The sequence below is a fragment of the Cyanistes caeruleus genome, chromosome 3 (genome assembly GCF_971803275.1).
Source record: "Cyanistes caeruleus chromosome 3, bCyaCae1.hap1.1, whole genome shotgun sequence".
NCBI classification, from domain to species: domain Eukaryota; kingdom Metazoa; phylum Chordata; class Aves; order Passeriformes; family Paridae; genus Cyanistes; species Cyanistes caeruleus.
In genome coordinates, this window is record NC_141703.1 from 86,227,430 (window position 1) to 86,282,970 (window position 55,541).

Consider the following 55,541-nt stretch of genomic DNA (forward strand, 5'->3'; position numbering starts at 1 on the left):
GATTATGACTCACCATCCAAAAGGCCTTATCTTTCCCCGAATCATGCTGGCCAGGTGTTGTGGTTCAATGCCAGGCAGCAAATAAGCACCATGCAGCCACTCAACTTGATCACTCCCCACCAATGGGATGGAGGAGAAAATCAGAAGAGTGAGAAAACTCGTGGATTGAGATAAAAACATCTTAATAGGTAAAGCAAAAGCCGTACACACAAACAAAGCAAAACAAGGAATTAATTCAGCCCTTCCCATAGGCAGGTCACCTCCAGGATAGCAGAGCCTCATCCTGTGTAGAAAAACAAACTCCATGACTCTGGATATCCCCCTCTTCCCCCTCACCCCAACTTTCTTTCTGACCCCAATGCCATATGGTATGGAATATCCTTTTGGTCAGTTGGGGTCAGCGTTCCCCAGCTGTGTCTCCTCCAAACTCCTTGTGCACCCCCAGCCTTCTTGCTGTCGGGGAGATAACGAGAAGCAGAAAAGGACTTGAGATTGTGCAAGCCCTGCTCAGCAGTAATGAAAACATCTCTGTATTATCAACTCCATTCTCAGCACAAATCCAAAACACAGACCCATCCCAGATGCTGTGAAGAAAATTAACAAACACAGCCAAAGTCAGCACACCATAGAGTTTACAGTAGAGTCAGAGTGTCTGCATGAGGGAGTGGGAGAGGGAACAAACAGCTGTAAGGTACAGCGACATAAGTCAGCTTTGCCAAGAAGACCATGCCTCTTATTGCTCCACTTACAGAAATCACTGTCTTCATTTTATGCTTTTTTTTTTTTTTTTTTTTTAATCACAGCAGCTACTTCATTGCATTAAGAGAAATTAATTGTCATCACCAAAGAGTGATAGAAAAAGTGATAGAAAACCTGTGACTCTGGGAACTGGAGGCCTGTTATTACATATACTTTGCTATACACGTCTGGTTTAGGTACTTAGACACATAATCAAGTTTAGAAATTATAGTACCCCCATGGCAGTCCCCATATTCAGTATTTCTGGATAGGAAAAATTCTTAAGGTGGGTGATAGTTACTCACCTGTTTCTTTGACTCGAGATACCTGACATTACCAAGAACCATGAAGCTGATCTACTAATAACACAGAAAAAATTTCTGTTTATGGTTTCAGCATCAAGTAACAATGGCATACAGTTGTGTGGCTATTTATGTTCCTGTTTTTTATATTGCAGTGCTCTATTGCAATGGGAAAAAAGAAATATATAAAAATACATAATGCATCTTAAAAAATACTCTTTTTTATTTGCCAAATTGAAGGCAGTTAGATTTTCTCAAGGGGAGGCACAGCAAGATACAGACTAGAAGGAAGGGCTTATAAGATCATCTTACCAGCCTTTCTGCAAGCTACTTGTCACATTTCCCTTCATTAGGCACTTCATCACTTCACCTCATAGCTTGATACACTGATGGTTTACACTTCAGATGGGTAACTGGCAGGTGGCAATAACTTCTCCAGCTTCAGTTAAAGGTACAAGGCCAGCACAGCTCCATACAGCCCCTGTCTTCACGTGTTGTGTACACACAAGTGTACAGTGATACGCAGAAATGAGATCCCCAAAGGAATCTGTGCTTCCCCTTAGCCAAGTTTCAAGATCCATAATTAAGAAGATCCAGGGCATAAGCTGGGTAGCCAGATCCTGGGCTTTGCTGTAAGGGAGCTTGGTTGGTCTGTGACAATCAAGGAAGGAATGTGTGTGTGTGCACACGTGTACAGGCACAGAAATGAAGGGCTCTGTGCACATGTACCTGGGCAAGCGCGTCTCTACACGGCTGCGTGTCTGCAGGCACACATCTGGATGCCAAAACTGGTTCTAGCTACAAGGTGTCCCTGAGGTGGACAGCACACAAATAACAGAGGGAGAGATGAGAGTAAGATTTGATTCCTGGCTGCCCAAGTACCCCACATCCACAGTGCTTAGGAATGATAAAGATGATGGCCGGCAGTGGTTGGGAAAGGAGCCCCCATAGTGGCTGAGTGGTGAAAATTACAGCTATCACCAGTCTTTGAGCCTGGATATTCCACACTGCCAGGATAGCTGTGGTAAAAGTCTACTTTGTGCTGGGCAATGAAGCCCACCGTCTGCTGGACGCTGCAGGTGCCCCCGCCTTTGCCAAAGACTCCTCCATCCTCGCTGGTCACGATTGTGTAAGCATTCTGCCCTGCTCCATAGTGCTGACAGGGGGCAGGCATGGTTTGGATGTTGCCAGCTGCGGTGATGGGGTAGCCCTGGTGGAATTTGGGGTGCACATCCAGGTAAGTACCAGTCTGGTAGCCACTCTGAAAGGGGAAGGCAAAGAGTCAGAACACATAGCTTCTCCACTCCACAGGCCTGACACATACTGGGGCTCTGTCCCTTCACATTTCATATGGTCTACTGACTAGCAGCAATGGCATGGAGGGCAAGAAAAACCATGTCCATTCCCATAGTTCAGGGGTGGATACACAATCATATATATATATATATATATATATATATATTCATATATACATAGGAGGGAAACAGCCTTTTCCTGAAAACATTTTTGTGGCATAGCCAGCCCATTACTGGGCTACCTGCAGTACACGGGTTGGTGCCAAGTCTGTGCCTCTGTGCTAAGCAAACCAGGAGGCCAGGTACGCTCACACTTGTACGCTTAAGTTGCCCCTCACAGAGGAAATACGGGACTGACGTGCCCAGACAGAAGAGCCATGATGAGCCATGTGCTGTGTTCTTACCTGTGTGAGGCACTGAGCCCGTTCGGTCCACAGGCTGTGCTTCTGGCACCTTTTCAGCTTCATTCTCCGGTTCTGGAACCAAGTCTTCACCTGGATGAGGAAGGGAAAACAGAAAAAATGTCAGCAAAAGAGAGGGAAGAACAAATGTTACAAAATTCACAAGCAGGAAGAACCAGAGGGAGAGTGACCAGATGGCAGAGATACACGGGCAGCAGCAGATAAAAGCCTTTAAGAATTCCTGGGGGGATGTTGCCAAGGGGAGAGGTCTGTCTAGCAGCCTCAGCAGGTGGCTAGTGCAACTGTGTGATGGGGGAGGGGGTGGCTCGGTGTCAAGAGAACAGTGATAGTTGTGACAAATCGACTCATTCCAATCATGGAGGTGAATGACTGGTGTAAATCAGATCCACCGACACCTCTACAAGCCCCCTGCACTACAGGCAAACTTCTAAGTCGCAGGTTCTGCATATTTGCAAACAGAGAAGGGACAGACTTGCTCCTTGTACCCAGCAGTTCCCAAATTCAAAGCCCCTTGCTGAGGTGAATTCCAGGGCCATTTGCCCCCGGGCTGTGTCTGTGCTGTGAAAGCAGCCTTTGCAAGGATGTGGATTGAAGGAAAGAGCAGACTGTCGCACCTGTCTTGCTCCTGACAGAACCAGTTCAGTGTGTGCCGTATGTGTGCACTTCCAATGGACCTGTAACTTTTTGTAGTTCCAGGACATCCAGCCCATCATGCCCAGCTCTGAGATCCGTATTTCAGGCAGATTTTGGACTTGTAACTGCAAGCTCTTGTGGCCCAGCTCCCTTCCTTTGTGTGCCGCATCATTTCACTGCACACAACCTACCTAGAGATCACCAGAGACCCTAAAGGACAGTGATGTGTGAACCTAGCAGCACCCACGGGGAGGAGAGCACATGTCAAGCAGCCAGGCAGTGCTGAGTGTGGAGCACTATTAGATATTGAACAAGACCTAGAGGACACTAGCAAGAGCTGTCAGCGTGTCGAAGCCCCTTGACTCAGAGAACAGACGCATGCCAGGGTTTCTGTGAAGTTCACAGCACATGAACAAATCTGTGAAGTGCTGTCAAGCCCAGGGTAGAGACTGTGGTGAACAACATATTCATCACTGGGTTTGCAATTCTACTACAAGTGCTGGCAACAGAACCCTTAACTGACCCTGACTTGTAGAGGCCCAAATGAGGTGCCACTGATCCCTCTAGCTGCAAAAGTGTTTCTGATCTCTGGGCATGAATAAGCAGGGAAGCAACTGTTAGCTGGCACCTTTCCCTCAGTCCCTGCTGGGGACTCATCTTTCCATCCAGGCATTTCCTTAAGTGACCATTCAGCTGCTGTGAGATCGATACACTGTGGGTCAAAGTCTCTGTGTTCACCTGCTTGTACGTGAGCCCCAGGGCAACAGCCAGCTCCCGGATCTGCTGGGGGCTGAGGTACTTCTGGTTCTGGAAGCGCTGGTGCAGGGTTTGCAGCTGCTCCTTGGAGAAAGCTGTACGGCTCTTGGTCTTCCTCATCCCCTCCACGCCATATTCTCTGCCCTTCTGAGACTTAGCTGTAGGCTGTGGGGATGAGGATGATGAATGCGGACTGGTGGCTGAATCTGGTGTGAATTGGTTGAAATTCCCAGAACTGGATGAAGCTGGGGATACTTCTATAAATAAAAAGACAATGAGAAAAAGGTGTAAGAAACAAAACGTTAAGCTGTAAGGATATGAGCATGCTCCCTGCCTGCTGAAGAGCTCCTTGCCTACCAGACTGGAGCTTCCTTGAAGCAAAGGCTTGTGTGACCTTCCTTTCTTCATGAATCTGTGAGCACAGACAAGCACACTGAGAGCGAGCAGCTTCCCAGCTCAGTCCCCTCTGGGATGCCCGTGGCTCCCTTTTGCCAGGCAGAAAAGTCAAGGCAGGGAGTGGTGCAAGCAAAAGTGTGGTGCACATCAGCTCACAGTGAGCTCTCCTCCTCCAGAAGGCCTCAGTAATATTTCAGTCTGATTGTGGTGTAAAAAGGCCTTGTCATGACCGCAAGTATAGCTCTGGCTTGCTGGCTGGGCTCCACGAAGCTGCCTGCCCAGCAATACCAAGGCACTCAATAGTGACAAAACAACCTCTGACCTGGGTGTATGGTGGGGCAGAGCAGTCAGTGCTCACAGTGAGGGCAGCAGGTGGAGAGCATCAGATATTGGATAATGGCTCAGTCCTGTTTGCCTTTGTCTCCCACCACAGACCATGCTACTGCTGGAGACACTGTAGGTGGAAGGACCTATTTGAGAGGGGCTTTTGGTGAGAGAAGAATGAAGGAGAGAAATTTCACATGGAAGAGGAGAGGGAGAGGAAAGGTGGATGTGTGAAACAGATGAAAGGAGGCAGCAATCCTGTACCAGGGACATAGGGGAGAAAATTCAAGAGTGCACAGGAAGGCATTCAAGCCCCTTCTCATTTACCCTGGTACATGTCTCAAGGGGTCTGTGTTGATGACCTGTTCTGAAGCTGAAATAAAGACCTAAAGGAAAAGCTTCCTGAACAATCTGAGCTCCTAGTGAAGACAAAACCTGCCAAGATGCAAAGTCATTCAGGCTGCAGGAATAAGAAAATGTGTCACATGCCAGATTACTGGGGTCTGAGAGAGGCTGAAGCTTCTCAGGCCAATCTGACTGAAAGGGCTGTGGTACCAGTCACTCCTCTTTCCCCTAACTAATCTGCCCATCCCTCCCTCTTCCAGCTACTCCTCTGCACACTGTCCTGTACGGTCCATCCCCTCTCCTCCTCCCCCATCTCCTCCTACTGGAAGTGCAGTGAATGGGGCAGTTTTAGTGCACACCTTCTGACTACTGAGCCCAACCAATGTCCCTACGTCCTTACCAGTCACCCTGAGAGCTGTGACACTGAGACACCCTCCTCAACCTTCAGAACATATGTCCAGAGCAAAGTACTGATGTTCCCCAGAGGAATGGGCTTCCCACCCATCCTACAAAACCTGTCCTTCTTCTGTCCTACGCTGAGAGTCTACTAGGCAATCACTCAAAAGCCTTGGAGCACTGTTGGATCTCAGAAAGGTGGACACATCTGTGGTAGTGTTCCCCTTGATACACTTCTTACAGAGGCATGCCTGTCTCTGTGGTGCCTGCCACTCGAGGCTTGCCTGCTCTGGACCAATTGCTATCCCAAGGAGATGACACCAGCCAAGCAGAGGCTGGGTGAACAGCCAGGGGTGTAGTGGGGCAGGTTTCTAGCACTGGGGAGCAGGTCATTGAGGACTGTAAAGGGATTCTGTCTAAGGCAGGGAGAAGCTGTCAGCCGAAGTGCAAGGGCCTGTGGTGTTATGTGCATGGAGCTAGATTGCAGAGCCTTGGGGAAGCTGAACATCAGTGACCTGGCTGCATGGGAAGCTAAAACTTTGTATGATATCTCAGGAAGCTTAGCTCCTGCAGGCTGTGCAGTAAAATCCTTATAGGGAGGAAATGAGTATGCTGGGAACGTGGGCCTGGAAAACAGGAAAGTCCCCTGTTAGACAGGAACCACAGCGAGACAGTGTAGAACTAGAGCTCCCCCAGGTTGCTGTCTGACCGGCCTATTAAAAGCACTATTAAATGTATCATGTGCAGCTCAAGCTCAGGACAAAAGTGCTCACTCTCCCATGAGAAGAAAGGAGGGAGGAAGCAAGAAACACAAACCACAGCACAACAGACATGAACATGAAAGCCTGCGACAGACCCGCTCTCACAACCCCTTGACATCTGTAGGCCTTGACTTCCACAACTGGGCTCTCTCTGAGAGAGGTATGAGGGGAGAGTGTTTGAAGATGGGGTTAAAGTCTGTAAACCAAACCCCACATGGGCACAGAGGAGTCCATCTGATGCCCGCTGTTGGGCAGGCAGCATGCAGAGAACCTGAGCCTTTCTCCAAACTCCGTGGCAGGCAGCCACAGGCCGAGTAGCCATAGGCTGTGCCTGAGCCTGTAGCTTTCCATAGCAACTGGCAGCTTGAAAGCGGCACCCCAAAACCTGCCTCTCCTCCCATCCATTTACCTCATCAGAGTGTCGCCCTGCTGACCATAATGTGGGAATGGCTGAAAACCAGCTCTTCTATTGCCACTCACTGGAGTGGGAGAGGAATGGCAGGAACAGAAAATGTCACTGCGGTGAGCACTGGGACTTCTAGGTTAAAAAGGGAAAGGCAAAGCAACAAGAGTACAGAAGGAAGAGGGAAATAGAGGAAAATGGCAAATGAAAGAAGCAGTGAGTAACAGTGCTAAAGACGCAGATCTCCCAGCACCCAGTGATTCAGAACAGGCCTTGGCTCGTGTTTAATAAGCACATAAAAGGTGCAAGGGGTTTGTAAGGGGATGAGGGACGCCACAAGAAGTATCTCCAGGATCTCGACAGCACATGTGATAGCACTTAACTAAAAGGAGGCCCAGACATTCCTGTACCAAGAACCATGAACTTCCCTAAGACCAAGCTGTCACAGTGCCCTTCAGCCTGGAGCACAGACGTGGCAGTGCCTCCACTCTTCCAGGCTCTTTTGAGGCTTAGGAAACCGCTTGGCAGTCACACAAGGAAAGTATCAGGGAAAAGTGGCGTCACCGGCCGAGGTCACCCCTCCTCCTTGCCTACCACACCGCAGTTTGCCGATAGGTCACACACTAGGAAACCGAGGCAGGGAAAGAGACAAATCCGCTCCAGGTCATTCAGCCTGCCCTGGGAGCAGAGGTATCCCGAGGAGCGGCTCCGGGGTTTAGCTGCCAGGCCTTACCTGCGGTGTGCCTCCTGCCCGCCGCCTCCGGAGAGTGGCGGGCCGCGGCGCTCCCCGCGGGCCCCGCCGCTGTGGGGGCCTGTCCCGCCTGTCCCGCCGCGTTCCAGCAGAGCTCCAGGTAGCCCATGGCACCGCCGGGGTACGCGGGGCACGGCGGCAGCGCCAGCTGCGCGCACATGGCTGCGGACCGCCCGCCCCACGGCAGATGTCACCTTCACCCGGGGGACAGCTCCTCACCGCCGAGCTGAGGCAGCCCCGGGGCGCAGACGGGCCTTTATAGCCGGCCATCCCCTGCCCGGCACCGCAATATTCACCGTGGCCCGCTCCTCCGGGCTCTTTGTCATGTTAAAGAGGCCGATCGGTGGGGTGGGGACGGAGCAGGGGGGAGGGAAAGCAGCACACGGCATCAGGGCTGAAATATGTCCCCTCTGAATTCTTCCCATTCTGCAGGTTCCTCACTCACACCTGAGCGGGGTCTGAGCCTCAGGACAGCTTCTCCTGCTTGCTTCTTTGGGCTCTGCTGAGCTTGTCCCGGCTCAAAACCCCCTGAGCAAGACAGCTGTTCACTGGGAGAACGCATCCCGGCCAGTCTCCACCACAGGCAGCGGACAGGAGGGAAATCTGGTGCTGAGCTGCTTCCCACCGTGCCGGCCAAACCCACACCCTGCCCTGCGGTGTCGGGGAGGCTTCTGAGACCTTGGCTTTGTGGCTTGTGTCACACTGACAGCCCCCCAAGACCCACAGACACCCCCTACTGACCTGGCAGCGCTTCCCATACTCTTGGTGCCGATGTCAGATATGGGAAAGGGGGGAAATGGAGAAATGATGAAGAATTTGAGCTGGGGACCAGAACATACTTAACATACTTTTTTTTTTTTTTTTTTTAAATGGAGGAGGAATTTCTTCCATCCAGGCCTTTGAGGTAGCCAGCTGAAAATGTGTTTGGCCCATCTTCAACAAGACTGTGCCAGAGCAAACTCAGAAACATGGGGCAAGTCACATCCAATACCACATCTCACTTGGCAAAGCAGGCTCAGAAATCTCGGCTGGCTGGTCTCCAGGGGGACAACCAGCAGAGACATTTTCACTGTGGAGCTAGAAAATGACCTAGTGCATGTAAGGGCTAACAGATTTGCTTGCCCATTGCCTTTCAAAAGCACATCCTTTTATTTGTGTAGCTTTGGCTGTGGCCTTTGCCAGGCTGCTGCAGGTTGGTTGGAATAAAGGAGATGAAGAGTTTCCTTTAAGGCAGGGTTAGCTGATATTTCCTGACATATGGCCTACCCAAGGGGGACAGGCACCTGCAGAGCTGTTCATTAAACAACTAAAGGTAAGTGAGTGAGCTACAGAATTTAGGGAAATTTTATTAGTTTAATTTCAAAAGACTTTGAGAGTCTCTCACTAATGTCCATTTCTCAATAGAGAGATAGAAGATAGAGTTAATTAAAATATTTCTTCTTAGAACCAGCCTTGCTTTGGCACCAGGACACGTGCATGCCTTCTGTCAGAAGCTCAGAGCTGAAGGTGCTGATCCACAGAAGTGTAAAATTATTTCAACCTTTCACCCCTCTGTACCTCATTACTTCACTAATGATTGTTGCTGCTTTCATCCCGAGCCTGTGCTTATCCCAAGCATCGCAGTACCTGGCAGGAGGACAGAGAGGGGCACCTGCTTGCTGTGAGTGAAAAGTATCAGCAGGGAGAAGATACAGACAGGTGGGGGGAAAATGCAGAAATAAGAAGTGGCATTTAGATCTGTTTAAAAGGATATAGAACACCACTTCTACCAGGACTTGTGCTGCTGCTCTGTGCCCCACGGCAGGTCACTAGTCCTGGCTTCCCTGTCTGTAGAGACACTTTCCCATGAGGTGCAAACTGGAGGGAGCTAGGGATCTGGCTAGAGTCTCTAACTTGACACTGAGTTTTATGTTTTCTGTTTGCATGAAACACTTTTTTACTTTACAAACTGCAGGGATCGATACATTTCTCACAAGAACAGCATGTTTTTATGTTAAATATACTTCAAAACCTTAAAGCAAAAAAAGGGCTTTTGAGCACATCTAACTCAATAGAAACCCATGAACATCCTGAATATGTCAATTATGCTGCAACAGCCTCTACAATTTGCTTTGGTTCATGTCTCCCTTCTGAATCATTCTACATTTCAGAGCTGCAGTGCCACAGGAGCTGAGATCACTGTCCCTCACATCTGCCCTCAAGCCTTAGCTAATTAAGCACCAGTTACATGAGTTGTACAGAACTTGGCACCCAACTGGGCAGCCCCAGTGCCACAGGAGAATGTTATGCTCTCCTTCTTACTCATGCCTGGCCTGTTACTATATACTGGTGCTCAAATTTTCATGGCCTCAGGTGCAGTTAGGATGTGAAACCAAGGTAGCAGACCTGGAAGGTATCAGCATCTCTTTTAGGGTATTGTTGAACCTGAAGACCTAGGAGAAAACAGAGTGTGGGTGCTGGTGTGGGTGGCAGTGGGTGTCTGTGCTGGGAGTTTCACTGGCTGAGCACCTCACACATGATCTCATTGGTTTCAGCTGCTTTCTGAAGGTGTCTGGGATCTTTCCTACAAAGTGCCCAGAGGCCATAATAAACCAGGGTAGTCACTTGCACTACAAAGTCCCTCTGGGCAGCAGCTGGGGAGGAGGGTGGTGTCACCCCTGGCTGGACCAGTGAGTGGGCAGCAGGGAGGGAGTCACCTCCCTGGGGGCAGGAGGGGGACAGAGGGGCAGAGGGAACCTCGGGACCTCGCTCCCTGTGGTTTCAGAGCAGCACCTCTAAGGCAGCAGCTTATGTCTCCCACAAAACACACGGCACAGATATGGCCTGGCATCAAACCAAGGGTTTGGTGCTGTTTTGTTCCAGACTGGGCTCAAATACTCCCTGTTATCTGACAATGCTGCATATGGTTTTGGTTAATTATTCAGAGATTGCTAATACAATTGTTTTAAGAAAAAGTCTTTGATAGTACTGTTTTATAATATTTCTCTTTTTTTTTTGAAGCCTCAAACTAATGCCCTGCTTTGTTTAAACATTTGTAAGGTTGTTGTGATCACTGTTGATACAAATGGCTTAATCAAAAGATATTTTAAGAGAAAAAAACCTGGAAAACTAATGCAGTTTGAAGGATTAAAGAAGCAAAGTAGCTAAACCATTGCAACATTGCCACTCTGTTCCCCTTTTAACTACATGCAGCATGTTAATTCTTAAATTGTAACTTGAATTTGTTCAAAAGTATGGTGCTCTCTTAAAGCACCATGCTTTTCCCAGAAGACTTTTATTTTGGTGACTTATGATTTTCTACATTTTTTCTTTGCTTTCTATGGGACTGTTCTGTAATCTACTTAGAGCCATGTGCTTGCCTGGTGTCACAATGACCTCAAACTCCTTGTAAATATATTTAACGAGTCTGCACAAGAAAAGGGTTTTTTTCCCTGCTAACACACATGACTTTGCTGAACTGACAGGAAGCAGGGGAAAGGAGAATTTATTCTGAAAAACCATAACTGTGCTGCTACTTTTGGGGTGTTTTAGGTGTGTCATACTGGGATGAAAAATTCTGAAAGGGGCAAAATAACTTCTCATTGAGGGAATATAGCCAAACTTCGTTTGGGTGATCATAAAAAGAAAAAATAAAGAAAAGATTCCTCTGCTCTTTTTCCACTGTTCTCAGCCTAAGGCCGGTCAGAACTGGTACTTTGTTGTACATAGCAGCCATCCAGAGCCACAAAAAAAGTAAGTTAAGACCCCTCAGGGCAGAACGTTGTAAGGGGATCTATGGTAACACCTACCTAAAAAGACCGGGGGAGGGTCTAGAAAGCCCGCAAACCTTAAATAACATTCGTAAGTATTTCCTAGCTGCCTTCAATTTTTCCTTCTGTAAATGTAATTTAGGACACAGCTTCACATGTTAAGTGGTTTTGGTTCATGCAGAAAGGGAACAGAGGGCCCCTTCTCTTAAATTACTCAGAGTAATAAAAGCCCAACTTATTTTACTGTGCAAAATTTTTCAGCAAAATCAGTGAAAGGTAAAAATTAAAGTTGGTGTCACACCCATACATATACATATATATACATACATACATATACATTTAAATCCTCCTCTTCTCTCCTCTCCTCTTTATTTTTTTTTTCTTTTTTCTTTTTATCTGTGTAGTGAAAAAAAAAAATCTAAGAGTCAAGAAAAGAATGGGCAATGGGCTTAGCTTCCAACAAAGCAGTTTAGGACAAGCTATTGATCATTATTGTGAGATGGATTTTTCTGCTCATACATCCTTCCTGGAGTTCTTCACACAGTCAGGCCCTCAAAGAGAATTATCGTTTGACACTTAAGCCAAGAGGAAGATGGAACTGGAAAAAATGATCTGTCAGTATTGCCAGCAGTCCCACAGTCTCCTGGGTCTCACTTGTAGGATTTTACTTCCCATTCTGCCAAAAAAAGGTGTGATCAGTGTAGGCAGAAGAGAAGGCCTGGACAATGTTACCACATCTAGACTTCTAGTCTCATTGCAACACCTCTTGGAATGTAGTAGACTCTTCTGCTCTCAGACATCCCTCACAAAGCCCAGTCTAGCTTCTGTCTCTTGTCTTCAGGTTTAAAAGGCACCTGTGGTCACTAGCCAAAGCAAGTTCTCTGGCTGTATGGCTACAAGTTATGGCAAATACAGCTAATTCTTGTCCAGCCTGATGTTGCTGTGCATTTCCCACTTCCCAAAGTGTCTGTCCGTGCCAGGCATGTGCCGCCAACTGAAAGAGATGTGAGAGTCCAGCATCGGAAATGGAAGGTGGAGTTCTCTCCCTATTTTAGTTTTCACTTTGAAGAAATAAGTTTGCATATAAAATCACAGCAAGGCTATACCCTAGATCGATCATGTCTAAGTCCCCTGCAATAACAGATCCTTAACTGCTGTTAATGTCATCTGTGGTATATTTTCTCCCAGAAAGGAGGGGAGGCTTTTTCTAATGCTTACTTTTATTTTAGTACTTGAACTGTTTCCCCTTCTCTTTAACAAAAGCTACAAGGATTTTTTATGGTGGTTGGTGCCACAGCACCAAGCTGTCTGAAGTCTTGAAATCTCAAACAATGTTTAACCATTTTGCGTCATGCATAGCGTTTTAATCTAAATGTGCATATGGAGAAAACACTCCCTCACCACTGGAAAACTCATCTGGTCCTACAGAGATGTGGTCCCTGTGTGACATTCCCCAAACTTGCTCCTAGGCAAATTTTCCAAAGAATTCCCACTTAAGTCTAATTTAGAAAACTGCAGGTCCCCATGGCTCCTCTGCCAGTTCAGTTGTCAATACCTGGGAGCACTTTGATATTAAGTTTTGACCATGATATTTGAATTGGATTAGGCTCAAGATGTGTTTTCCATGCTCCTTCCATGGTTTTCACTCATTTTGCTCCACGACCAGTGGCTCAGTGCACAGTCTCATAAAGGAATGGTGAAAGGGTCTCCAGTATCTTGTGAGGATGTGGCAGAGAAGTAGAGTGTGATCTGGTAGGGAAAGCTGCCCACAGAACAAGGCATAAAGAAACTGTTGGAACACCTCTGCAAGGGTGTAAGTTACAGAGAGAGCAGAGGATGGATTTTGGCAAGGGGGAAGAAAGTTAGAGGTTTCTCAATTGCCTTAAATGCAGACAAAGGCTGCCTTAAGGGGGTTATAGGCCTTGGAATATCAAACCTTGGAAGATTCTTTGACATATCTAAGGCTGGAAGAAGAATGTAGTCCTTTTCCAGTCACCGGCTCTGGTATCTGGGATTCCAGCAGCCCAAATGTGCCAGGAATTAAGTCTCCCCAGACAGAGATAACATAGCAGAGCTCTGATCAAGGGACTGATATCAAAGGAGCAAATCTTTCAGCCCCAGGGATGAATCATCAGAGCAGTTTATTCCAACCTTTTCTCCTCCTTTCAAGTATCAGGTTCAATTGCAGCAACGGCAGCACAAAAGGCTTCATCATTCTAGGTGCTGAAAAGGCAGGGAAAACACAACCAGGAGGAATGGAATTCACAGGTGATACAAGGCTGGGAGGGTGTTGCAAATACCACAGAGAACAAAGAAGTGATGCAAAAGGAACCTATCTTGCTTGGGCAGGGAGGAAGAAGAAAAAATGGGGGCTGGTCATGCACCTGAGGAGAAAGGATCCCAAAGGTTAAGTATTGAAAGGGAGATGTCTAGAAAGCACAGCATGGGAGGAAATAAAAACATCAACAACAAAAAAGGTAGGCAAAATAAATGTACGTTTGCCAGCTGAGGTATACCAAATTCAAACAACAGGAATATTATTTTGCAGACATTCAATCACTTGACAAAAATCCTTATAATCTTATTTTCTTGAATGGGCAGGCTGAGGTTGCATTGGGCTCAGGAAAGGGCCTGTAATTGTACAGCACTGGCCACTCCTGGCTAAGCAGAAACAGCTTGTCACTGCAGAAAACTTGTGCTTAAAGCTAAAGGGCGCTACTAGTACTGCCCACAGCTATGGTGAGATTACACAAAGAAGGTCACATTCTGTTTTGTATGCCCTGCAAAATGTGGGGATGAGGAGGAAATAAGCCCCAGGGAAGAGCAGCAGGCACGGGAGTGTTATAAACCAGCTTCTCTCTGCCAAGCAAGTATCAAACCAGAATTGCAGCATCTCAGCCTCTCTGCTTCTCAGCAATCTGTGGATCTAATCTCTGTTTACACACAGGGGGAGATCTGCCTTGTCTGAAGGCATTCCCACTGCCTGTTCCACTCAAGTTGCCCTACTTCCTACAAAGCAGGTGAGGACAGGTGGAAAGAGCTGAACTGGAAGGCACAATTCTGGGAACTCTGATGAAAGTAGATGAGGTTGTGTGTCACTTCAGCTCCACCAGTTATTCAGTCATCTCACCTGTACAGAGATGAGCTGGAGGGCCAAGCTAGGTCTGGTCCTCTGCCTCATCAGTGTTGGTTATGTCAGCTGATCCTTCAGCAGGATTTCCTGGGACATTAGTCACATCGTTACTGGATCTTAATAAACTGTTGTCAATGGTCTGCTTCCCCCACGAAGCTGAATTAGCTCTGCAAGGAAAAGAGGAGCAAGACCATTGACTCTGCAGAAAGATCATCTATCTCTGAAGCCTGTAGCTCAGGTGCACGCCAGGAGCCACACAATTGCTGCTGAGCTGTAGTCTGGCTTGGGCTGTGGTTTGGTGTTTGGGGGTTTGGGTGGGAAGGAAGGAGATGCATGTTTTGTGGGGTGGTGGCATGGCACTCGTACTTCAGAATGCCCTGTACTTTGGCATGTCACGATTTACCCCATGAGTTATCAGCTGCCCTAAAAGATGTTTACTGATAACTACATTGCAGATGAATCTAAGCTTTGCAAGAATTGTGGGTGTGGGAGTGAACATCAGCCATATATATAAATACACACACATTCAGAGCCTCTTTGCAAATATGAGGTACCTGGGAAACACATGCTGCCAGCGTATTGCCACATAACCAGGCACATTTCCATGCCTGGAAACAGGGTAACACAGAATCAGCACACTCCACTGAGGCTGCACTCCGTAGCTTTTGTTTCCCCCAGGGCACTGTGCTGTAGCAGGAATGAGGCACCCCAGGAGCTAGGAAGAAATTCATGGCCCAAAGGTAATCAGCTTGTGGAGCTGTAATGTTAAACTCATTGGGAAGACAACATGAGGGGGGAGGCAGGGGGGAGGTTGGGGTTGGTGGCCTGTGAAAATTTCAGCATGAAAAACAAAGCAGGAAAGATTTTTTTTTATAAAATTATGATATTCTTTTGGGAAAGTACCACATAGCAGAAGTAAGGACCAAGTGTGTTCAGGGGCACAAGAAAATTGTTGAGGTATAAGAGAGAACCCAGAGATGGCTGGGTCATGCAAGCCCGTCTTCATCTATACTTTCAGCTAACCCTGACCCTGACCCTAACTCTGTGGCATTTTGGCCCCTTTTTTGTGATAGCTGGGCCACTGATGTAGACAAATCACCCAAAGACTGTGAGCAAGGAGCATTCAGTCTTTTCAGCTCTAGTAATAGAGGCTTCCTTATGCAAACATGCAGTCTCAGGTCTCTGGCTACTTCTAGAAGAGACCTTGGTGCTGCATTGCACTCTTCCTGCAAGGCACCAAGTACATCAGAGGCAAACCACAGGCTCCATAGGAATTTTTTGCCCAGAGACCACTGAGAGTTTTGTGTAGGGATTAGGTCATTCAGGGGATCTGGGTGAAAACTTTGACTCTTTCTGTTGTGAAGCTGGGCTTGTTGCATAGCCATATGTTCAGAGATTTTGAGAGCTTTTGCCTTTAGTTTCCATCCAGAAGAAAGGAATTTGCAGATCTGCAAGCTGTGTTCAAGGCTGTCAGAAGGCCTCCCTAGATGAGGCTGGGCGTGTGGACACTCTGTACCTTTTCATTACACTACTGGCAAGAATCAAGCAGTGTGTGTGCCACCAGAGTGCTCACACCCACAGCTCACACATCACACATGTGCTCAGCATGGCCGTGCTCCAAAACCTTCCTGGAAGCACTCGATTCAGAGAGACTGGGAGCAGTACAATTGCTTTGGATTCCCAGCACTTCAGTCCTGCAGTCCTTTGCACTGTGCCAGGGAGACTACAACCCCTTCCCCTTGGGTCCCTCTTTCACTTTCTTTCCCTTTCATGTCAGGCGTGATAAGGAGATGAGGAACCACAGTCTGTGTGATGTCTCTGCAGTGTCCCTCATGTCAGGGCACTGCACAAGCAAAGGCACCCAGCGCTCTGCACATCCAGTGTGCATCACAGCTTCCCAGGAGCTTTACATTTCCATGGTCTCTATTTTTAAAGTGTCACTAATGTGTCCTGACCCTGCCTTCAGCAGGACAAAGCATGCTCTCTCAGCTCAGTTTACTTAATAAAAAGGTTAAGTCCCAGTCAAGGGGACTTAAAAAAAATGAAACTATTTTTTCAAGAACCAACACTGTGCACTAAGTCTTGGCTAAAGCCTAATTTCTAGTCAACCCTGGTGTTTGTGCTTTAGCTACTCTGTCTTCACACACACAGAGTCAGTCAGGAAGTGGATTTTCCATTCACAAAATAAAATGTTTCTCATCCCTTCTACTCTTTTTCTTCCTCGTTTTTCTTTCTTTTTTTTTTTTTTCCCAATTACATTTGGAAAAAGAAATCAGCCTTGCTTACAGAAAAAGATGGCTCTAAACAATGTGTTTGGAAACACCAAAACTTTGCACTAATATGGCACTTCTAACTTTTTTTTGTGTGTGTGCCCAGAGCATTACAACACCCACCATTACCTATGAACTACATATGATCAGTGTGAGTATCACCATTGCATCAGAATGAGAAAAAGGAGGAGCACAAAAGGTGGTGTGATGCTGCTCCACAGAAGTTTTGTCTCTTTCACGTGGTAAGCAAATATAGTGGCAAGTATTTGTCCCAACGTTTCTGCATGGATAAGTTTTCTAAGATGGACAAGCCCCTGCAGGTTTCAGCAGTGCTTTTGGGCTTTGCTGACATTGGCCTTGGCCGGTTCTGTTTGGATCTTGTCCTGCACTACCTAACACAGGTAGGAAGGTACCTCTGCTTTGTGCTTATGGCCAGGCTGCTTCTGATTTGTGACTGTGAGACCTTCAGTCCAGCTGAGCCAGGTGTATCTTGCATGCCCATCAGTTTTACCTGCCTGTGGCACTTAAAAGGTTCTGTGCATTTTATCAGTTTCCACTGAGCCCTTTATGCAGGTTGCTTTGAATAGCAGCTGACAGTAAATTCCAACAGCTGATAGTCTATGTGAAATGCACGTTTTGGTCATGTTTCTCTTTGGGTTCACGTGAAAAATCTCATTCTGCAGACAATTATGCATTCTATTTTCTGTTTCGCAGGATATGAGTAACTTTCGGAAGGTGCTGATTGCTCACATCCTGTGGGGCACTTGCAATCTGGTCTACATGGATCTAAGATACAAATTTAAACGTGTTGCTCTCATAACCCAGAGAAGATATACCTGTGGTGTGCTTAATTGAAATTTTCAGAGGCCACCCGTCATCTTTTGCCACACCCAGCTCCCCCGTTGTGGTTGTTAGAACTTGACAGTGCTGAATTTACCAAATCAAGTGCAATCTCTGTGCCATTATGATGCAACTCCATGGCTGAAGAAACTGTTGTGATGCAGCTGGAGATAGCACCGGGACAGGTCCCTACTAAAAAAGAAAAAACCCCACAATTAATAAATATGTCACACGTGGGTGTAGAAACTCGGTAAGAAATATTGAGGCAACATTTGTCCTTCCTGCTCTCCTCCAGCAGTGACTGTCAACCGGAGTGTAGCTCTGCACTTTAATTTGGCAGTGCGAGCATCTCAGATGGGCATGAACTCTGCTCGCCGCCTTCCCTGGGGCCATCCCTTTGCTAATGAAAACATCCGGGTGCAAGGCAGGGCAGTGTTTAGCCCGAGATCCCCCGGCCGGTCAGCAGGAGAGTGAGATGCGAGCTGCTCCAAGCCCCTGCTCTGCCCAGGAGGTGGCACTGCCAGCCTTGCCGCCTGCAGCCGGCGCTTCTTGCGCAAGCACAGCCCGGCCAGCAGTTCCTGCTCGAACCCCGCCTGCCAAGCACCACCCCGTGATAAAACCTAAGTCATCTACCCTGTTCTGTTTGCTCAACTTTCACCCTGATTGTCCCTTCTTCCAACAAGATTGCTCAGGTCAAAAGCCCAGAGAAGGCATTGCACACTGGCACAACTTGCTGCACCCAAAATGTCCAGCCATCGTTCCTCTCCTTATCTTGCCATCCCCCTCCCTTTCCTGTCTTTCCCTACCTCTCAGCTCTGATCTGTCAGAAGTGAGTAGATGCTCCAAACACGTCCTGTGTCTTGCACTATTGCTGTCTGGTTTTAACTTGCATATCCAAAATTTTTGCAAGTGCGCTGGTGCTCTCCCAGCCTTCTCATCAATGGCTATTGAGCTCTGCTTCATCCACAGGACAGAGGCCCAGAGCACACCAAGTCCCATCTCTAGCTGCTGAAACAAGATTAGCCCTCAGCATGCCACTTATTCCAAAGCTGTCAGCATTCTTTGTTCATTCCCACCACCACCTCGGTGTGCTTGGCAGCCATCTCTGTACCCACAGAACACTCTTGGATGGACATGAAAGAGCTGTTTTGGAGGGAGCACAGTGACAAAAAGACAAAGGCTGCAGGGTGACAGCAAGTGCTGAGCTGCTCATTCTTGGTGGATATAGGCTGGAGTTTATTTACCTCCTCTGCCCCATGGCTGTCTGTTCCCAGCCCACCTTGCAGTCATGATGCCAGGACTAAAAAGTGGGGTCTCACACCAAGACACCTAAATAGTTAGCTAAAACTACCTGATGGCCACTCCACCTCACTTCAAACAGCTCCACTCTTAGCCACATCACTTTCAAGGATTCTCCTATAAAATGTCTTTTCCACCACCTTTGCCTTCAGAGATCTGACTGCCCTTCACTGCATACTTCTCATCACACACAGCTGCCTCCTGTCTCCTGCTCTAACTGCTAGACACGCTGCCAGCCCAGACCCAATGCTCTGGGTATATGATAATCCTTCTGGCTGCCTCTCCACAGGGAGCATTTCCTCACAGCTCTAGGACTCCATTCCAGAGTCACTCACTGTCTCTGCCACATCTTCTGCTGTATTCATCTCTCAGTGCTTCACCCATTCCATCCTTCCTTGGGTTCCTCTTGTTCAGTTCCCTAAACATCTCCTTCAGATCAATCTTGCCCTGATCCACCGGTGCCATGCTGACTGCTCTGAGATGGCAGAAAGTTCTCTCTGGGCTTTGGGAATGCAGTGCCTTCTGCATGGACAGCCTTCCTTGTAACATCAGAGTAATTCGTGTAATTCATGTAACACCAGAGAAGGAAGGTAGGCAACTATTTGCATGCCAGAAATCCAGAGTTCCAGTTGTGCCATGAGTCACTCTTCCACTGATTTGCACCATTGGAGCATTGTAAAAAGACAGTGGCATAACACAACTGTTTGCCATGGCCAACAGAGTGCAAGACAGCATCTTCAAGTAATTTTTGTAGGTTTTTTTGGGGGGGTTGTTTGTTTGTTTGTTTTGTGGAGCAAGTCTGGTAATTTTGAATGAAACCATCCTAACTAAGGAAGGAGCTTCACAATGAATTCAAGTGCAAAAAGCAGGTGTGCAAGAGCTGGAAAAAAAGGCCATGGAGGAGGAGGATAGAAACATTGCTTGGGTACAGAAGGACAAAATCAGAAAGGCCTTAGAGCCTTTCAAGGGGAGAAACTTGCATGAAATAGGATGGGTGACAAATGAGTTGTGCAACTATCCTAGTAACCAGCCCAGGGAAAATACAGGTCTGCTGAGGAATGAGGAGACAAAGTAGTGATGAATGTCTCAGCCTTAGATGAGGCTGAAGTACTCGAAGCCTTCCTTGCTATAGTTGTAGAAGTAAAGCCTGCTCCCATATTTCCAAACGTATCATAATGGTTTTTAGAACAGAGGAACAGCAAGGAGTAGGGCAGTAGCAGGCTTGATACTGCTTAGGGAGGTTGAATATATTACAGCGCATGAGATTGAACAGAATATGCTTCAAGGGTGCTAGGACATTTCTGAAGCTGCTGAAAAATTGCCTGATGTGATTATGGGACCAGAGTCTTTCATCTGTCATCCCTGGCAGCTGGAAAAATGCTAATGTTGCACTCAGCTGCACAGACCAGCCAGGATGAGTCAGTGAACCCCAGACTAGCCATCCTTACCTCAGTGCTGTGTCCTCTTGGCACCCAGCACCAAAGACAAGAATGTGGTCTGGAAAGGGTGATGCTGGCTTACCAAGGACAAGCTGACTGCCTTTTGAAATGAAAGGACTGGCAATATGGATTAGGGGAGAGTGGTTGATGTGATGAGCTTTGATGGGAGTTACACTGTAGGCACAGCATATTCCTCTGGAAGGAGGGGGAGGGATGGCAGCAAACCACTACTCAGCACACTGGGAACTGGGAAGATGCAAACTATCCCAGTGATTGTGAATGACACCATCAGCAGCTCCTCTAAACTCCAGGCTGGTGTCCTGTGACATTGCCCAAAGACTGCCTGAGCAGCCCTCATGCTCTTCACACCCTGACACAAGGTAGAACACATCAGAAAGGGTAAGTGTTGCACCTACACAGACTGGCCCTCCAACAAAACATTCTGTAGCACTGAGCGTTGCTCTGGAGACAAAGCTTGACAGGCTATACAAAGTCATAATTAATTGACCAAATTTTAGCAAATTTCCTCCACCCTTTTCATGAGCAATATCTGGAAACTAAAGAAGCCTCCCCCATCTATTACTACCACACACTTCTGATGTTCTGCTGATGTTCTGCATCTACTGAATGTTGCTTTACTTGAGCATGTAATTTGTAGAGATGCATTTGCCCATGAAATATTTGGCACCTTCAAGAGGTGGAGGAGATGTCAATGGAAAATTCATAACCAGAGAGACAGAGTGAGAAAGAAATTCTTCACACCAGTTTCAGCTTATGCATAGTGGTTATGAGTTATTCCTTACAAACTATCCAACAGTGCATCTATCTAGGCAGACGCTGCTGGGCCTACATGGTCGTTGCTCTGGCCATGCTGGGACAGCCAACAGGATGCTTCAGTGCTGAGGGAAAGAGCTAAGAGAGCAGGCCATACAGGTTGCCTAGCATTTTTCTGTGCACTGGGGTGTGGAACTGGCTAGAGCGATACTGGGAGAGCTGGGTCAGACACTGTGATGTAGAATGGCAAAGTGCAGTATGCCAGTATCTGCAGGTTAATATGGATCTGGAGTGGCTGGAGATGAGACCCCACAGGAGCTACTGGTCCATTTTCTGCCTTGTGTGATAGGGTGCTTCAGAGAACAAGGCATTGTTGTCTCCTTACTGCAGAGAAATGCCACATTCCCAGTCCACTGGGAATAAGGAGCTGGCATTACAGGCACAGACAAGAAAGATGAAAAAGAGGAAGCTTATGTCTTCCATTTTTAGGGTGATCAAGCTAGAATGGGAAACACCAGGTGGCAGAATTATTTTGGAGGAATATTTGCCTTTTAATAGGCAAATAGAGAGAAGGAAATGGGGTAGGGTCATGACAAACTCTTCTCCAGTGTCAACATCGCCTCACAATTCACTCATAAAAACCCACCACCTGCACCTCATAAGCTTCCCTTACAGAGACACCACTTCACAATAAGCACAGGCCTAGCTGCTAAGCACTCATGTTCAGTCCCTCATCACCACTAAGAAAGGCAATAAAAACTGTTCTGAGGGTTTCACATCTGTCTGTCAAGGTTTCAGTGTAAATCAAGGGGACAGACATGGGGGATATAATTTCAGGTGATGTTTTATAAAATGGGAGTGATAGGAAGTCTGGCTTAATCACAGAAATATCTTCTATCCCAACTGCACTTTTAACACGGTACTACCTTGAGCAAGCAACGCTATCTGTGCAACCAAAGTGTTCGCACCCACAAACCACACATCAGATAAGTTTTTATCTCATAAGAAAGACCTGGACTCTAATATGAATTTCATCTGGGGTTTGCAGTGTTGGTGGGAAGCCACTTCAAACACGTTTTTCATGGCTGTGCTCCAAAAACCTTTCCAGGAGCACTCGGTTCAGAGAGTCCAGGAGCAGCAGCAGTATAACCCCTTTGGATCCATCCAGATCTTCCAGTCACCTGGCACTAGATCTTCCAGTCCTGCAGTCCTTTGCATTAGTATCAGGGAGAGATCAGCCCTTTCCTTTGTGCCCCTCCTTCCTCACCTTGCCCTTCCAAGTCAGGCAGGATAAGGAGATGACGAGCCATGCTAGGCCTCCTCAGTGTCCCTCGTGTCAGGGCCCAGCACAAGCAAAGGCAACTTGTGACTGCATATCTGGTGCCAAATGAGTGCATTTAGGACCATTCCCATGTCCCTTTTGGCCTCCAGTCCAGAGAGGGTTGCCAGGGAACTGAGGTGTGTCCAGCCTGCCCAGTTCAAATTGCAGTGGCTGGTTCTGGCTCCTAAAAACTGTCAGCATTTCCAGGCATGAGTCCCATCCTTCCCTCCCTGTCAACCTTCTCTGCATAATTCACTCCTTTAAGGCTTCCCATAAGCTTTAGATTTCCTCAGTCTCTTTTTTTAAAGTGCCACTAGTTTGTTTTGCCGTGCCTTCAGCAGAGCAATACCTATTAATAAAAAAGTTAAGTTCTAGTCGAAGAAAAAACCTGAAGCTATCTTTTCAAGAGCCAACATCGTGCACTAAATCTTTGCTAAACCTTAATTTCTAGTCAGCCCCAGTGTTTGTTTCTTTGGCTGCTCTGTTCTCACACACACAGCCAGTCAGGAAGTGGACTTTCCAGTCACAAGGAAAAATGTTTCTCTCCCTTCACTTCTACTTTTTTCCTCTTTTTTTGGTTTTGCTAGGTTTAATTTTTTTGTGTGTATTTGGAAACACCAAAACCTTACACTAATACAATGCTCTCAACTTTTTTGTGTATATGTGTGTGCCCAAAGCATTACAACACCATTACCTATGAACTACAAATGACAAATGTGAATGTCAGTCTTGCGCCAGAAAAAGTCAGAGCATGGAGGTGGTGTGATGCTGCTCCATCACTCCACAAAAATTTTGTCTCTGGCATGAAATAAGGAAGCTGAAAAGTATTCCTCTCAACATTTCTGTGCAGATAAGGTTTTCTGAGATGGACAATCCCCTGCAGGTTTCAGCAGTGCTTTTGGGCTTTGCTGACATTGGCCTTGGCCGGTTCTGTTTGGATCTTGTCTTGCACTACCCAACACAGGTAGGAAGGTACCTCTGCTTTGTGCTTATGGCCAGGCTGCTTCTGATTTGTGCCTGTGAGACCTTCAGTCCAGCTGAGCCAGGTGTATCTTGCATGCCCATCAGTTTTACCTGCCTGTGGCTCTCAAGAGGCATTTTTAGCACCATCTTTCAAGCAAGCAGAACCCAGTCTTTGTGGACCAAGAGGTGAGGTCACACTGCAAGGAACACTGTGACTCTGACATAGCTATTTGTTTCAGCTAAAAAGATACTTGGGGACATGTGGTGGAGGTGACACCTCTATTTCTCTTTTCCTGAAGAACCGATGACCTCTTGTCTGTAATTCATAAGCAGCTGAAGTCCTATTTGGCATCATTTTATTTTGCATGCAGGTCAAGGGCCCATACTTTGGTTGTCTTTGGTCTTTCACTTCCTCAATCTCTTGCCTGCTTCTTTTGAAGTTCATATTCCTCTCTTTTATACCCTGTTCCACCTTTTCATACTTATAAACATCTTATCTTCCTTCCAGATCTTGGGAAATTTTTTTTGTTTTTTTTCCTCTTCCCTCGTTCTCCTGCTGCACTGCTGCATCCACGTCCCTCCACACCTTCAGCACTGCTCCTAGCTTTCATCCTCTCCTGCTTCTGCATCCTTATGCCTTCCTCAGTGGAAAATTATTCTGGTGGCTTTCCTCTAAACCTTGAGGATTCTTTAAGTCATATACTGGACTCAGAGTTATTAGATTTAAGACTGTCACTGTGGGTTTTGATCCATACCAGAGAGAGCACTTTGCAAGAAATAAGAGCAAAGGGGAGATAAAACTAGTCCAGATGCCAAAGAATTTAATGTAACAAGATAATGTGCAGTCTGAGAGACAATGGCACTTGGTGACAGGAATATAAAGGAAGCAGTAAACATCTGAGTTTGTTTGTGGTGGAGAATCAAATTTGTTAATGGAAGGCATGATGGAGAAGACTAAGAAACAGGAAGAAACAGAGACCAGAGATGGAAGAACAGGGTACTGTTTGATCAGGTTGATCACTACATGGGTGAACCAGTTGCTGGTTCAGAACAGGATCTGCAGTGGTCCCACAATGCATGTCACAGTGACTGGTGCACCAGTATGACTGCCTTACACAAAGCCATATGACCTCTTGCTAAATAAAAAATGGTTGCACAAGCAGAAAACAGACTTAGCAGGTCAGTCATGTGTCTATCAGGCCTGCTGAAGCTTATAGAAAAGGAAGAGACACTTCTTGTAAACACTGTGTAATTTAGTGAGGTATAACATAGAAACAAGATTTATCACAGCAAGTGAATTGTTTTAGAAGTTACAGCCTGCCTCCACCAGAAATGGAATACTTTCAAGTAACACCAATTAAGTTGTCATTGCGATATATATTTTAGGAGACAAAAGCATTTCTTTCCTTGTCTAAGACAGACTAAGTACTGCCTTTTCCCAGCAGCATATTATGAAGACAACTGTCTCTTGTCTGGTAACTCACATTGTGAAAACAGAGCCAGGCTAAGTGACAGACCAGACCTCAGGTTTTCCAGCAAGCATCTCACATGCCTTCAGAGTCCTTCTAAAAGTGAAGAAAATGTTAGAATTGTGTCCTTTGTCTGATCTGCAGGAAGTCTGAAAAAAAGCCAGAGAGACATAAATTTTCTGCACAACAAAATGTTCATTAGATTTAGGTCCTGCTGGCAGGGCTTTTCTCATTATGTGTATAGTGGAAGAAAAGGTTGTGGTGAGTCACCTCCTGATGCTGCTCCATCGTGGCCCGTCACAACAACATTGGCAGTGTGTCCACACCTGCTTTCCTCTCCAATGGAAGCAGTGATGGCACAGTCCCCCACCAAACTAGCAAATGTTCCTTCTTGGAGTAACCCTCAAAGAAGGGGTTAGTAACTTTGCTTGGAGGCAAGTGCAGTCTTCTGCCTGTGCTCTCACCCAAAACTAAAGAAGCTACCCCGTATCTCCACAGCTACTGAGGTGTCTAGAATGTGTCCTCTTTTCAGAACATAAAATCAAATAAAAAGATTTTTGCACTGGACATGCAGCAAGGAAATCTATCTCTAATAAAATGTTGTTTGCTGCAGGTTTTTTTTCCCACAGTTCTTCTCACAGAAATAAACTGCTGTTCTTGGCTGGCATGCAAAGACATTCATCAGAAATAACATGAGCAGAAAGCAACAAATGTTGGCAGTGACGCTGTGACACTCTATCATGCTCCAGCCTGTAAAAAAAGGCAAAAACCTTTGATGTGCCTGGTGCCACTTGGGACCCTTGGAGTTTTTCTCCTGTCCATGCAGCAGCAGTTTCATTCTAGAACTCTCCAGTGATTTCTTTCTGTCAGGTACTGTGGTGGCCACAAGAACTGCCTACACGCTCCCTTGGATGTGATGAACACTTTCAGCTGAAAGCAGCCCATCCTCAAACCATTTAATTGAATTCAAACTAAATAATTGCAAACAGATTTCCTTCTTAAAGCTTCCTTACAATTTTCAGAAGTAACCAGATCTAAACCAAAGCCTTGTTCCTAATCTGAAATTTATCACAAAAGCTGCACAAAAGGTTGATTTAGGGGGCAGTGAATCACATGCTTTGGCCTCAAATGATTTTATTCTCTGCTTCCACTTTCGACAAAGAAAACTGGAATGTTAAGAGTTAAGTTTGAGCTGGATATGCTTATGAGTTTGGATGGCTGGGCTTTATTTTTATAGTTGAGCTAGAATTGAAAAACAATCCAAGACAGATTAGCCCAGGGCACTTCCCAGCTCCAAGGCTAGTTGCATACCAAGCTTAGCAAAACACAGGATTGAGCTAGGAACTCACAGCAGCCAGCAACAGCAGCTTTCAGAAAGTCTTCATGGGATTGCTGATCTGCTGAGCTTTTGCAGACTTGAAAAAGCTCAGCATTGTTCCCTACTCTTTCCTTGTTTTAGGCTTCCAGCAGTCTGTGGACTCCAGAGTTGTATTAGAGCAGGAATATGGCTAAGGTACTCTGGGGTCTGCCATTTTTTCCTTCCTTTCACTTCATTCCATCCTCTGCCACTGAAGGATATTTTGTTCACATATTTTTGGGAGCAGCCCAGAGATCTGAGAGTGGTCCAAGAAATGTTGCAGTCCCTGAGCTATGGGATCAGCTGCTGGGGCAGTGGGGTTCTTTCTCCTTCCCCTGCTCCTGTCCCATATCCACTACTGAGTGTGCATAGGCAGGATCTCACAGAAGGACATGAAGGTCACATCCCAAACAGAGGGTGTAAAGCATCAGCTAGAGGGGAAATGGGTCCTTCTCCTTCCTGGCAGAGCAGGTGAAGAATGCACTGGGAACAGAGCAGGGGCAAAACTCTCAGGATCTTTAGCACTGGGCAGGATTCATAACCTCCAGCCACTTCTCTCTCTTCCTGTTACACTGGGAAAGTATTTGCACTCAAAGAAAGAGGATTTGGGCAAACAAGAACCGGAGAAGCACATCTTTTAATTTAAAAATTGCTACATAATAATAGTAAGGGAATTATAGGTGGTTTGCATATAGACTGTGAGAAATGACCACTTCCAGTAAGATAAAACAGCAAATCCAGAGTGATTTGCTACCCAAAAAGGTTGCAGGTTAGAAGGTGGTGACATTTCAGGGTGCAGTCCCTTATAAAAGAATAAGAAAACCTACAGGATAAAGGTAAAATCCAAATCAGATATTTATTTCATATTTTTTTTATTTCAAAACCAGGAAACAACCACATTAATAAGCATATAAAATCCATCTGAAATATTCACAATGCCATTACAGAAAAAGAAAAATAACAAAGATACCATGTGAGAAAGGTCTACACATCTCGGTCCAAGCCAACACACATCTGATGCAACATATGGAAGCTCTTATGCACAGCTGTGGTGGGAATTTCCTAACATACAGATACCCATATAGAAATATCATGTTTGGATGTGCTGGAGGGTCAAAGGAAGGGCACAGAAATCTATGTAACTGAGCCAAAATATCAAAATTGGGAGAGAAGTCATATATAATCCTTCCAAGAATAAGTATCTGGCACGTAAGCCTGATAAAAAGCTAGGGAAACCTGGATGTAATATGATTACATTGTGCAAAGCTGGGGCATTTTGAATTAATTCACAGGAAGCATTTAACAGTAGCAAATTTAACTGATCTTTGCAACTGTTTCTCATTGGGGAAGGTAAAAATGCCATCACTAGTCACTGAAGATGTCAGACAAACCCCCCAGAATATACATCAACGGGAATTTCTCTAACCTGCTCTGAAGCATTATGTTGGCAAGAAAGCTTGGGCTATCCATGCTACCAAAGTCTTGCTGTCGTTCCAACCTTTCTAAGCCTTTCTTCCTTGTGCCACCTTGGAAGCTGTGGGCCTACCTCTCTTGTAGGATATCCAGTAATGAATTCCAGCAGGTCGACCCAAGTTTGACCATGTCCAAAAACTGCAGCTCAATCTCAGAAGAGCAGGAGCTTAAACTGGACCTACCTCTGTGCAACCTTTAGATATTTTGTGCAGGTCTGGACAGGCACGGGCCTGGAGCCTGTCACAGAATGCTGCAGTGAAGTAAAGCTGCCTCTCCTTGGCTGCAAGTGTACCCTACGTGCTACTTTTTTCCTGCCTGACCTGAGCTGTGCTAGCTCGGCAGCAAGAGTGGGGGGACAAACAAACTCAGTGGCCCAGAGGAATGACGAGCAAGAAGACTGACATTTACTGATGAACAATTACTGCCTGCCACATCCCTTTGAACAGAGGCACTGTTACAGAGCTGTACACATCTACAAAGCACACTGGTGAGCACCACAACATCATGCAGACCTTCCAGAGAGGATATATGGGGCAAAAAAAACATCTGGCCTTCAACCAAGCAGGGGACTGAGCACTACAGACCTTTTGCACTGCTAAACTAGCAAATTCCAGTAGCTCTGGTGTCTAGTCCTGCATCTCTACCTAGATGAACTTACATGTACCAACAACTGACCATGCCTGTGTCCAGAAGGGTCATGCTACATGCCTCTGTAATATTTATAGGAACAACTGCTAAGAAAATACAGCTTTGAAAAATAATTTTTATCCTCGCACTCCTTTAAGTGACAATCTGCAAATTTCAGAATTTATGACGTACTAGACTAGAACAGAGAAGCCAAAAAGAAATAAAATTAAGAGAAAGCAGGAAAAATTACCTTCTGGTTTGCAATCACCACCCTCAGTCATGCACAGAATGCTTACAACCATGTCTGAAAATATAATCCAACAACAGCCATTGTAAGATGCAATATAGCACTCTCATCAACACTTAAGAACAATTACTTAAAACAGCCACCAAAAATCCCTAATAACGGAGATTTTAGTGCAGAAACATACCTCTTCCCACAAGTTCACAACTCATTGAATTTCTTTCCAGAGGGCACAAATAACTTCAAGGTGATGTGCATAATTGGCTCTGCTGTACATACCACTTAAAATGCTCAATCTCCTTTTTAGTACCATATTTCTCCTTTACAGTCTTATTGCACCTCAAGTCTACAGCATCTTGTTAGAATAGCTATTTCTCTTAAACTTCTCCAATTTCTTTATCTGTACATTTTTGTACACCATTAAAAAAATAAATATTTACAAAGTGACATACAAATAAATAAACTGAAGTAAAAGTATGCTTTCAGTCTGTCTATACAAAAAAATAAAAGCAGGAAAAAATATGCATGTGACTTGGTCCCCTTTTTCCTGAGGCTAAAAAAAGTGCACACTGGATAGGAAAAAGCAAGATTGCTTTTTGGTAAGCTTGCTAAACTCCAGTGTTACACCATACACACGCACACAGAGTAGACTCAAAGGGCTGGGGACTTGTTTAGCGGGTCACTTCAACTCACTACAAAAATAGTAATTAGGTTCAAATACATAATGGTCACTGTGTGCATAAGTATGTTAACCCCAAACCGCAATTTTATGTGAGAAAAGTAAAAATATTGCCAGCTCTTCTCTGTTCTCCTGATGTTTGTGGCAGGGAAGATGAGATTATTTTTGCAAGTGCCAGGTGCTTTCCAGAATGGCAGATCACCCATATCAGATTTGCTTAATGCTGGCAAGCCTGGCAGAATGGGTGAGCATGTGGGTGAAAAGAAGAAAATAGCAGCAATTGAGGAGGGGAAAAACGTCCCAGTTCTCATGGTTTTCTTTGCTCATTCCTTTAATGACTCTTTAAGCATGAACGAGTTAAAGAATGGGTGTGTCACGGATCTTAGGCAGCTGTTTTGCCAGCTTATTTGCTGTTCAGCTCCACCATGGGCGTCTTCTGGGGTGATGAGGCAGCGTTTCCTCGTCCTTCAAAGCCCCTGGAGATGTCTTCAAAAGTCCTGCCCTTGGTCTCTGGCACTTTGAAGAAGGTGAAGACAAAGAAGATGACCAGGAAAACAAGGAAGATGAGGAAGACATAGGAGCCACATAGTTTCTGCAGGGAGGACAAACACAAAAGGTTTTATTTTCAAATTGCATGTATGGTCATTTGTGTTCACAGATTAAAATTCCAACACCTTTCTCCAAAAGTGCCCTTAGGTACATTTTCTCGTCACACCATTTTTAAAATTGCAATCACGTTCCTATGGTCTCCTAAAGGTCTTTAATCTTCCTGAGGGTGACCAAAATTGATGCTTTTAAAGCATGCTAAGATGGCCCTTCCAAATAGCTGTAAGCTGCAACCAGTTAAGACAGCAGAATATAAGGGGAGCAACAGCCTCCAGTAACAATCATAACACTGACTCAGAGACCTCTGGAAGACTCACCAGCCCTCTTCTCAAAGCAGGGACAATTTCCAGAAGGGGTTGGGTTATTAAAGGTCACAGTCACATGTCAAAGTCTTCAAAGATGCAAGTTCTACCACCTTTCTGGACACTGTTCCACTGCTCCAGTGCCCTCACAGTGCTTTATAGACCAGGACTTACCTCTGCATAGGGGAAGAGCATTCCCACCAAGAAATTAGAGGTCCAATTGGAACAACCAGCCACTGCCATGGCTGCAGGTCGTGGGCCCTGGCTGAAGAGTTCTGCCACAATGAACCAAGGGATAGGGCCAGGGCCAATCTCAAAGAGAGCCACAAAGCCAAAAGTGGCAACAATGCTGATGTATCTGATCCAGTCCACAATGTCCTGCAGAGGAACAAAATGGGATCAGCACAATGCCATCTCCAGTGTCACAACTTTCTCAGCTGCACTGTGACCACTGTAGAAGTTCCCAGAGTTATAAAATTGCTCTCTCCACTGCACACTTGGCTGTAGCCCCAGCCCTACCCATCTATAGGGCAGCACTGCAGAGCAAAGCAGACGTATTTTCTTTTCTTATAGGTTCCTGCTGGGGTCAGCCTGGGCAAGAACACTGATCACTCACCTTTAGAGCTAAAGCTACAGTCATAATAGCAGCACACACAGCCATGCCAGCCAAACCAATTAAATGGAGAGTCCGGCGCCCTGCACGCTCCACCAGGAACAGCTGGAAAGGAGAAGGCAGAAGGAAAAAAAAAAAAAGTCCATTACTCTGGCAGCAAAAGGAGGACAGACTTCCTTGCTCAGCATCTCCTGCACCTCTTATCTGCTTGTACACCTCAGAGACCATGGTGATCACAGGGAAGGTCACCAGGCTGCTCCATTGTCAGCACAAGTTTTTGCACTCTGTTTCTTGCTACTGCTTTCTCTCATCACTCTTTTCCTCACATACACTCCTTTTCCACCTTCTCTTTCGTCTAGGATAACACCACCACCTCTTTCTGCCCATCTCTCCTCCCACCATGCCTTTGATGCACTCTCCTACAGTCAGTGCGCAGCCCAGTGCTTTGCCACTGCCTGGCTACTTGTCTGTAGTTCCATCTGCCAGGGACGGGCCCAGGCAGACACACAGCCCCATTCCACTCACCGACACCACAGTGAAGACTGTGTTTACCACGCCGGCCCCAATGGTGGCATAGACAGGCTGTGTGATACCAGCTCTTTCAAAAATCCCTGTAGAATAATAGAATACCTGGGAAGAGAAAAGAAAGTTGGTCACAATTCCATGTTGGAGAACAGGTCCCTCATCCTCTGCCTAACAGCCTGCTCAGCCATCAGGGTTGATCCCATCCCCAAGCAGCACTCCACGCTATAGAACAGCATGCTTCCAGTCAGTGTTCATTCCCTTGGTGTACAGCTGCAGTGTCTTGCCAGGGAAAGCATGTGGGGAAAGTGAAAACCATAATATCCACTTTCCATCACAGCATCTTCACCAGGTGACAAAACAGTGACCTCCAGCCAAGGCACAAAGATGTTTGGGGACTCAGAGCTCTCTCCACACCAGCAGCAAGTGCAACTCTAGCCAGAGGTAAGGGAGGCCCAGAAGATAGGTCAGGAAAATAACTCACAGCATTGATTCCTGAGAGTTGCTGGGAGAGTTGCAGCATGATGGCAATGATAATGGCTTGACGGTAGTTTGGAGAGCGGAAGAGCTCTGGCACAGTTGCCTTCTTTTCTTGGGACATTTTAGCACTTTCTTCTTTCATCTCCTGGATGTCTTGAGACACATCTCGATCTCCACGGAGCTTCTGGAGAACTGGAGGGAGGAATCCAAAGATGTCAGGTATGAGACACACACTGGGGGGACAGGAGGTGTGTGTGTGTCCCATCCTGCTATTGCGGGGAGGGCACGGGAGGAGGACTGAACACCTCCAGCTGGTGTTGAGGCCTGCTGCATGGGAAAGACCAAGCCTCTGCTGGCAGCCTTGCTGTTCTTTTCAACCCAGAGGTCAGGGTGCTGTGATCAGCACAGAAACCTGCTCATGCTGACTGACCTCCAAGCTTATGTTTGATCCTGAAATTCTGTTCACATTCTTGCCAGAGCCAACCCCAGCCCTCCAAGCTCCCTGTTAAATGCCAGCCTATTTCCTGCCTTTCAGGAGGAGCTGGCAGAGTAGTAGCACCTGGTCCTGCTAAATCCCACCAGGCTAGGTGCCACTCCTCACATCTTAACCCCACCTGGCGCCTCTGTTGGGATGCCAGGTTTCTCATGCTTCCTGGCACTGGGGCAACCTAAGGGATGGGAAGGTAGGCCAGGCCTGATGCCCTCCAGGAGTCACACCCTAATCCACCACAGGCTCCAGAATCAGTCCTGGCCTCCCACTCAAGTTCAGTGCAGGCTGGGAGCCAGGACACTGCCCTGCCCCTTTGAGATGAGTTCTTACCTGCTTCGGCTTTCTCCTCCTCCATCTTGTTGATCAATAGGAAACGGGGGCTTTCAGGGCAGAATAACAGACCTATGCACTGCACAATTGCTGGGAGGACTGTGAACCCCAAAAGCATCGGCCAAAGTCCTTCAGTGCCCATGATTGCCTCCAGCCCAAAGATCTACACGGAGAATAGAAGAGAAATAAGAGCGACTTTAAACACTTCAGTTCCTTACCCCCACCCCAGTATGACAGGATCCACACACTGCGCCTGATGGCACGTAAAACCCCCCTTGCCCTTCCCCAGCCCTCCTTCCTCCACCCCAGGGCAGGATGAGGTTGTACCAGGCCTACCTGAGCCACCAGGATGCCCACAACAATGCCCAGCTGGTTGAGGGTGCCGAAGGCTCCGCGGACGCTGGTGGGCGAGACCTCACTGATGTACATGGGTACAAAACCGGTGCAGAGGCCACAGAAGGTACCAATAACGAAGCGGCCGATAATCAACATCTCCACTGCCTTTGCTGCCTTAGAGAAGGCCATGAGAAGGCCACCAGTAAAGGCCAAGACATTCACCAACAGCATGGAGTTCCTCCTGCCAGGGTAAAGATGTCAAGACTGAGCTTAAACTGGCAATACAGCCCAAAAATCATCAGGAGAGGGGTAAAGGTAAATCTGCCCATGATTTCTCATCTCAGGGGTGGGAAGAGAATGGAATAATTCCCATTCAGCTTCTGCCTTGGCCTGCTTTTTGCAGCCCACACATTCTTGCTTCCCCCCCAGACATCTCTTCCCACCTCTTCCCTCTTCATCCCATCACCCCTTTGTAAAGGGAAAAGTTCTCCAACAGCTGGCATCCCTCTTCCCAACGTACCTGCCAAATCTGTTTACAAACAGACTGACTGAGAAGGAGCCAATCATGCCTCCTACTGAGAAGATGGCCACAGAAAGTGACCATAGAGAGGTGAGCAGTTCTTGGGAGACAGCACTCCCACTCCTTTCTGACAGGGTTTTGTTGAAAAACTTCCGAATGATCTGCAAGAGGAATTGGGGAGCGAGAGTTACAATCCAGTGGGAGGCATTTTACACTGGGGAGAGGAGAGACTACTGTCTTCCTTCTGCTTCCTGCTGCCATGAAAACAGAGAGAGACAAAAAGGCCACAAGTTCCACAAGGGGAAGATGAGGGCACAGAAGGAGGATCTTTCACTGAAAAGTGGCAGTATGATGAAGGAGGGTACCCCACTGAGTGCAGGGGCAGGCAGGGTACCCAGAGGACAGCAGTATTTATTAAGGAAAACAGGCTTATCTTCTGAATATTTCAGATGATGTGAGTCACTGGTGGTTGTTGGGAGGAGGCGGGAGACAGTTGGGAATGAAAGGGAACAAGAAAACATGACCAGTGAGTGGATGGGAACATTTCTGGCAATATCAAAACACTGACAGCAGGGATAGGATTTCTGGTATAGAAATAGCTGGAGACACACAATGCTTCACTGAAATAAGCCTGAAAAATTTGTTTATTTTTTTACATGATGCTGTCCCAGGGGGATGTGACAGGGCCTCAGTGCTGATTTCCCAGGCATCCTCTTAGCTAGTGAGGGATATTCTGGCATGGGCTGGGGGGGACAGAGTGTCTGCCCCCAGCAGATGGCAGCAGGACATTAGCTAGGGAGGACTGACCCCATCCCCCATCCCGCTGAGAACATCTCTTCCCGGAGACAGGGTGGATGTGGTATTCGTGACTCAGTTCTTGACAGAGGAACCATCTTATAGTTACACGAAAACCACATCTCTCATTTTCTTCACCTCTTGTTTCTTAGGCTACAGTCATGGGATGATTTGGTCAAATATCCAAGTCACAACCCTTTTACAAGCACTGAATCTGTACTTAACACAAGGAATGAATAAACAAGTAAAATAAACTTGAAATAAACTGAATTAGGGCAGCTGTAATTCCTACCAACCCTTAACTGTTTTCTGCACACTGCCCTCTACATTCCTTCTGCCATGGTTGGTTCATTCTGACTCAAAACTGAAGGAGCTCACATTCCTCCACACACCACATATGGCAGATGGAGCAGTCCTGCCCTTCCTGTACTCCTAATTAAGAGAATTAACCTCTGTTTGCTCTCTCTCCTCCACCAAAGTTTGTCCTTCCTGTTCAGTGTTGTATTTGAAAGGGGGTTTTAAATGCCTCTAATGTTTCACAAACCAAAAACAAATCACTGGCTGCTTAGCAGGCAGTCCCTCTCATTTCTACTCCATTGTCTTCCCAGTCAGCCCCTCACTCATCCCACCTCCCCTGCTCATTCTTCCTCTCACCTTCTCAGGTGCATTAATTACACCAGTGTTGTACCCAAACTGGAGAGATCCGATGGCAGCAATGCAAACAGCATAGATAAGAGGTGCTGTGATTTTCTGTGGGAAGAGAGGGAACAAGTATTTAGTTAATTTGGCTTTCTACACAACTCGAGTATAGCAACTTCAGCATAGGCAGCAGCTGCAGCTCAAAGGTGTCATGTGCAAGTGCTCTGAGGGCAGGGAATGGGCTTTTATCCAGCAAGTGTGAGAACCAGTAGCATCCCTTGGATCTCCCTCCCTGGAAAGGGAGATGCAACTGTACAGCAGGAAAAGTTCTGTGGCTACAAGTAGGAGGGCTTGTCAGGGCCTCCCCTTTATTATCTCCTGACCTTCAGCAACCATTCTCAGCTCATTAGTAATGAATACACTGGCTGCATTAGTGGCTGTTATTTTGAGTTGATCTGCTTTACAGAAGCTTCTGCTGATCTCTGGCATGTCATGAAAGAAGGGTCTAACTCTTCCCTGAGCCAGCTGACAAGTTCCCATAAATTGAGTCTCAAATCTGCCCACGAGCTACACTGGCACTCACTCATAACAGTTACAACACACACTCTCTTCAGCAACAGGCTTGTTTTTCCCAGGCTAGGGCTTCCCAACCCTGCCCCAGGGCACTGGCACAGCAGCCTGCCTCAAGAGGTGGCAGCAGTTGCTACCAAGCTTCCCGTCTATTTTTCTTTAAGTTGTGGCAATAGTTGGTATTTTGAATTAAGCACACTCCCTGAAGTTTCAGTATACACCTGGATCTCCATTAAACTAAAATAAAAACTACTGAGCCCTCAGAGCCATAGGGAAAGCTTGAAGGTCCAACCTCAGAAGTCCCACAGATTGAGAAATTCAAGTGTCAGCAAAAAGCATCTGACATTTTATTCATTTTTAAAGCTTGTGGCATTTAAGCCAGCTCCGAGTGAGGGAGGTGTGGGGGAGCAGGTGACTCAGGACTTGGCACTTAGGCAGCCAGTGCCTGAGTTGGCACAATTTGGAAAGATTGTGTTCCTCCTCATCTCAGGAGGTTTGGAAGCTTTTCCAAAAATATTAACAGTTCCTTTTCCAAGACTTTCCAATTATTGTACTTAAGCCTGGCAGAGTAAACTGCTTGGTGGGGCCTACTGTCACAGCTCTTCCAGTCTCTCACTTTCTAGCCCAGCTCTAGGAGTAGTGGCTCTCAAAACCGCCCAAAGTTTTTGACAATAACCTTCTGTCAGTGCTTTCAAGCCAAACACGTATGTGCTTCTGGCCTGCACAACCCTCAGACACAACCAGTTCGGCCTCCATAAACAGAAATTGGGGAAAGAACTCTCAGGCACAGTTTCCTCCACCTACATCATGCAAATGGTCCTCCTGCCCAGGTCAGTGGTGGAAACAAAGTGGACAGAGGGCAGATGAGCACGGAGGTAGTGTTCACACCTGAACATACCCTAGGCAGTCCAGGCATTTTCCCTGGCACCCTGTGACCGTTCTCCTCATTTTTATCTCAAGGAAATTTGGCACAGAACCACAAGGACACAGGTCTTTCAAAGCATGTGGATGCCTGCAGAAATGCATTACAATATCTAAGCAGTTTTAGTACTCCAGGCTAGGTCATCTCTAGCCAGCAGGTATTGCAAAGCTGCAGACAAACCCCAGCTCTCCACATGGTTCACACGAGAACACCTTTCCCCCCAGACTTTGCTTTGTCATGGCTTGCAGGGACCACAGCTGGCCTTTTCCTTTTGGGTGCTATGGGGACCACAAGGTCCCTGCTTTTGTTTGTGAGGGCCAGCCCTCACTTACATGGTACATAAGTAATCTGCAGTTGTTCTATGCTCCTTCATGTTTCCTTCTTCTGGCTGTTTCCTGCTATTCATCTCCTACCCAGCCTCCCACCACCTAAACATCACATGGCGTGACCCATCCCCTCCAGTGAGCCAGACTGTGACCTAATGTATGGATCATTTGTTAATGCTGCAAGTGCCTCGCTTCCCAAAAGGCAAACAGGGAGCTCAGAAATAGCACAGCTACACCCACTCTCTATCTAAAGGCTCAAGGCTGAGGTCTGTGCACCAGCATGGAATTCAAACCACCACCCCTCCCTCCGACCACAGGCGTCGGCAGCATTCATTTCCCAGGAGATGCTCCTCACCAGCTCCCCTCCTTCACTGCCTCGAGCCCCAGAGCTCTACAAGGTCTTGTTGTAGGGAGGCAGGAGCGGCCTCCCCGCGCTTCTCTGAACGACCTTGACCAGCCGCTCTCCTTTCCTCTGCCTCATCCTCTCACGCTGTCCTTATCTCCCATCAATATGGCGATGAGAGCCCCGGCCTTCTCCAGTTCTGGCTGTTCCCGTGCAATTCCCCGGCATCCCACAGCAGGCTCGGGTGGGTATTTGCTGTCTCCCTTAGTCCGTTCAAACACACGCAGTCATGAGCTCACTCCGCTGCCGCACACCTCACTCGCAGCTGCAGACGGGCAGATACCCACAAATATCCCCTGCTCTGCACATGACAAGGAAGGGAAGGACATGCTCTGCCGCCTTCTTGAAATGTAAAAGTGATTCTCTAAGTCACACTACCGCCACCCAAAAAAACGCCTTTCACATCAATCCCCCGTTTAGCATCCTAAACCCTGGGACAAACCGAGTGCGGCGCCGCCAGCGAAACAAACCTCGTGATCAATATCCTACAACGCGGGCAGCATCATGTGCATCATCAGGCCACGCGCACCAACCCAAAATCAATCTCGCGACCTGCCACAACCTCTCCCGAACTGCGCGGCCCCTCACCCCCCCACACACCGGCGAGAGGCGAGCGGCGGCCCTGCCGCCACCACCGCACCCATCCCCACCGCGACCCGCGGGCGAACGCCGGGCGCGACCGCATCCCTCCCCCGAGGCGCCCGGGGGGCACCCGAGCGGCGGCCGCGGCGGGGAGGAGGGCGACGAGGAGCCGGCGATCGCCTCCCTACCTTCTTGGTGTCCATCGTTGGAGGCGCCCGCAGCACGACTGGCAGCGAACGGCCGCCCGTCCGCAGCTAACGGAACCCGCGAGAGGCGGCGGCTCCGCGCGCCCACGCCCGAGAGTGCCGCGAGCCCGCCCCGCGCGCGCCTCCGCCCGCGCCCGCCCGCCCATTTATGGGCTCAGCCAGGGGAGGGGAGGCGGAGGGCAGAGGCTGCGGAGGGGCGGGGATGCTGCCGAGCGCCAAAACACAGCAATCAGCCGGCGTCCCCCGGAGCTCACGCCCTTCCGTGACGGGCATCTGCGTGCGGGGCCGCCGGGCGGTGATGGAGCGGCGCGGGCGGGGAGGCGGCTCCGCTCTCCGCTCCGCGGGGACCGCACAAGGAGCCGCCACACCTCGGGTGCCGGGCGCGAAGCGCTGGCTGATGGCACGGTCGGTGCTTTGGGACCGACCGACCGACCGACCGACCGGCAGCGGCTGCGTGGCGTAAAGCGACGTCTTCATTTATTATTTGTTGTATATAAAAATAAATGTCATTATTATTCGGCCTGTAAGCAAGGCGAGCAGTGACGGTGCAAAGGCAGCCACACAAACACCACGGGCAGTGGCCTGAAGTCGAGTGCTGTGCTCTGCGGGTGCTCGCACATCTGTGGATGAAGTACGGTTCTGGGTAGCTGCATTTCGGGGATTTTTTTGTTTGTCTGGTTGCCAAAAATGTATTTTTCATACGATGCTAAGGGGGCAAAGCTGAAGCTGGATCTAGTCCCAGACTTCTTCCTTACAAGGCCATGTAATGACAGGACACGGGGGGAATGGCTTCAAAATGACAAGAGGGCAGGTTAGATAATAGGAGGAAACTCTTTACTATGAAGGTGGTAGGGCACTGGCAGAGATTGTCCAGAGAAATTTGGGATCCCCCATTCCTGGAAGTGCATAAGGCAAGGTTGGATATGGCTTTGAGAAAAAAGTAGAAACTGTCACAGCCCGTGGCAGGGAGATGGAAGCAAAATTGTTTTTAAGGTCCTCTCCAACTCAAACCATTTGATGAGTCTATAATTTAATCAAACGCTACTGTGCTCCACATTTACTGTCCATCCTTGAGGCCAAACAATTGCCAAACTCTTCCAGGAGAATAATGAAGAGCTGTGCTTTGAATCGAGCAACAGTGCTGTCAAACAGTAAAAGTCTTCACTGAATTAAGAATCTGTCAAGGACTTTGACTTCAGAAAACAGCAGCAGCTGAGGGCTGGGCGCAAGGACAGTGGGGAAAAAAAAAGCTGACTTTACCCTGTTTTTTATTTTCAGGAAAAATACCTTGAGACCGGACACCACTTTGCTGTCAAATTGTGGGGAACTGGAAGAATCACATTTTAAATTAGATTCTGCTGTTTATCTGTGTTATCACCTGGCCACACATAACTGGAAATTAACAGGTCAAAGCTTTCCTTCACTCACTCCCAGAAATACCCCTTTATTTTATGGCACTTATGAGAGTGAGTGATAAATACCCTCATGGGGTGTTCATGTATTTTATTTATTTGATAAGTATCTCATGGCTATTCTGTGTGTTGTTAAAATATTATTGCCAGCAGAAAAAGTGTGGAAGGGCACGGGATGCCTGCACAGTCCTCCTTCTTCGGCTGTGTGACAAAAGGGCCTCTTCACCCTGTGCAGAGAAGCACAGAGAGACAATGGCAGAAGGAGGGCCCCAGCAAACACTCTGCCCCAGCTACCCTCCGGCCCCTCACGAGATCCATCAGCACATCAAAGGGTCCATTTTCGTACACCCGGAGGAAAACAGGGACACAATGCCAGGTGACAACCCGGATTAAGGACACCCTGCCTGGGCCAGCAGCTCAGAGGAGCCATCAGCCCAGGTGTGAAATTCATCACAAAGGCAAAGCTGGAGCACCTTTCAAACCGTGAAAGAGGGAGGTGCTGTGTACTGGGCCACCGACACCTTACAGGATGCTCGGGAAGATGCTTTGGGATTGCACGAGACTTACTATGGGATGTTTAGGGTAGGAAACAAAGAGGGGAAAGGGAGAGATATGGGGAAAGAAGGGACAACTGCATGAAAAATCTTGGCCGACCAGCAAAAGTGTCCAGCTTTGTCCTGCACTTGGTTAGCCCAGTTTGCTAAATTATGAAATTATGGAATTCCTTAGGATTCATTATGAAATCCTATTTTTAGCTCTGAGGTGCTCTCTGTAGGGGTGAGTACCACTGGTGTCTGCTTGTCTCTAAGGGTGAGGCCATGCCAGGCTGGCTCCCGAGGGGAGCAGGACTGTCCTGGCCATCCACCACACACCTTCATGTGTGTGTGTACCAGCAACAGGAGCTGGGCTGCAGCCTTGTGCCAGCACCAGAGAGACCTGTCTCTGTGGTCAGACTGTCTGAGCCCAGCTCCTTGGAAGGATCATATCATATTTATACATATATATCTTATCCTATTTACACGTTTATTCCCCGCTGCTGGAGCTCTGTCCTGCTCCTCCTGTGAGGTCAGTGGTGATGTTTGTGTAACTGCACCGTGGGTCTGTGGAGCTCTCTGAGGCAGCCCTGCACCCCTGTGCCTGTGCAGGGCTTGTGTGTGGGTTTATGCACATGTCTACACGGAATACAGGGAATTCCTGCTGCTGGGAGCAAGCAGCTGGGTCAGCCTCACCTCTGTCCAGCCTAATTCCCAAACACTTCGAGTAATTCTGGCTCACATTTTTCTTTTTCCTAGCTTATTTTCCATTTGTTTGCAAGCACAGCAAGCTCCATGTTGAATCTGATCACCCAGCTGTCCCAAACCCTGGCATTAGCTCTGGAAATATTAATTTACTTGTTAGTGTGAGAAGTTGCCATATTTGTGGAGGCTTTAAGCATATTCACATTTCAGAGACAATCTTTGGACTGCATTCTTCTGAAACGTCCTCATTTGTTGTTTATTCTTAGCCCACATAAGTCTGTTGCAAATGCTGAGCAATCCAAACTTCAAGATTAGATTAAATACGTACATAGCTACCGGTCCAATTTAGAAGCAATAAAAGTTTAGCTGAAAATTAAATCTCTAACACATAATGCAGAACATCATGGGTAGCATGTCTTCATTTAACAGAGCTGGAAAAGTAAACAATAAGAATGACTGTTTCTTTCTCAAGCTCAAAATGCATCACTGAAGCCCAAATTTCCCTACAGAATGTGCGGGGAAATACCTATTTCAGTGAGTTTCGTCCCTGTGTGCCGATGCTCAAATATTTAGATTTGACGTTTGCTTCACAGCCTGCTCCTCCTAAATACCAGTTTTGTTTCTGTCCCAGGACACACACCTACCTCCCACATCACGGCTAATTCTTCTGAAGATCTGCTGGTGGGGGAAGTACCTTAACAGCTCTTTAGCAGAGCTATCTGATACTGCACCAAAACTATTCATCTGGTCTTTTTGTGAATATAATATTTGTATACTATGCAAAGTGCAGTAGCTGTGCTAGGATGGAGGCCCACCACATGTGGGCAGCCAGACCTGAGCTTGCTTGGGGAAGGGCCAGGCAGAACCGGTCCCAGGTAGAATTTGGTGCTGCCTGCCCCACATTAAACACCGGTATCCTAACCACGGAGCTATGGGGATTGGGAAAGGCTCTTCTTTTGCTTAACAAGCTTTTTCCTTTTTAGCTTTGACAACACTTGCATGTCTAAACTAGTGCATGCCAACTAGCATTTCACTTCCAGGGAGCTTACATTTTCTGAGGAAAGCTGTTTTAATCAGAGAATCCCTATCTAACATTAAGCAAGAGCTCCAACAATGGGCAAGCCTGTTCTTATTTTAATTTTTCTCAGGGACTGGAGCTGGCATGTGTCCCCACAGAAGCACCTTGCTGTGGCTTTTTGAGAGTGTTAGTGGAGGTCCAGCAGGTACAGTTCTCTGGCAAACACATTCCATATAAACAAGGCCTTGGCTCAAAGCACAGATGAGGAGAAGGTGCCAAAAAGTAGGTACTAAAAAAAAAAACCTAACGTTTTTGGTTCTGCAGATGCCTCTACAACCTAATGGGAACACAGACTGATCAACAGGGATTGATCAAGCACAGGATCATCACATTGCTGTCCAAACTCCTGTCAAACTGTATTTCACCAACTTTATTGAATCTGCCCCAAGCTGCAGTTCAGTGGTGCTGCCCCACGTGATGAAGCTCTTTCCAGTCTCTCTTTCGCCTCCAAATCTGGGGAACCCTATCTCTTGTTTCTTCTTATTTTGCCTGGAGAACAAATTCTTCAGAGATAAGAGGAGCAGGGACAAGGAGGATTATTATGCAGTGTTTGCCTTGAGAGCTGATTTTGTGCTTTTCTGTTTGTTGTGTTTATAACAAAAGGGCATTCAGAACAAAGGAGAGAGAATGAGAGCCAGCATGGGCCAGATGCTTCCCCCTCAAGCCATGAGTAACTTTTATTGTTGAGAGGAGGTTAGGAGGAGGGGGAGGAAGAAAAGGAGGAAAGATAAAAGAGAGAAACAAGATGATGGGTGGGATGTAGGTTGGCCTGTAAACAACAGGAGGTTAAGCGAGTGAGAAAATAACCAATGGAGAGACAGAAGGCAAAACCGAAAAGACGTATGAGATGAGGTGAAGAAAGAAAATACTAAAGCAGCTTAGAAGGGCAAGGCAGAGGAATAGAAGAGATAAGGAAGGAAAAGGCAGCAGCAAAATATCAGAGGAAAAAGGATAACTTGTAAATAGTCAGAAAAGATGAACAGACAGAGAGGTAGAGGAGGAAGCTGCAAAATCACCCATCTGAAAAAGCACAGATGTAGCACTGGAGAGATCACGGCAGTAAATCAAAGCCACCTTTAAATTCTGCCCTCAACCACGGTGCAGTGTGGGCTGAAGCTACTGTCTGAAAACTTTGGTCATTAAGCTGGCTGGTTAATCTGAAATAAACTGAAGTTTTAATACTTTCACTATTGCTTTCGAAAGGAGAAGTATCCATTGTAAAAAAAAAAAAAATCAGCGGAAACCAATATTTAATGCATTAACAATGATTCACTAAGAGGAACTAATCTTATTAAAAGAATGAATAGTTCTGCAGAAACCCAGTGCTGGAGAGGAAGCCAGCATCCCCTTGCAAATTCTATCCTGGTGCTATGTGAAAAACGTGACAACCCCCTGAAAGTCCTCTAAGGTTTCCTAGTCCCATTTCCTGTAACACTTCAGGCCTAGTCCTCTTCTTTTGTTGTGACTGGAAAAAGACTCCTGGCCAGCATCTAGGCCACAAGCCTGCTTTTTTTCCTGTTTGATGTTGCCTTGTGAAACCAGGCTTTCCAGCAAAGAGAGGAGCTATATATCTGTACATTTGCCTTTTCTTGCACTATTTACTTATCTGATTTTATTCTAACACTGCTTTGTATCTCAGAATAGCAAAAATTAAGTATATGCATGTGACTCACAAAGAATATTATAAATACAGTTGGTTTGTTGTTTTTTTTTTTACCACAAGCAATTGTCTTATGATCTCTCTGGTTTTGACTCCTTTCCTCTGGAATGTACAGGTGAACTACAAATGAAACTGTCCCAAAGCCCATATCCCAGTCAAGACCTGGGATGCTGCAGCATCTGGGATGGTGGAGACAGCAGCAGAGCTGTGATGTGAGCTCCGGGATGAGCTATCAGGAGGCTGCAGGAGCAAGAGGCTTTGGCCAAAATGTACGTGGTATGGGTTTTTTCTGTATCAGCCACTGCATTAAACTGTGTTTTTCTCCACCCTGATCAAGAAGCTAAATTTGAAGGGCAATGTAAGAAACAAACCTGGCTAAAAAAGCTCACTTAAAGTCCATTAGCATAAGCAGAGAAAAAAAATAAAAATTGTACCAAGATGTGAAATTACAAAGGGAATTTCCTAGCAAAGTACTAAAGGAAGATAAACCCAGTTCAGGAGAGTGGTTGGACTTGGGGTCAGTTCATGAGGAGGTCTGGAGAGATACAGAAGGTATGGGATAGAGGGAATTAGGGTTGCCACTCATCAGAGCCCCCTTCCTTCCTTCCTTTACCCAAGGGCTGAGCAGTACATGCATAAGGACTGGGTTGTTTGTGCTAAGTCTTCACAAAACCAATCTTTACTTCATATTGGTCAAGAAATGACTATATTCAGCTGGTAATTTTTTTTTGTTAAGGAGGGTGGGAAACTTTTTTTTTTTTCCTAGAAGACCTAAGAAACTCTCTTTGGTACGTGCAGGGCACTGTGCCAGCCTGAGGGAAGGATGATGAGAAGTTTGATGAATGCAGCTCAACAATGTGCTCTAGCTGCTTAACCAGCTGCAGTGTTTCGGTCACACAGATACCGATCACAAAGCATAGGCTTCCTCACATTTTATGCCCAGCCTGGTCAATCCAGCACCAGTGGAATGGGTGCTGGGGAATGCTGCCTGCTGGCCCGCGGAGCCAGTCTGGGCCTGCACCCATGGCACGGAGTGCAGGTGTTTCATCAGGGTGAGCTGCCTTATCTCACGTCCCCATTTAGGCATATTTCTCACACCCCAACATTAGTGAGAGAAAACTGCACGCAGGGCCAGCACACAGACACAGTGTGCAGAGCTGAACGCACCCACTAGACCTACACACACCCCAGCAAACACACACACTAGCACACCTATCTTGACACAGCAGCTCCGACATAAAAACACACACACACCGGCCATGAGCAGAGCTGCGGATTCACAAACACCACTTCTGGAGGCATTTCTCACCAAGCCATGGTCTGCTCCCAGGTACCTGACCCCAGTCACACTACATTTTCCAGCAACAGAGGGAGGGATTGTAGCCTCGGGTGGAGGGGAACAGAGACTGTGAAAATGGCTAAAATCACAAGTAATTACAGCAGCAGGATTCCCAGGAAAAGAACAAAGCCCCTGGCTAACCCTTCTCTACTCCCCTCACTACTGTAATCTGAAATTAGCTGTAAACACTCAGCGGGACCTGAGCCTCCCCCTATCCCTATGCGGGCTAACAATGGCTAAACCAGACTAGCGCCGGGGTTTATCATTCCTCTCCCAGCAGGAGATGCTCTGAGCTGCCCCGGGGCAGTGCTCTCCTCTCCTCACAAGCACAGCACCCCGTGCTTGCTGCTCAGTCACCAGAAGCACAAGGAGCAGCCCATGTAGGTCAAAAAACGGAGAGATGGGAAATGCGTTCCAAAACCCTGCACACCTCTCCTGTGCTGAGATCCAGGCAGACCAGATGAGCTAAAATGAGATTAAACCAGTCTTCAGGGAGAGCTGCTTTATGCAGACAGTCCTGCTCTCTGTTGCCATCAGGGTCAACCACCAGAAAGGGATTCCAGCATGCAGCTTCATCATCCCATCCCATCCCATCCCATCCCATCCCATCCCATCCCATCCCATCCCATCCCATCCCATCCCATTCCATCAGTTCTGTCCCACTCCCCCACAGAAACAGGTGCCAGCAAACCAGGGTGGCTATCTCCCCTAAACTGTCTGCTCATACTTCTTCCTTTCCAGGGGAATACCACGTTTCCCGATTCATGCTCTCTTGTCTCTTCCCCAGCCTCCTTTCTCACCCTCCAGTGATGCTGCCCTGCTCATGTAAACCCATCTGACTCTTGTCTGGCTCCCTCTGGGTGTCCCACACACCCTTTGGCCTCCCCCAGCATCATTCCTTCACCCTTTCATGCTTCACTTGCACTCCTACACACGCGTGTACCTGCTTGCCCGCGGCCCTCCTCACCCCTTTGAAATCCGGAGAGGTTGCATTCAGCCAGCCTAGCTGTGCAAGGATGCTGTGCACAGCTGCCCAGGTGTGGTTTGGTGGGCAGGTAGAGGATTCTCTGGAGCCTGCTGCATTACAGTTGCATTTCTATATAAAATGTTCATATCTGAGCAACTTTATGTTCTGATACATAAACAGATGAATAATGTGTGGTGTTGCATACATGTACAAACATTACCATGCCTGAGATTACCAGTGCATGAATTCATAAGATTAATAATATCACCATATTAAAATGTGTACATATTACTTTATGTCCATATATATATGTACATGCTTTTATTTCCAAGATTACCTTTAAATACCTGAAGATATTTGCATACATGCTACTTCATTCATACAAAGGTATGTAGATCCACACGTGATCACAAGTGTATACATAATACATTTGTATTTTTGTTTCTGTTTGCATATCTCTGTTTGCTTGCAATCATATATATGTGTGTATATATATATGTTTTTATATATGCATCTCTGTGTACCAGTAGTTACCTGTTCCCTCTTTGAAAGCCTGTGTTTTTATTGTTTATTTCTACTGGGCAAAGTTTACCCAAACTCCAACTTTCGTATTCATAAAAATAAAAGCAAAATCGTACAGGGGAACTTCTGTAGGCAACGAAGAAGGGATTTTTTTTCCTTTGTATTTTGTTTTGCAAAAAATATCACTTCTTACAGTGATAAGGTCTCAAACCCGGAAAAAGAGAGAGCTTGAACAGTAAAGATAAGATTTTGCTGAAAGCATTAAGGAAGTTAATGCTATTGACCAAATCCTCAAAAGAAATCTCTACCTCTCCAACCAGATGTGAAGGGCAATACTTTTAATATTTTACATGAACATTTGCAGAAGGGTAGGTCACAAGTGCTGCCCTGCACAGCTTTACAGTGAAGTGTAAGGAGAGCTCCTTTGTACCCTCCAGTGCCAACTCTCTGCAGAGGTTCCTGGGGGACCCACACAGGAACTGTGGCTGTTCTGGCCCAGGCCTCTCCAGAGAAAGCTCTGGAAACTGGAGAGCTCACAGAAGTGGCTGTATGACCTCCTCCTTCCAATCCATGTAGCTACAGCAAGTCCTCTTCCCATAATACCTTTTGTTTGCTCTGAAACAGCTCTCGCTGTGGCCCTGTTTCTCAGCAAGGTACAGGCCATCTGCTCAGCGGTCAGGAACCAGGAATAAGCTTTCACAAACATCTCCAGTACTGAGAAGCTTGGGATTCAAGTTCCCCAGAGACAAGAGAGCCTGTAGGAAACAGGTTCAGCACTACTCCATGGCATTTGTTCTATGAAAGCAACAGCATCCATGAGAAAGCAATGATACCAGTTGTTCCAGTAGGGGCTTCCTTCAGGCAGGCTGCACAGGTATGTACTGCATGGAAAACACCATCACAGTTGGTTCTGACCCTACTGCAATCTGCCTGAGCAGACTGACAGTGTCCAGGACAGCAAGGATGAGCTGCCCATCCCACAGCTCCAGGTAGGGCTGAAGTGGTGTTCATAGAGGAAGTCTCCACACATCTTTCCAGGAGGCAAAGTGCTTGGCCTCAGGTCAGTGCTTCTGCACAGATTTGTTCCAGTTTAATTGACCAGGTGGGAACAGGGTGCACTTTGTTTGAAAGATATTATACTGCTGAATTAGCTCTCCTGCCAAGTGCATTATCGCTCTACAAACAATGTGAGTATGGGGAAATGCACCTGGGAAAGCAGAGACTAGATGCATGAGGAAGAGTGTAGATTCCTCTGTTGATGACATAGATAAGTAGAACTGGCCATTCCCCAGCTCAGCTATTGAACAAAAGAAATGAGATGGCAGCTCTAGGATAGCAAAGAGCCACAAGGCAGGGACTACGCACTGGCCAGTCCAATATCCCTGGCTACTGACAGAGCTACAAGAATGGTAATCAGGGAACATATGGGGGAAACCATCCACATGGAAAGACTGAGGAACCCATCCAGCCTTTGAACTTTGTATCTTTAGCCAGTGGTCTTCTCCCCACTATGGACCAATTTTGAACATCAGTAATCCCCCTTCTACAAAACTCTGCCTCAGCAGATGCCCAGATGTCATGTTTGTACCCACTGGCCAAGTGCCTTGGTTTCAGTTTGTCACATAAACCTCCTTTAGCCAGCCCTTGGCTAAAGAAGCAGCTATTCAAAGTGTTAGGCTGTGCTTTACTGAGGTTAAATTTTCTGCTTATTAGAAAACAGGATTATTTTATAGCTACCAGGGAATAAAAGTAAAGGTGGCGGGTGCTTCTTCTCCCCTTTGTTCCTCCTGCATTTGTGCCCTTCATCCTCTCAGGCTGTCTTCTTTTTCCCCTTTATCTTCCTTCAAGTCTGCTTCCATCTCTTTGTGGTTTCTGCATCTGTCCTTTCTGTTTTTTCCCCTACTGCTGTGTCTGTTTCCAAGCAGTTACATCCTTCAATACACTCCCCCCTCAACATGTATTTCCTATTTGGCCCTCACATCAGTGGCTCCTCCTTTCCCCAGCTACACTCCCTCTCATCAATCCCCCCATCATTTTTCTTTGGGTGTGCATCCCTATTCCTCCTCCAGGCTCTGCTGCTGTGATCCCTCACTTGCATCTCAGGGTGAAAAGACATCATGGTCCCCACAGGGTTAAAAACAGCACAAGTGGGGGTGGGGAGCTGCCCTTCTCTGCCCTTGATGAGTGCCATCAGCCTTTTGGGAGGCAGCAGGTGGCCCGAGGGAGCTGGGCTGCATCCTCATGCAGTCTCTCACGTCCTCAGCACTTAGGGGAGTGCAACAGCCCTGCTATCAGCTGTGCCAGTGCCAGGCTGGAGGGAAGGAGGGAGGCCACGTAAAGCAGAATTTTTGGCAGACACAGACAGTACCACATGCAGAAAACCTCAAACACACGAGGATTGAAGAGGATTCATATGGTGAGTGACTGTACTTTATGCAGCTAGAGGATATTAAGTGTCATTTTCCTTGTACCCAGATGCTCTGCAGAGGCCCCTTGGTCCCCCATGCTGCTCTTGTGTTCCTCTGGGATGCAGTGAGGCTCCTCGAGGCCTTCCCACATTATACCACGGAGTCCCTCCTAGTAATCCTCATTCTGACCCATCTATTCATGCATTTGTATGTGCATATCTCAGGTCCCCAAGCAGCTGAATTTCTAAAGAAGGGAACACCTCACAGCAGTCAGTCTGACAGACATCCGCCCCAGAAAACCCAATCTCCCTGGCAATGGGAGTGTGAAAAAACACACAAAACAGAATTAGATTTTTCAGAAGAGCAAGGAGCAGGCATCTCCTGTTGAGATGTCCACATACCCTCCACCCTCAGAAATATAGCAGGAGAATTTAGGGGGTAGAAATAAAACATGCCAAAAACAAAGGGGACCTGGCTGAGTAGGACTAAGTATTGAAATTTAGGTGTGATACCAGAGACTATGCCTTTGAGTTACAGTACCCTAACTGAAGGACTGCTGTGTTACTTCTGCTTCTGGTACAGCCATTTGGAACCTGATATGGGATAGAGCAGCATTTTGCCAGATTCGCAGTCTTCAGGGGATCACAGAACAGTATGTCAAGTGCTTCAAAATATGTCACTAATTGTACATCCTCTCCCATCCACAATGCATATACACATTACAGCACTCCTGGATCTGGCATCTGACAGTCTTGATTTTTCACAGCACCCCACTGAAAGGAGGAAAGAGCCTTTATCAGATATAGAACTGAGACAAATAGAAACAAAAAGCAGATCCCATCTGAGATGCCACAATGCTGAGCACTGCAGGACTGGGACTTTCTCAGTCCCTTACATGGAAATCAAAGAGCCCAGGAGAAAAAAAAAAAATACTCTGGAGAGCTATAATACAAAATGACACAGAAGAAAATAGTAAATCCCAGCACTCTCCAGGTTACACTGCAGCAGTCAGAACTGCCGAGAGGTGCCTTCCTTCTGAGGGGCAGGCTGCAGCTTCTGTTTTCCTGAACCTGCACTCACTCCTCTCTTTACTTCTAAAAAAAGAGCAGATTCTTTAGTAGTCACTTCTTCTCTGCTGACAGGGTAGCTCTATGGTTAGTGCAACTAGTTACCCCAGAACAAGAGACCAATGTTCAGCTTCTCCATTAAGAGACCCATTTTCTACATTCCTAGACATTCCGTGGTGTTTATGGATCCACAAGTTGCTAGGGAAGGACAAACCCACTCACCACATTGCTCTGAATGCCTGATTAAGTCTCAAAACCACCTATTGTAGTCCTTAGAATATACATATGCTCTGCCTAATCAATTTGAACATGCTCATGGTGAAAAAACACTAGGAGCCAAGATCACCTGCTCTCTGTACCTATGCCAGGTAAAGTAGGAATCAGGCTGCATCCTTAGTTATCCTTGTATAGGGATGTGTCCCACTGCCTGACCCAGAATTTGAAATCACTAACTTCTTAGGGTCTCCACCATTCCAGCTGCCTCCAGAGGTGAGACAGGCTTCCTATGGATGCATTTTTTAATGAAAACACACTAATCACCATTGCATTTCATGTCACATCTGATTTCTAGTAGGGATGCAAATGGTATTTTCAGAAATAAAGCAATGACAAAATACTTGACAGTCACTGAGTGTAGTTTTTTTGGAACATGTTGCTTTAGGTGTTTTTGCCTAAACACTGCCTCTATCCCCTTTCAGATCCATAAGCCACTGTACTGAAGTCTTCCTTTACTAACAAGCACTGTAGTACCTGTCCAAAGAACAAGCAGTGGTGGAGTGCAGCCTGTTCACACCAAATTCTTAGCTCTAGCCAGTGTCTTGGCACTACAGCCACTGTTACACTTATTTTCTGCAACTTTAACTCATCTGTTTTTGTAGAACTTGTGGCAGTAGTGGCTGAGACAATAAAACAGAAAAAGAGATAAAGAAGAATTGAAGCAGAAAAGGGGAAGGAAATATCTGTCTTACAGAAAATGGACAGAAAAAGAAAGAGAAAACCAAGGTGCAGGTTAAGACAACGTAAGAAATATATTTGTGAAAAAAATACAAGGTTGTAATGAAAATTAAGAAAAGGAGAAATAGGGGGAAAATGGCTGATATAGAAACACATCTCTTTCTAGTAGGTGATGAATAGTCTAATTCTCAGAAAGTTGCATGACTATTTAAGGGAAGTGTGTTCTTGCAGCATTTTTGTGCCCAGTGAAGCAATTAGTGCAGCACCAAGTGACAGGGACAGAATATGTGCAAGATTCCTCCACTGCCCACAGAAGGATTTTCTTGTTGGGTGAAAGACCACTACTTCAGGAATTCAGTAATTTTCAGGTCTTCAAAGAGTCTCTTGGTTAAGGAGTATCTCCTGCACTATCCCTGATGTGAAGTGTAGACTGTGCAGCTCTTCATGTCACAAAGGCACAGGGCACCAGAACCACTCAGCTACCCCATGCCAAGAGTTCAGGTTTCCCTGGGAATTTGGGACCCTGAGCCAAACCACCTTTAACAGGTCCAAAGACTTATCAGATAACACATTCTTTAGCCTTTCAGAAGAATCACTGGATCAGACAGAGAAGACAATGTGCTAGTCACATGAGACCCTAAATCCTGAACTGACCTAAAAATGCAGTGAAGCTCAAAACTCTCCGAATAACATATTTATCTGCAACTGATTCCTGATCAAGCATTGATGTAAGATGTCTGGGAACACCTTAAACTGTGAAGTGAAATGTAGCAAAATAAATGTCTGACCACTGTTGCCAGTATCTGATGTTCATACAGCAGACCCAAGCCTCCCTGAATTACATCCCATTCTGTGCCAGGCTCAGTGAAAGACCCGGAATTATTTTCCCATGGCAGCCACTCCTCTGATTCTTCCAAAGTTCACCCCACAGAGCTTAGAATATTGCAGAAATCAACAAATGAAACTACTGATGACATGATCTTCAGAGCTTGGAGCCAGCTAGAGATGCATTATTAATGGGATTAATTAGTCCTCCTAAAGAGTCCAGCTTAAATCAGGATGACACTGTAGAAAGCACTGTATGTATAAAATGAGAGTAAGAAAGAGCTGTATCCTGAAGACTCATCTCAAGGTGTACATACATAAGGCAAAAGAAGCAGTATTAACTCTGTTTTGTTGGTATGGAAACGCGACATAGTGATTACATGGTTTGGCCAAGAGAAGATCTGTGATGGAGCCATAAATCAAACCCCAGTATCCAGAGATCCAGACCAGTGCTTCACCAGCTAGGCAATCCACAGTCTCCCTCTGGACTAAAAGCAGAGACCATGACACAGACAGCTTCTAGGTCTGCTAAACAGAGACGCTACAAGTGCTGTATGTTCAATGTTGTTTGTTTTCATTCTTGATTTCATGCTCCTTTACTTAGTTGAAGCCTCTGGCACCAACAAACAATTTTATGGGATGCAAGAAAGTATAGTTATGGATCATAAACCCTCACTTGCCTGCTGGGAATGTGCACAGCTGATGCTATCGGGGGAATGTACACATGTCAGATTCTGTCCATCTAGCCCAGACCAGAAACAAAAAAATGACCTTCAGAGTCATGCTCCAAATTTTTGTGGTTAGATGACTGAGAAACTGATGTTGCAGCAGGATACTCTTCCTAAACTAGAAAGGAAAACAAAGCCACTCACTGGCTGGTGTTATACACCAAAAGAAGTTAAGATATGGCCCTTGGGAAATTGCTGCACAGAGCAAGGGAGTATTGTTGAGACAGCCTATGTGAGCTTAAGCATATTCTTCCTTTTTACTGAGAGAAGTAAGAGCTGCTGAGTACTGTGACATTGTTTCTAAACAGACATATTGCCTCCTCCCAACAACTAAGAGAGGACCAAGCTAACACTGAAGAAAACACCAAAAATGCCACCAATTCTTGTAGCCCTGTGGTCTGTTCTCCCTCCTGGCACATTCAAAAGGCAAAACCAAACCTCAGTGGCTTGAAGGGTAGTAAAAGGTCTGCCAGTCACAGAGAATTCAATGACATGCTTGAATACCATACAACCTTTTTAGTCTCTAATTTTGGCTCCCTAATCATCTAATATCTGGATCTGATGTAAACTGCTGTGGTGAAGCAAGTTTTTAAGATTTCAGTGTGCTCTGTGGAGATCAACTGTCTCGTCCTGCCAAGCAACAGGTATGGACATTAGACTTGCCCAGCCTCTTCTATCCATCAGTTTTCAAGATGCCCAGAAGACAGGATGAGGTCATTTTGGGTGCTCTGTTTTCTGAAAGAAATGCTACAAAGATCCAGAGAGATGCAGATGACAAACACACGTGGCTCTCGGGCAATAACCACTATCCCCAGCAGGTACCAACTTTTCCAGTTGGTTTTCCACTCTGTTTTCCCTTCCATCACAGGCTCAGCTGCTGGGGAGTTATATATCAACTCCCCCCAAACCAATGAAGATGTTTGAGATACCTCAGTGAGGTAGCTCTACAGGCAGAATCTCTGATGGGGAACATGAGACTGATTTCCATTATGTAAGGCAGATAATTTATTCCCTATGCTTCACATAATGGAAAAGCTTACCCTCCTCTTTTGTTGCCTCTGCACCCCTTTCTGTCATCTTTCAAGCAGGAAGGCACAATCAGAACAGAGCAAGTGCTTATGTGCACCAGATGTGGGGGGCATGTTAAGCAGTGGGAGTAGGACACATGCAGCAGATGTGGATTTTATCCACGTAGCGAGGATCTTGCAGTAGCCCTGACTTCACTCTGGCTCTTCCCCAGATGGAAAGCTGCTGCCACATCTGGCAGCAATGAAAGGCATTTGAGTACTGTGTTCACTCATATTATGTTCCCTGTATCCCCACGTTGCCTGCAGGAGACCTAGCAGAGCAGGCCTCACTTTGTGACCCAACAATGGGAATCTGCCAGCTTCCACCAATGTGAAATTAAGACAGACCCACAGCAATTTAAGCAAACAATAATAAATAAAATCCCTTTTGACAAGAAGAGATGTCACCTATCCCACCCAGTGCACAAATCCTGCAAACACAAGTTATCACAACCTAAACACAGCAATCTAACACAGACAAGTCTGCATCTGCTCACCCCAGATACCACTTCTGTCATTCCTACCTTACAACAGATCTCCCACAGGCCTCTTTCCCTTAGGGCCCCCTCTGCCTGCAGCATCCCTCTATTATGCATTCAGGTAATCCTCTTGGAGGAGCTCTGTTACCATTTGAAATCTTTGCCCTCACCACTTGCCCGATGACATTTTCTTCCTCTGCCTTCCTAACTCCCTCACATGCAACTACCCTCCCATTTTCTAAGCACTTTCCTCAGGGCAACACCTCCCACTATGCTTTGGAGACTGTGATATCTCCCAGGCTTCCAGTCTTGGCTGACCTGGCTTGATCTCCAACCTCCACACAGCCTGCCATCCTCACCTCACTGAGGAAGAAGTGAAAGGCAGCACAGCAAAAAGGGGGAGCTACATCTGGATCACCACATCGACTGTGCCATCACACCCTGTTTCCAGACCTTCCCCCATTGTGAGGAACAGAGGGATTGATTTCTTTATACCTGTCCCCTGAGAAAGCTTCTGTTTGCTGACCTCCCACAGGCACTGACTAAACAGGACTGCTCTTCCTGGTGAAAAGATGGCCAAGGAAACTGGAATGAGGCTACACTGAAGACAGTAGACAGAGAACCCAGACTCTAGCATTGCTGGGTCTCAGATCCAATCCAAGATCAGACATCAGGACCTCCTCTCATTTTCCCTCACCTATGTTCTCCCTCTCCCCCACTCACTGCCAAAAGGCTGGGGCAGAGGTGCTTCTGAGGGGATCTCACTGTCACAGGGACAGAGCCAACATGCCAGCACTAACCTGAGACTAGCACCCCTTGACAGATGCAGTGTCTGCAAGGTTCCTTGGTTTGCTGTCCTTTCCTGGTTCCCCAAGGGGCTGGAGGGACAAAAACACTGACCCTACAGGGTTAAGCTGCCTCTTTCAAATCAGTCCCCCAGTGCCTCTGGGACTGCCAAAGGGCATGGTGAAATGCATCTAGGAAAACCTGGAAGGACAATAGGGTACTTCCTCCTCTTTAAAGCTTTCCAGTTGTCTTCTGTTCACAGCAGAAGCAGCCCAGGTGTCCTAACTTGCTCCACCTGGGACAAGGACTCTGCCCCTATGCACATGCAACAAATGTAACTACTTTGGCATTACTCTGGCTTGTGACCTTTGTAAAAGACTGATAGTTTTCCTTCTTTTGGACAAGGAATGTTGGTATCTGCAAGCATGATAAGGAACGATGAGTTCTTCTGACAACACTTCCTTCCACCCCATCATGGGACAAACATGCACAGAAAATGTGACTCTTCTGTTGTGCACAGAGTAATTTTAGGATTTTTATCTGAATTTGTTGAAGTGTAGATCACAAATGGGTAGCTTTTGAGAAGGGTAAACAAATTCCTCTTGTAGTTTTTCATGTGAGTCACATTGTCTCAGATCTGTTATAAAAATCTCTTATCAGCCTATTTCACAGTGAATGGTTATTTTGATAGTTATACGATCTGGTTTTGGTGTGCATGTTATTTCAAAGTTCCAAAATTTTTTTCCAGAATAAAAAAGGCTTTGAAAGTGTACTTATTACTGATTGATAGTGTTTTATTTTGTATAGAAACAGATGTAAGGATAATCATAGCAGAATAATTATCCCACTGAGATATACACCAGTTTATTTCCCCTCATAAGTTAGGTAATGCTAGGTTCAATGACAACATGAGCCATTGTAGCCAACAAGGCCTTAGAACGAGGGGATCTTCTTGGGCATATTAATATCACTCTAGATAAAGTCAGCCTTGATTTGTCATTAAGTCCTTTACTAAGAACAGTGTGTTAAGAATTGCACAGAGAAACTTCCACAGTAGCAGCAACAAATATTCCCAACAAAGGTCAGGGTTATTTAATGCCCCTACCATATGACATGGATCAGTCATGCCAGACCTGGAAATAGACTTCAAGCCTTCTAATTTTATAATCCCATTATCCCCTGCTCCCCACCTCCTGGCACTTCTTCTGTT

General features: G+C 46.6%; 2 protein-coding genes and 1 long non-coding RNA gene across 4 annotated transcripts; 1 reads left to right on the forward strand and 2 right to left on the reverse strand.

Annotated features, from left to right (window-relative positions):
* Positions 1-1,239: 1,239 nt before the first annotated feature.
* Positions 1,240-7,958, reverse strand: LOC111924956 (homeobox protein NANOG-like). 2 transcript variants are annotated; one of them, XM_086882453.1, is made up of 4 exons: positions 7,505-7,958; positions 4,129-4,403; positions 2,740-2,829; positions 1,240-2,301 (listed from the first exon to the last, which is right to left on the reverse strand). In XM_086882453.1, exons 1-4 carry the CDS (start codon positions 7,680-7,682, stop codon positions 1,939-1,941), a joined length of 906 nt encoding a protein of 301 aa, XP_086738579.1. In that variant the 5' UTR covers positions 7,683-7,958; the 3' UTR covers positions 1,240-1,938. The 2 variants fall into 2 exon arrangements, with proteins under 2 accessions (XP_086738579.1, XP_086738580.1); XM_086882454.1 differs by lacking the exon at positions 7,505-7,958 and adding an exon at positions 4,504-7,459.
* On the forward strand, positions 7,249-10,670 carry LOC147654302 (uncharacterized). The gene is made up of 2 exons (XR_015284910.1): positions 7,249-7,622; positions 7,955-10,670. It is a non-coding gene; the product is annotated as an uncharacterized LOC147654302 (long non-coding RNA).
* Positions 10,671-26,991: 16,321 nt separating this feature from the next.
* Positions 26,992-37,921, reverse strand: LOC111945634 (solute carrier family 2, facilitated glucose transporter member 3). The gene is made up of 10 exons (XM_086882452.1): positions 37,784-37,921; positions 34,808-34,903; positions 33,359-33,519; positions 32,839-33,079; positions 32,503-32,665; positions 31,687-31,874; positions 31,206-31,310; positions 30,684-30,785; positions 30,242-30,445; positions 26,992-29,751 (listed from the first exon to the last, which is right to left on the reverse strand). The coding sequence occupies exons 1-10, from the start codon at positions 37,796-37,798 to the stop codon at positions 29,563-29,565; spliced, it is 1,464 nt and encodes a 487-aa protein (XP_086738578.1). The 5' UTR covers positions 37,799-37,921; the 3' UTR covers positions 26,992-29,562.
* Positions 37,922-55,541: the final 17,620 nt, after the last annotated feature.

What these genes read in the sequence shown, in the direction of transcription:
- LOC111924956 (XM_086882454.1), bottom strand. Translation starts at nt 4,690, where the DNA reads ATGTGCACCACACTTTTGCTTGCACCACTCCCTGCCTTGACTTTTCTG. An exon ending in TGGGGCTCACGTACAAGCAG is followed by an intron (nt 2,830 to 4,128) that starts GTGAACACAGAG and finishes TTCCTCATCCAG; the next exon opens with GTGAAGACTTGGTTCCAGAA. An exon ending in GGGCTCAGTGCCTCACACAG is followed by an intron (nt 2,302 to 2,739) that starts GTAAGAACACAG and finishes TTCCCCTTTCAG; the next exon opens with AGTGGCTACCAGACTGGTAC.
- LOC111945634 (XM_086882452.1), bottom strand. An exon ending in GGAGGAGAAAGCCGAAGCAG is followed by an intron (nt 31,875 to 32,502) that starts GTAAGAACTCAT and finishes TCCTCCCTCCAG; the next exon opens with TTCTCCAGAAGCTCCGTGGA. An exon ending in AACTCTCAGGAATCAATGCT is followed by an intron (nt 31,311 to 31,686) that starts GTGAGTTATTTT and finishes TTCTCTTCCCAG; the next exon opens with GTATTCTATTATTCTACAGG.